General features: G+C 36.7%; 4 protein-coding genes and 1 pseudogene across 7 annotated transcripts; 2 read left to right on the top strand and 3 right to left on the bottom strand.

Moving 5' to 3' along the window:
* The window catches only part of LOC142639599 (L10-interacting MYB domain-containing protein-like), a 9,030-nt pseudogene extending 3,407 nt beyond the window's left edge, over nucleotides 1–5,623 (bottom strand).
* Nucleotides 5,624–21,352: 15,729 nt separating this feature from the next.
* Nucleotides 21,353–21,835, top strand: LOC142639598 (uncharacterized). The gene has a single exon (XM_075813755.1). The coding sequence runs from the start codon at nucleotides 21,353–21,355 to the stop codon at nucleotides 21,833–21,835; it is 483 nt and encodes a 160-aa protein (XP_075669870.1).
* Nucleotides 21,836–22,967: 1,132 nt separating this feature from the next.
* On the top strand, nucleotides 22,968–26,233 carry LOC142638910 (uncharacterized). Of its 4 annotated transcripts, none has more exons than XM_075812986.1 (4): nucleotides 22,968–23,143; nucleotides 25,012–25,081; nucleotides 25,606–25,687; nucleotides 25,838–26,233. In XM_075812986.1, the coding sequence occupies exons 3-4, from the start codon at nucleotides 25,612–25,614 to the stop codon at nucleotides 25,939–25,941; spliced, it is 180 nt and encodes a 59-aa protein (XP_075669101.1). In that variant the 5' UTR covers nucleotides 22,968–23,143; nucleotides 25,012–25,081; nucleotides 25,606–25,611; the 3' UTR covers nucleotides 25,942–26,233. The 4 variants fall into 4 exon arrangements, with proteins under 4 accessions (XP_075669101.1, XP_075669102.1, XP_075669103.1 ...); XM_075812987.1 differs by lacking the exon at nucleotides 25,012–25,081 and adding an exon at nucleotides 24,700–24,742; XM_075812988.1 differs by lacking the exon at nucleotides 25,012–25,081 and having other exon boundaries at nucleotides 25,610–25,687.
* A 3,114-nt stretch (nucleotides 26,234–29,347) lies between these two features.
* Nucleotides 29,348–32,936, bottom strand: LOC142639597 (uncharacterized). Its single transcript, XM_075813754.1, has 6 exons — nucleotides 32,598–32,936; nucleotides 31,381–31,815; nucleotides 30,746–31,336; nucleotides 30,130–30,262; nucleotides 29,817–29,940; nucleotides 29,348–29,732 (listed from the first exon to the last, which is right to left on the bottom strand). The coding sequence occupies exons 1-6, from the start codon at nucleotides 32,934–32,936 to the stop codon at nucleotides 29,348–29,350; spliced, it is 2,007 nt and encodes a 668-aa protein (XP_075669869.1).
* A 945-nt stretch (nucleotides 32,937–33,881) lies between these two features.
* On the bottom strand, nucleotides 33,882–47,032 carry LOC142640919 (MLO-like protein 11). Its single transcript, XM_075815239.1, has 15 exons — nucleotides 46,456–47,032; nucleotides 45,282–45,339; nucleotides 44,959–45,194; nucleotides 44,678–44,794; nucleotides 43,278–43,338; nucleotides 40,295–40,389; nucleotides 39,884–39,958; nucleotides 38,748–38,833; nucleotides 38,002–38,051; nucleotides 37,664–37,704; nucleotides 36,827–36,988; nucleotides 36,669–36,704; nucleotides 36,314–36,381; nucleotides 36,169–36,229; nucleotides 33,882–34,623 (listed from the first exon to the last, which is right to left on the bottom strand). The coding sequence occupies exons 1-15, from the start codon at nucleotides 46,579–46,581 to the stop codon at nucleotides 34,234–34,236; spliced, it is 1,662 nt and encodes a 553-aa protein (XP_075671354.1). The 5' UTR covers nucleotides 46,582–47,032; the 3' UTR covers nucleotides 33,882–34,233.
* Nucleotides 47,033–72,089: the final 25,057 nt, after the last annotated feature.

Raw genomic sequence — 72,089 nt, 5'->3', positions numbered from 1 at the left:
AATATAACTATTTTAGAGATGGGTAATGGAGAATTTTTACCTGAAAATCGTGATGCAGACCAACGACGGCAATCGGAGAGAGCAACTGAGCAATAACAAAGAAGAAATCAGTGAATATCTAAAATTGATGAGGAGAGAACCAAGATTAATGAGATATGAGAATGTTTACCTGGAAATCGTGATGCAGACGCAGAACAACGACAGCAATCGGAGAGAGTAACTGAGCAATAACAGAGAAGAAATAAGTGAGCAACTGAGCAATTGAGCCTATCCCTTCTCCATATATATATATGGAGAAGGGGTAGGCTGGAATTTCGGTAAAAAATTCTTGAACCGCGCAAAACAATTAGCGGCAACCCAATCGTCCCAACTGCGCGATGCTGAAAAAGCAGTAGAAAATTTCGTTTTCGGAATCGCGAAAATCTGCGGAATTGAAAACGCAATCCCGCAGATATCACCTAGCCAAACTCAATCCCTGAATCACGATTTGCGAAACTGACGTTCTGTGCAATGTAAACGCCTAAACAAACGGGCCCTAAATCACATAAATCTCATACTATGCATCTCATGGACTATATGATAATGTCCAAATATTCATGTTACCATTATTTTAGACAATAATAAAACAACTTTATTAATCACAATATTAATGTCATACATAACATCATACAATAGGATTTAAAGACACTAATCCTAACATAATACATGTCCGTATACTTATCGTACCAAACTCGTAGTGTATTTTACTAACTATGAATAGGCTAGTATTTCTTGTTGTTTTTGATAATTTTTGTAAAACTGCATCATATAATGTACTAGTTGTGAGCAACCACAAGTCTTGTAGCTCAAGTGGCACATCTTAACATTTTTACTTGTTTTAAAAAAATGGATTAAGCCCTTTTATTGCTATAGTTTTCCTTTTACTCTACCCCTAACTAACTCTAAAAAATAGAAAAAACTCAAAAGATAATGAACAAAGTTTGACTGCAAATATGTTTAAAATAATAATTTCCAACTCATCTAGTGGCCGTTTATAAGATTATCTAGATTTATTTTCTTTTTTTTGGAAAAGATATTTGTGTGTAATATTTAAACAAGTCACATGACTTGTTGAAAAACTAATATGACTAAAACTATATATGGGTAAATTACAAAGTTGGTCCCTTTTAATTGTGTCAATTTGGTCTCTAACCTTTCAGTGTTGTGTCAATTTAGTATCTGCTGTTATCTTTTGGATGGAAATTATTGTCGTGGCAAATGACCCAAATAATTTTTTTTTTTTCCACATCAACCAATACCTGTACCACCACATTAGTTTTTTTATTATAAAAAACCCAAATTAAATCTAGAACATGAATTTTTATAAAATCCAAAAGCCCTAATAACTCATCTCCGTCTCTTCTTCGTTCTTCCTCCCTCTCATTAGTCACCACCCAAAAAGTATGATTATATGATTGTTGGCATGGTTGGAAGACGTAAAAGGATTTATGTAGCCAATCTCAATTCGTCAGGATTAAGGCTTAGTTTCCAAAGAGTTGGATTTGAAAATGATACGCTAACATATGCCAGGGCGGGGAAAGTAGAGTTGTTTTATGAAATTTTTTTCTCCTTGAATGCAAATAGTGTATTTTTTGAATGTATTGTATAAATGAACCACTCCAAGATATAGTGTATCTTACTTGATTTATTTTTGGGGGCTATCATAAGAGCACCCACATTCATTTTCTTTGTTAATGATGCGAAACTTTTTCCTGAGATTTACTGGTGCTATATAGAGAAGCAACTATGTACAGGTGCAGGGTTTGTTGGTACTCTAATTCATCTTCTTTGCGGCAGTAGACGAAAAATGGAAGAAGATAAATGACAGTAGCAATCTGAGATAGAGACAGGGGCGGAGCCAGAGGGGTCGAGAGGGGACACTTGCCCCTCCTGGCCCCACCCAAAAAAACTGTTAATATTTACTTAACTTGCCTAAATGCATTTGAGGTAAACAAACAAAACTATTAGAGCACTACCATCAGGTGTGCTAAATGCCAAATATTTGACATTTGGCACACTAAACACCAAAAACAAAGTATCATGAGGTGTGTTAAATATGTCAAAATTTTGAGACATGTTACAGTACTGTCTCAAATATGAGACAGTACGGACAAATATGCTAAAAATTTATATTGTTATTTTATTTGCTTTTTCTCTCTCCTCGTCATAGATCTCTCTCTCCGTCTTCTTTCTCATCTCTACCTTCTCTATTTGTCTTCCACAGCATGCCAATCACCAAAGGCCACCATTCGACGCCGTCGATCTCACCAAAGCCACCACTCAACGCCGCCGATATTTGTCTTCTCTCAGGTTTTTTTTTTTTTTTTTTTTTTTTTTCCTTTTTTCTTTTTTCCGTTCACTTTGTTTGGCTATGGTTTGATGGGTGGGTTGGGCAATGGGGGGTTCAAATGGGCAGATCGGTGGTGGGTGGGTTCAGATCACCGTCCACCACGCAGCACCGTTCACCACGCACTCTCAAATCGCTTGGGTTCTTTTTTTTTTTTTTGTGGATGTGGGTTGAGTTTCATGGGTTGTGGGTTATGGCAATGGGTGGGCTGATTTTCATGGGTTGTGATGGGCTGATGTTGGTGGATTATGGCGGTGGGTGTGGGCTAATTTTGGTGGTTTGGTTGATTTTGGATTTTAGCTATGGTGGTCGGTGGTAGTGAGTTTGTTGGTTGATTTTGGGTTTTGGTTATGGTTGTCAGCGGTGGTAGATTGTGGTGGTTGTAGGGATGGGCTACTATGGGCAGTGGTGGTGGTGTGCTATGGGCAGTGGTGGTGGTGAGCTGTGTAGTATATATTGGCGTACTTAGTTTTTTTTTTTAATGATATTTTAATGTGATGTATATATTATTTTAATATATGAGATTAAAAAATAGAACATGTGATAAATGATATGTTGTAAAATGATAATGGCATTTGGCATAGCATACCTGATGGTAATGCTCTTACAAATGAAAAGTTATAAAACCGTAAACAATACAACTAGCTACTTGCATGAGATGATTGGGAGGTTAGCCCACTTTTGCCATCCTAAAATATAAGCCCATTCTATATTAACATAACCCAATTCTATTATTAAAAAATAAAAAATAAACAAACAAACAAACATATTCTATTATTAAAAAAAAAAACAAACAAACAAACATATGCCTTGATGCGTGTCTAACTTATAACCTCATATTGTTTGATTTTTCTACTCTCTTTCTTTAGTAACTTTTTTAAATGCATTTCTTGTATTGCAGTACAAATAAATGATTAATAAATAGGATGGTTTTTCAAAAATAAGTTTGCATGTTAAGCTAAAATAAATAGACCTATAACATATAGCTTTACAAAAATAATAGAAATTTACCTAAGTTGAACTTTATGTCTATTTAACAACTAAAAATCTTTCAATTCCTAAGTATAGTTATAACTTTTTTTTATAATTAAAATTTTAAAAGGATTATTCATGTAAATAAATTCCTAAATAGATATGTGTAATATAATGAATATGTTATTTTATTGGGAATTTTCTTGCATTTAAATACGGCTTAGCTTACACATGAATGAATTGTTATTTTGCAAATTGATCTCAAATACTAAATGTGTATGTTCGCTTGCACATGTATAAATGTTCTTGTCAAATGTAATTTCTTCCCTCCCTTACGTTAGATCCTGGCTCCGCCACTGGATAGAGATGAGTGGAGACTAACAAGAAAGAGAGGGAGAAGAGACGGAGATAAATCAGGGATTTTTGGAATTTAGGGAAATAATTCAAAATTTCAGATCTAATTTGGTTTTTTTTTTAACTGACGTGGCAATACAAGTGTCGTTTTCAAAAAATAAATTTTTATTTGTGTCATTTGCTAATCCAAAAGATAATGGTAGAGACTAAATTGATACAACACTAAAAATTTAGAGACCAAATTGACACAATTGAAAGGTTAAGGACTAAGTGTAAATTATAGGGACCAACTTTGTAATTAACCCAACTATATATTGATAGTCCCACATGTTAAAGTAAGATAACTCTAAACATCTTTAAATCCCAACTTTTTCCAACAATAAGAAAAAGAAAAAGGAGAAAAACACTTTCCCTCTATAAGTTTGGGATAGTTCACAATTCCCCCCCCCCCCCCCCTTTTCCCTACAAAAAAAAAAAAAAACCTTTAAAACCAAGCAATCTATATTTTGGAAATGAATGAGCAAATAGTTAAATACCCTACTCCGTTACTTTCTCCATTATACATAGTTATAAAATATTATTTTGTGCAAAGTATAAAATACACCAAAATAAATACAGTACAAAAAATACCCCATAACCAAATTTGAGTAAATTAAACACAGTGAACACAACAAAGACATTAAACTCAGGGTAAACACAATCCAAATGAAACCCCATCTAGAACATCCCTCTCAATCAAACCTCCATGGCTGTAAGAGTGAGAACCCATACGGATGAGTCCAAAGCCACGTCAATACAAATTTCAATCGGATAATGGAAACTATGATTTAAATCTATAAACCTAGATGTTGATTTTGCTCTTGCTATAAATTTAGAAAAATGATATGTCCACAATATTTTCACAACATTTTTACAACAAATCTTAAATGACAGGTTGTTATTGGTTGTTATTGTTGGGGCAAATAAGTAATTTTAGTGTTAGGTTCAAATTTGAACCAATAACAACTAACCACCTATGATTTGTTGTAAAAATGTTGTAGACGTAACATCTCTCATAAATTTAAATTGGCTAACAAGTTTTGTTGTTGTGGCACCATCTTTGGATCCTCTAATTTTTGGTTGCAAGACTCTCCTGGACTAAGAGTAGATCATCGATCCACATTGAATTTTCCGAGATGCTAATGGAGTTGTAGACCGAAGAGGGGTAGAGATCGAGCAAGGAAGCATAATAGAAGAATATAATCATCGTCAATTTTTGTTTCATATATAAATATGTATGAGACGTTTTTCGAATAAGTACTTACAAGAAGTGCCATACGAACCAATTTGCCTTTGACTTAATGCTCCCAAGCGTAGGATTGTCCCAAAATAATATCTTGATGAGTCCAAGGTTAATGATGCCAAAAATTGTCAATATGCTACACGATCCTTGCGCGCTGTTAGGCAAGACCTACACAACAAAGAAGAAGAAGAAGACCTTATAGAGAGTACTGGTGTGGTACCGGACAAATACCCTCTAAATGTTAAGTTAAATAACTTTCACAACTCTAGATTGCCAGAGCTGGGGTAAATTATGCATACCTTGATTTCTGAGGGTTTTGGGTTTTTATAATTGTGTAGAATCGACTTTTGTTTCATGGCGAGGAAGATGTTTCCTTGTAGGAAAGATCCTCGTTAATACACGTATTTTATGGGATCTTTCCATATAGAGACTTGGTTGACTATGGCTAATTGTGGAGTATAAGACATTTCCATTTGAAGTTCCTTGAGAATCAATTAAACCATGTGAATGCCACTTGGCTTTGCCACCGTCCACTTTGTATCCGTCTGCTTTCCCGTTCGTCTGCCATCGAGAGTCCGTCCACCTTCAACACGTTTTGTCATGTTGCTTCCTTCCCTTTGATCATCCATTACCTAGTACTGTCGCTCACGGCAGGTTATGTAAAACGAGACCGTCTACTTTAATTTTATCCTTTTCAAAGGTCAAATCTACAGGAAAAAGAATTGATTAGTAAACCACAAGAGAATAATAATAATAATAATAATAATAATAATAAAAGCTATAAAATTTAATTAAAGAGAAACTTCAATGCTTTGATAAAGAAAATGTAAATTAAGGGAACAACAACAATATATTAAGGCGCCAAGATTTAAAGACATATGCAACACATCTATTGATAGTCTTAATAATTTATTTTTATAACTCGAATAAAATTCATACAAATGATGATCTTAGTTGAATGATTTAGCAATAAGAACTCAAAAATTAATTTTCTAATTTGCTCAAAGTCTACATTAAATCACACAATTATACAAAAATAAACATTTTTCTAGATAAGTAAATAAATAAAAAACACAAGAACACAAGCATTAAAACTGTAAAATTATTGTTAAAAACATAACAATAAATGGTTGAGTTTCACCCCTTACCTTAACAAGGCTTCTAGCAAGCTATTACACCAAATAAAACTCTAAAAAATGTAAATAAACTTTAAGAAAACATATATAATTTTCATTTTATGACAGCTAGCCTTTGAATTTTTCCCTAAAGAGCCTTTAAATAGGCCAAGAAATTAGGGGTGGCAAAATTTGACACGACCCGCGAACCCGACACGACACGACACGAAATTAGCAGGTTATGGGTTGAGGCTTAACGGGTTTGTGTCATATTCGGGTTGACACGACTAACCCGTTTAATAAATGGGTTGGGTTAGGGTTGAACACATAGAACCTGTTTGACCCGTCTGACCCGTTTAATTAAATGATATTTTACCAATATACCCTTCAAACTCTAGGTATATAAACTTATTAGTTGTTGTGATTTATTTTCTTTGACATATTGTGATTGATTATTTGTGATATTGGGATATGCTTTAACTTTGAATGATTATTTGTGATGCAGTTACTCGTTAGTTCTAAATTTTATATTAAAAATATTTATTTGTTTGTTTTTTCATTAATTTTTATTTTTCATTTTGATAAAATCTGATAAACAGGTCGACACGACTGACCCGTTTAATAAATGGGTCGTGTTAGGGTTGAGAAATCTTGACCTGTTTAATAAACAGGTCGGGTTAGTGTTGACCTATGTAGTCGAATACTCATGACTTGACACGACACGAACCCGACACGCGAACACGAATTGCCACCCCTACAAGAAATCATATTACAAGTTGGCTTCCTATTTGGAGAAAATCCTAAATTTTTAAGCTTCATTTAATTGATGTTTTTGGCCTATTTAAAGTAAGAATTCGGAGTTCTAATGAACTTAAAAATTGTATCTGTTTAAGATAGTTTTCCAGTCCAACTTAAATCATCGCAATTGGATATTTGAGCTGAAAGTTATGTTCAAAATACTAAATGTGCGTTGGCTAGAATCCTGATCTGAATCATACTTGGTTTGGGTGCAAATTTCCTTCGATTCATTTTCTCCAATTAGACTCAAATTTAATTGGGTTGATCTTCTTTAACCTCATTATGACAATTGTAAAAATAAAGTCCATTAACTTATTCTTTGCACAAATCGCTTACACCTTTTCTACTAAATTTAATTCTATTCTTCTACAAAAGCAATATTCATGCATTAAAATTCATTTAAGCACAAAATTAATTATTCAATATTATTCCAAAACCAACTATAAAATCCATAAATTAACACAAATATAAATATGATAATGCTTTCTATAATGATATAAGTTGCAAAATTAAACTACTATCACACTCTCCAACCAGCTTATTGCTTGTCCCTAGCAAATTAAGTGACTCGAAACAAAGACACAAACAACAAAATTTTATTACGTTAGTAGAAATAATTAATCAAATGTCAATACACTAACAACTACCAAATATATTCCACATACTATCAATACCATTTGTGTGAATAGTTTAGCCAACACAGATACATCCTCAATCTTAAGATAAAATATGGCTTGAATTTCTATCTAAAGCTATGTTTCAACTTAAATCTCACCAGTGTTAACATTCAACAAACTAAAAATGGTATAATACTCTAAAACATGTGTGAGTGGAATTTGTAAAATAAAGACAAATATCTCATCACATATAAGTAAGATGAATAAAAATGAAGCAAAATACAGAACATGTATAGTCTCATGAAGGATGTCAAATACTTAGAATATGTTAGGGTTTATGCCCTAAAATCCAATTCATTGGCATGTCATAAATAGTTAAATTGTTTAATTATATGAGACTATCTATAAATGAACTAATGAGACATTGTCTTAGTCCATGAGATGCATAATATGTGATTTATGTGAAAAGTCATAGAAGATGTAAATCACAAGTTCTTTGTAAACTCAGAATTTTAGTTCGTAGTTGGTGATAAAATTGGTCGTTTCATCTGTGAAGACTATAACATATCAACTAAGATGTTTTGTCTTGATCATAGAAGTGGAGACTTCTAGTTGATATGTTTTAAGAGTTGTGGGTTCCAGTTAGCTCAATTGGTAAAGTCTCTGATGGTTGTATAAGAGATCTGGGGTTCAATCCCCGCCTACACCAAAAAATGATTAGTGTCGTGGTCTGATGATAAAGAGTTATCATCAGGAGCGGACGCCATATGTTGAAACTTTCTATAAAAAAAAAGTTTTAAGAGTTAAAGCATGTTGAACTAGACTGCTGTGAGATTTATTATTCTCCTAACGGCTGTCAAATGAATAATAAATCTCACGAATTCTATTTACATCAACTCTAAATCTTGAGAGAATAATGGACCTGATCATGAGGTATAGATTGCTTTGATATATCAGAAGTGAGATCTATAAGTCACGATCAAAACCTCAGTATGTTAGGTAGTCGCATTTAGTGTTGATGGAACATATATTCTACAGATGAAATTCATAATCTCTTAACAGAGATATAAAATATTCCCTTGAGATAAGTTTAATGGGTTTGGTTATTCAAAGTATTAGGCCCAACCACTTTAGTAAGGAGTTATTAAAGTATATATTTATGAAATTAGATTTTATAAATATATGATGATTAACATAAAAGGATTAAATCAGGTGGCAGTCTATATTCATAATTTTGTATTACTACGAATATTTTAATGAAGGGATTGTATGTATAATAAAGTCTTGGGATATAATTTATTAATAAGACCTAGAGTGCAATTATATTCATATAGTGGTATTAAATATAATTAATGGTAACTTTGGACTTGTCAAGAGTTGACAGAAAAGCCCAAGGCCCATTGGAGCTAGAGTCTTATTTGTTCCCTTTTGGTCCCACTCCAAGCCACATACTAGAGCCCAATTGGAATAACCTAAAAGGTTAGCCCAATTAGATAATCAGTTATATATAAGGAGAGAAACATACAGAATTTCATGAGACTTTTCATAAGGGTCTTTCATTAAGATCATACAAGGAATGAAATAGTTAGTATGTAAGTATTGGACACTCTCTAATTCTCTCTTGAACAAACACATATAACTTATTGAGAGACCACACTTCTTGGGCATTAAGTGGAACTGGAGTGAAGATTAAGAGTGTTCTCAAGTACTTCTAATCTTTTGTTTTGAATTTCACCGCACCAAGGTACGTTTCTTGTTCTTAAATTTTGAAACTTACATAGCACATGTTATCAATTGCGAATGAAGTAAATCCGTTAATTTTCTGCTGTGTATGTTTTATATGCGAAACAAACATGTTTTTTTCCAACAGAATATTACATCACACACATTGATTAGTCATGTCAATATCCAAACCATACCTTCCTTTAGATCAAATAGGACTTTTATTTGGACATAATTTAGGGTAAAGAGGAGAAATTAAGAACAAAGAGTATATGTAAACATGAAAAGTGTTTCCAAGAATAATCTGAGAAACAACTTCTTTAGAGCATATAACATTTGATTTCATCTTCTCAATTTTCTTGAATATAACACTTTCACTTTTTTCCCTCTCTTTCTTTTAAAACTAGCATGTAATTCCATGCAAAAGCATGGATGTAATTAAAATTAAATAAAATTTATTATTATTATAATATAAATAATTAGTCAAATATAAATTATTATTTAAAAAAGAACATATAACACATGCATTCATGCATACGTATAGATACATTTAAAATTAAACATAATTTTTATCATAAATATAGATAATTAGTCAAATTATTTTTTAAAAGTAAATATAATTAGTCACATATTAAAATTCTTACCTATATTTAATACTACTTGTGATTTTTTTTCCTAATTTTTAATAAGATAGAATGTGTGATGATTTTTGTTTTATTTATTTTTTGAGAAAAATGTGGTGATTTTTATTGAGTATATGTAATTATTATTATTTTTTAATTTTATAGTTCATTAATATTAGATTCTTAGTATTTTGCATCATTAATTCACTTGACACAAAGATTAAAAAACTTAAGTAAATACATGATGCATGCTTAAGTGAATAATTATGGTGCAGTCCCCACATAAATTTAGACACATGCAAAATTGGATTATAGTTTCAAATTCTAATTCAAATTTCTCTAAATTATATATATATATATATATATATATATATATATATACACGTAGATGAGTTATAAATTTGATTTTTTATTAGTTTTATGATTATGTTTTTTATGGTTTATTATATTGGACTTCTCGTTTCCTACATTAAATTAACTAATTTGGCACAAAAATTTAAAAATTTAAATTAGATGAGACATGTGGCGCAAAATTAAACTCTAATTGAAATTCAATTTTTACACTAAATTAACTCACTTGGCACGAAATTCTAAAATTTAGATTAGATGAGACACGTAGTGCAAAATTAGATTCTAATTGAATTTTAATTTGAAATTTAATTGGATTTTCTCTCTCCTTTACCTATTATTATTATATATAAATTTCATCAATAAATTCATTCTCTATTTATTCCTCTTTCACATTATCATTTTTTTAGCATATATTTCCCTTTTTTGATTCTGTCTTCTTTTTTTTTTTGCTCGAGTCCTCAATTTATTCCAACTATTTCACCAAAAATCTACCGCGATAACACAATTAGATTGCATTCATTATTAGAAACTTGAGAAAGGATTCACGAAAGAATGGATAAAATATAGAGTCAAATGAGTTACTACTTACTAGCAATAATATACCAAGAAATAGAACAAGAAAAAAAACAAAGGTTCAAAATAAACAATGATGACCTAAAATATATCTTAAAGATTGTGATAGTTCTTCAAAATCCATGACTTTAACATATTCAAGTGTGACATATAAATGATATAATTGATGAATTCTTACCATTCTACCAAATCAAAAAATAATGAGACTAAATAACAACAAAATAATGCTTTCAGATGAAAGATGAGATCAAAAGGAAATAAGGCAAAAAAAAAAAAAAAAAACCATTATTCAATCACAATATAACACTAACTACTATCTCATGATTTTTTGACATAAATCTAATTCCTACCAGTCTCCTTTGTTCCTCATTCCTCTAGGAAGCCTAAATTAATAATTAAACTCCAAAGTCCAAACCCAGATTTAAATTGGTGGAGGCGTGATGTCATTATGGCAAGCTTTCACAGGGAGGATGCTGAGGCCATTTGCAAAATTCCACAAAGCCGTAGGACTGTGTCTGACTTTGTTGTACGGATTAATAAGAATGAGATGTACTCAGTTAGATCTGGGTACCATGTGGCAAGGAAGATACTGAGAGAAGAGAATTGGTTTGAAAGCTCTAGAGGTCCAGTTGGCCAGCTGGTATGGAGAAATCTCTGGAAAATAGTACCTGATGATGCCGAAAATATCACCAGTGAGTTGCAAGCGCTCCTCGAACGAAAGCAATATCTGCAAAAAGAAAGCAAAGGACCTAAAAGAGAGCACCGGTGTGGTGTCGGCCAAATACCCTCCGAAGGTCAAGTTAGAATCTCCTTCCTTTAACCCTAGAGTGCCAGAGTTAAGAATATTATGCGTACCTTCATACCTAGGGTTTCTGGGGTATTTATATTGAGTAGAATTACCTTTCTTTTAGGATACAACTTCCTTCTCAAGTTCCTTTCCATATAGGGGTCTTCCCAAACGTGCGTCGCAAGAAGTCCAAATATACACGTTTGCGTGGGGATAAAGCAAAAGCTTATCTGAAATATATCAAACGACGTGCCACGTGGCATCCATAATTAATTTATACAAGACGGACATTCAGCAACACCCAACCGTCATAGCTGGGTTACTCATGGTGTCGATCCGTCCTCACCGTCTCCATCCACTTACTATTTTTATCCCCTTCAGTTGCCCCCTTCAGTCCTTGGATCCGTCCTTATAATCTGACGGATCCATGGAATGACTAAAAGCAATGTATTAAATGGGGACGGCCTTGGCATACCATGACGGATGACACGTGGCCCGTACTTCTGACGAAGAGCACGTGGCCCTCGTGGATTGGATATTTCCCCAAAACGAGGCGTCGCTTCGTATTCCGTGCCCTCTGTTCTATAAAAAGCCAGATTTTTCTCTCCTCATTTCATCTTCATATCAAAAAACTTGTGAGCAGAGCACAACCGTCACAACTATCGTGCCTTCCTGCCATCTCAACAGATCCGTCCGTCGTTCTTCGTCAGAAACCGTCTCAATCCGGTATGTATTACAAACCTTTCTCCGTCTTTCTTTGAATTTCATTGTTTTAAGTATATGCACTTTCTTTAGAACCGTCGGTATCTTAGGTTATACCGTCATAAATGTAGGTAATGTCTAGTGCGTCAAGTAACCAGTCGTTTGCCCGCGAGGGGGCGGGCTACGATGAAAAGTTTCCGTCGTGTCCAAGAGATCCCGACACTTCAAGTGAAGAGAGGAATTCGTCAAGTACCTCTTCTTCCCTTGACGGTGGTATAGAGACGAGAGAGTTCGCAGTCGTCCCGCAGTAGTTTGGACGGCGTTGATCCCCCGTCCCGGTCAATAATTGGCCCAGATGGCCTTAGGGAATTCGTCATGCTGCCTCTCTGGACGGTAAATGATTTTAGGTCGTCCATGACTGAATCCCAACTCAACTTACTTAGGACCAAGTATCAAATACCGGATAACATCCGTCTGCGTCTTCCCAAAAAATCAGAGAAATGCTACTACAAGGGAGTAGACGGTGTTGGGATCTACGAGCAAGCTTTAAAGGCGGGGCTCAGATTTCCATTAAGTTCTCTTCACCGTCGACTTCTTCAATACCTTGGTCTGTCCATCACCCAAATCTCCCCCAATGCCTGGAGAGTGTTCATTGGGGTTGAGGTTTTATACGGGGCAATGTCTGACGGTTCCAGAAGGTTGACGGTGGAAGAATTTTTCCATTGTTACCGTCCGACAGAGATTGTTAAGTCCAAGGGGATGTATAGCTTCGCAGCTAGAAGTCCTTTATTGAGGCTCGTCAATGACACTCCAGACTCGAACGTAGATCGGAAGAGCCGTTACTTCTTTTTAGAAGGGGACGAATGGATGTGTCATCCAGGAGATGTAACTAATATGCCCGTCGACACAACATGGGGCATAATGCCTCCGTCGGGTATGTGTATCCCTTTTGCTTCCGTCCAGTCTTTTTTATTTTCATTTTTTTCTTTTAGGCTTAACCGTCCTTTATTGCAGCGCGGGACCGTCCACAGGTTGACTTGGAGCAGTGGAGTTTTCTGGAGAAAATCTTCAACAAAACAAAACTGCAAGAGAGGACTTGGGCTCAACTCGTCACACTCGATACGCTTCACTGGTATTATGACGGACCAGAACCTTCATCCGCTGCCCGTCAATACGATAACAGAATTCGAAAACGTAAGTTCATCAAAATTATACCCGTCTGTAATTCTTCTCGTTTTACTTTTTTATCTTCTCTCTCATCCGTCTTTGATTTACAGAGATGGACGCCGCCAGGAGGAAAGCATTCATTAAACAACAGGCGGCGAAGAAAAAGCAAGAGGGAGGTCAAACAAAGGGGACGGTCCCACCTGTACCGTCAAAACGGATTCAAGTTGAAAAAACGGACCGTCCTCCCAAGAAGCAAAAGACCTCCACCGAGCCCGTCGTGGCTTTAAAGGCAGAGAAGACGGGCGTCAAGCATGGAAAAGGCAAAGGCTTGATGAAAGGCCCAGCAACCTCCGAGGAGAAACCACCCGTTCTCTTCCGGGAGGATTCAAGCTATGCCCTTGAGAAGATGTCGTCTATGCTGACAGCTGACGACTATGCAGACCTCGGCAACCATTCAACGGAAGCTATGGGTGAGACGGGTCTTTTCACCCTTGCACAGGTAATTTTGAATCCGTCTAATATTGTTACTAAGTTCCTTCACATCCGTCATAACGTTGTATTTTGCTTCCAGGCCATGGTGATGATGAAAGGGCTCCATGGCCGTTGTCTCAATCATGAGACATCCATGGACCGTCTGAGAAAGAAAAGCCAGACGATGGAGGATGAGCTGCACGAGTTGAAGACCTACAAGATCAACATGGACAGAAAGCTCAAATATTCGGAGCAGGTCAGAGAGGAGGTGGAAAAAGAGAACGGGCATCTTCGTGAGATATTGAAGGACAAGGAGAAGCAGCTGACGGAGACAACATCCAAGCTTCACAACGCAAAAGAGATAGCCGTTCTAGAATATCGGGATTCTGAACTCCTTCTGACGGAGCTAGGGAGCTCCTTTGCTGACGGGTTCGATGACGCCATCCGTCAGGTGAAGTCATCGTACCCTGATCTGGACGTATCCCATATATCTATTGATGCTCAAGGGCAAACGCTTGCACAATCCGTCCGTTCGGAAAGTACAGAAGAAGTGTTTGCCGTCACTTCTCCAGCCGACGAAGGCGAAGTTCCACCTCCCAGCCAGCCAAATGACGGTCCAATGGTCGAGAACTCTCCTCCTAAGAATGAATAGGACACTTGCTTTTTTGTAAATATTTTTACCGTTGTAAGAGAACTTTATTTAATCCGTCATTTGTAATTTAAACTTTGATTTGTCGAATCTTTTATTGCATGTTGCTTGCTCATTATCCGTCGTACTTTCAGTTAACCCGTCCACTTGATGAATGGCCTTTCAAATGTGTTTTTGCTAACCGTTTATTTTGTGAACGAGATTTCTTTTACTCTTTGGGTGATCCGTCCACTTTGTGGACGTGTAGGTTTCTCACCCTGTGGGTGATCCGTCCTCTTTGTGGACTTTAGGTTTTTCACCCTTTGGGTGATCCGTCCACTTTGTGGACTCGTAAGTTTCTCACCCTTTGGGTGATCCGTCCACTTTGTGGACTTGTAAGTTTCTCACCCTGTGGGTGATCCGTCCACTCCGTGGACTTGTAGGTTTCTCACCCTGTGGGTGATCCGTCCACTTTGTGGACTTTAGGTTTTTCACCCTGTGGGTGATCCGTCCACTTTGTGGACTTGTAGATTTCTCACCCTTTGGGTGTTCCGTCCACTTTGTGGACTTGTAGATTTTCACCCTTTTGGTGATCCGTCCACTTTGTGGACTTGTAGATTTCTCACCCTGTGGGTGATCCGTCCACTTTGTGGACTTTAGGTTTTTCACCCTGTGGGTGATCCGTCCACTTTGTGGACTTGTAGATTTCTCACCCTGTGGGTGATCCGTCCACTTTGTGGACTTTAGGTTTTTCACCCTGTGGGTGATCCGTCCACTTTGTGGACTTGTAGATTTTATTGTAGACTTTCATCAGCATGTATAAAAAATTCCTCTCATAAGTTTCAATAAACCAAATTGTTCATGAAAAAGAAAAACTCAGCTCTAAGAAGTAAAAAGCCATAACATTTAAACTGAAAAGTAAGGCAGTAGGTATTGTGACTGCTGCACTATTGGTAGTACTTCTTCAGGTGCTCCGTGTTCCAGGGGTGGCCTAACTTCTTTCCGTCTAATGTCTCCAAGTAGTACGTTCCTTTCCTGCGCCATGAGATGATTCGGTACGGACCTTCCCAGTTGGGACCCAGCTTTCCCAGGGATGCATCTTTCGTAGCGCCAAGCACTTTACGCAACACTAGATCTCCAACTTTGAAGTCCCGGTGCCGAACCTTAGAGTTGTAATGTTTTGCCATCATGTCCTGGTACCGCGCCAGTCTTTCGGCCGCTGTTGCCCTAATTTCATCAACAAGGTCAAGCTCTAGACGTAATGCTTCAGAATTCTTACTCTCGTCATAACTTTCCACGCGGTAGCTCGTCAATCCCACTTCTACTGGTATGAGGGCTTCCGCACCAAACGCCAATCGAAACGGTGTCTCTCCCGTTGGCGTCCTTGCCGTTGTTCTGTACGCCCATAGGACACTTGGTAGTTCGTCCGGCCATATGCCCTTTGCCCCCTCGAGCCGGGTCTTGATGATTTTTAACAAGGACCGGTTCGTGACTTCAACTTGTCCGTTGGCCTGTGGATGAGCGGGCGACGAGTAGTGATTCTTGATTCCCAGCTGAGAACAAAAATCTCGGAACGCATCGTTGTCGAATTGCTTCCCGTTGTCTGACACGAGCACTCTCGGGATCCCATATCGGCAAACAATATTTCTCCATACAAAGCTGCGAATATTTTTCTCCGTGATAGTAGCAAGAGCTTCTGCTTCCACCCACTTGGTGAAGTAGTCGATACCAACCACCAAGAACTTCAGTTGTCTTGCCGCTATTGGAAATGGACCCATGATGTCTAACCCCCATTGTGCGAATGGCCATGGGGCCGTCATGGGTGTGAGTTCCTCCGTTGGCTGCCTGATAAGGTTGCCGAATTGTTGACACTTATCGCAGGCTCTTACGTACATATGGGCATCCTTCGCATTGTCGGCCGCAATACCCCGCCCGAGTAGTTTGTGTACCGCAGATCTTGATCCCGAGTGGTTTCCACGCATCCCTTCATGAACTTCCCTCATTACGTAGTCTGCTTCGTCATGGCCCAGGCATCTTAGATAAGGTCGGGAGAATCCTCTTTTGTAGAGGATGCCTTTGATCAGTATGAATCGGGCAGCCCTAACCTTCAATTTCCTAGCTTCTTCCTTCCCGTTCGGAAGCTTGCCGTCCTTGAGGTACGCCACGATTGGAACCGTCCAACCCTCTCCAAAGTGGTTAATTCCCGCACTCGAACATTATCTAGTAACGATGAATATTGGACGAAGGACAATACCTGCTCTGGGACGACCATAGGTTCGGCCGAAGCAGCCTTTGCGAGTCGATCCGCTTCTTGATTCTCTTCTCTCGGTATCTGAGTTATCGTGAATTGGAGGGCACTCGTTCGACCCTTCACTTCTTCGAGGTACCTTCTCATTCGTTCATTCCTACAATCATAACTCCCATCAACTTGGCTAGCTACGATTTGGGAATCGGAGTAGACCATTGCCTTCCTGGCCCCAGCTGCTATCGCGAGCTCCAATCCCGCTACCAGGGCCTCATACTCCGCTTCATTATTCGTAGCAGGGAATTCCAGACGGATCATAGATTCAATTTTATCTCCTTCCGGGGTATGGAGTACAACTCCGATTCCTCCCGCATGCTTATTGGAGGATCCGTCTATGTGAATTCTCCATGTAGGCGTCTCTTCGCCCCCGCTCCTCATGTGTAGTGAATTCCGCAATGAAGTCTCGCCAATATTTGTCCTTTCACGCTGTTCGTGGCTGGTATTGGATATCGTACTCGCTTAGCTCGATAGCCCACAAAGCCATTCGTCCGGCGGTTTCAGATTGTGCATTGCTCTCCGCAATGGCTGATCCGTCGGGATTGTTATTGTGTGTGCTTGAAAATACGGCTTCGGTTTTCGAGCTGCGGTTACAAGTGCGAAGGCGAGTTTCTCTATCCGTGGGTACCTCTCCTCGGCGCCTCGCAGCCCGGCTCACAAAGTACACGGGCTTGGACCTTCCCTTCCTCTCTAATGAGAGCCGCACTTACCGCCGCCGATGAGACAAGAAGATACGAATAATTCCTCCCCCGGCGTAGACGGGCTAAGTAATGGCGGGGCAGACAGATATGCCTTCAACTCTTCAAATGCCCTTTGGCAGTCGTCCGTCCACTAAAAAGATTTCCTTAGCGTTCTAAAGAAAGGGAGACACTTGTCTGTTGCTCTTGATACGAATCTATTTAAGGCTGCTATCTTTCCCGTCAGGCTTTGCACTTCCTTCACCGTCCTTGGAGGGGATAGATCCATAATTGCTTTCACTTTTTCGGGGTTGACCTCAATGCCCCGCTGGGACACCATGAACCCTAAGAACTTTCCAGCAGTTACTCCGAATGCGCATTTGCTTGGGTTCAGCTTCATTTTGTACGTTCGAAGAGTGTCAAAAGTCTCCTGGAGGTCCCTTAGATGATCCGACGCTTTTACGCTTTTTACCAACATGTCATCTACGTAGACTTGGACGTTCCGGCCAATCTGGTGCTCGAACATCTTGTTCATTAATCGTTGGTATGTGGCTCCTGCATTCTTGAGCCCGAATGGCATTACCTTGTAGCAAAAAAGCCCTTGACTCGTCACGAATGATGTCTTCTCTTGATCTGTCTTCTCCAACTTAATCTGGTTGTACCCCGAGAAGGCGTCCATGAAGCTCAACAACTCATGTTTTGCGGTTGAGTCGACTAAAGCGTCAATCCGTGGGAGCGGGTAACTGTCTTTAGGGCATGCTTTGTTCAGATCCGTGAAGTCAACGCACATTCTCCACTTCCCATTTGACTTTTTGACCATTACCACATTCGCCAGCCAGTCTGGGTAGTACACTTCTCGTATGAAGTCCGCTTCTCGTAGCTTCTGCACTTCCTCTGCTGCGGCCCGATCCCGCTCAGGAGCAAACACGCGTTTCTTTTGTCGGACTGGGGGGAAGGAAGGTGATACATTCAATTTATGAACTATGACGGCTGGATCTATTCCCGGCATGTCGTCATGGCTCCATGCGAACACATCTTAGTTTTCTTTAAGGAACATTAGAAGCGCATGTCGAATCAGTTGGTCGACCGAGGTCCCTATCCTGGTGGTTCGATCAGGCCTTGAATCATCTAGTTGGACTTCTTCCAATGTCTCCACGGGTTCTGCCATTATTCTCTGTTCTTCGATGCTCATTGTCTGTACATGGTCATCCATCTCCATCATGGCCACATAGCATTCCCTTGCAGTTACTTGATTTCCGCGTAGTTCTCCAACCCCATGTTCAGTGGGAAACTTGATCATCAGATGGTAGGTTGAAGTGATGGCTTTCCATGCGTTGAGTGTAGGTCGTCCGAGTATGGCGTTGTATGCTGAGGAACAATCAACCACTAGAAAGGAGATATTTTTAGTTATCTGTTGTGGGTAGTCTCCTACCGTCACCGCCAGCGTGACGGATCCTAAAGGATGGACCCGGGTTCCCCCAAAGCCAACGAGGGGCGCGGACGCCGGGATCAAGCGCTCCTTTGCAATCCCCATTTGCTGGAACGCCGGATAGTAAAGGATATCTGCTGAGCTCCCGTTGTCTACTAGAACTCGGTGGACGTTGAAGTCTCCTACCTGTATACTGACCACAAGTGCGTCGTCATGGGGGTGGTGAAGACGCCGGGCCTCGTCTTCAAAAAACTCGATACTGGAGTCGTTCCGCCGTATTCTTTCTAATGAAGGTCCCGTCGACTGGACACTTTGCACCGTCCGTAAATAAGTCTTTCTGGCCTTCTTGGACGATCCTACTGAAGCGTTGCCCCCCATTATCATCCGTATGTCTGCCACCGGTGGTCTGGGACGCTCGTTTTCCCGTCTAGGGTTCTGTTCCTGGGGCTGATCAGCTCTTTCCTTCCTCACGAACCTTTGCAACCTTCCCTGCCTTATAAGGGCTTCGATCTGTTGTTTCAAGTCATAACAGTCCGTCGTATCATGGCCGTGGTCACGGTGAAAGCGGCAATATCTATCTCTTGGCCTTTTGTTCGGATCTCCCTTTAACTTACCCGGGAATGTCAAGCTTCCTTCATCTTTGATTTGCATAAGCACTTGGTCAATTGGGGCTATGAGGGGGGTGAAACTTGTAAACCTCCCTGAAGGTGGTTTGGGTCTCCGGTCTTCTCGTCGATCTCTGGTTCTAGCCGCTTTTCGTCCGTTATCTGGTTTCATATCTTCCTCTCTCTCCCTTTTCTTTGGTTTATAGTCGTCTCGGCCGCATGGCATCCTCCGCATTCATATACTTCGTCGCCCGTAATAGACATCGGACATAGTCTTTGGGTCATTCTTACATAGGGAAAATAAGAACTTACCCTCTTGTAACCCGTTTGTGAATGCCGCCACAAGTGTCTTGTCGTCGGCCTCGTCTATCGAGAGGGATTCCTTATTGAAGCGGGCTATATAAGACCTCAATGTCTCACCTTCTCGTTGTTTAATTCCCGCATGCATGCAATAGACCTCTTGTGTCGATGACTTCCAATGAAGTGTGACACAAACTGCGCTCCTAATTCCTTAAAAGTGCCGATGGAATTAGGCGTCAACTTGCCGTACCAATCCCTCGCAGCCCTTTCAAAGTGGTGAGGAAAGCTCTGCACATGATTTCGTCCGGTACACCCTGAAGATGCATCAGTGTTCTGAAAGACTCCAGGTGATCCAACGGGTCCTTGGATCCGTCATAATTTTCCACATGGGGCATTTTGATCTTTGAAGGGACGGGGCCTGTATTCACCAACGCCGTGAATGGTGAATCCGTTCTATGGACTAGGTCGTCCGTATTGCCGGATACCCGTCCCTTAAGGGCGTTCATCATGGCATCCATACGTTCCCTCATCTCCTGCATCTCGGTGGCTATGTGAGTCGGCACTGTGTCTAAAGCAAGTGGTGGATTGGTTTCTTGTCGCTCGGGTCTAGTCGGAGCGTTGCCGCCTCGGTGTCTTTCCGCGTTCCTTCCTTCGGGGCTAGCGCCCTCCTGATCTTCCTGTGGTGCACTCTGATTTGCGGTTATTTGCCGCAACTGTTCTTCCAAATCATGATTCTGCTTAGTGAGGCGCTCAACCGCCGCCGCAAGCGTTTGGACCTGCCTTTCCAAAGCGGTGGTACGTGGTTCATCGCCTTGATTGTTGTTCGTCGCCATCGATCGGGTGAGTGCCATGCAACTCTTTGTCTCAGGGATAGAGCGAGGCTAAAAATAATCAGAAGATTTTCTTCCTCTATTTCCCACAGACGGCGCCAACTGATGATGCCGAAAATATCACCAGTGAGTTGCAAGCGCTCCTCGAACGAAAGCAATATCTGCAAAAAGAAAGCAAAGGACCTAAAAGAGAGCACCGGTGTGGTGTCGGCCAAATACCCTCCGAAGGTCAAGTTAGAATCTCCTTCCTTTAACCCTAGAGTGCCAGAGTTAAGAATATTATGCGTACCTTCATACCTAGGGTTTCTGGGGTATTTATATTGAGTAGAATTACCTTTCTTTTAGGATACAACTTCCTTCTCAAGTTCCTTTCCATATAGGGGTCTTCCCAAACGTGCGTCGCAAGAAGTCCAAATATACACGTTTGCGTGGGGATAAAGCAAAAGCTTATCTGAAATATATCAAACGACGTGCCACGTGGCATCCATAATTAATTTATACAAGACGGACATTCAGCAACACCCAACCGTCATAGCTGGGTTACTCATGGTGTCGATCCGTCCTCACTGTCTCCATCCACTTACTATTTTTATCCCCTTCAGTACCTAATAAAATCAAGGTGTTTGGATGGAGAGCATGCCAAGAAATCTTACCAATCCGCATGAATCTTGCTAGAAGAAGAATCATTTTAGACAATGTATGTCAAGGCTGCAAAAGATCTCCAGAATCTGTAGTTCACTCAATTTGGGAATGTTGTGTTGCTCAAGATGTGTGGGCTGGGAGCTTTATTAGTTTGCAGAAGTGCTCTAATGATCAACATTACATTATCCAGTTGTTTGAGGATCTTTTGGAGAGGCTCTCTACAGGTAAGTTTGAATTGTTTCTTGTTCAAGCATGGATTATTTGGAATCAGAGGAACACAGTGGTGCATGGGGGGCAGCTGAAGGACCTGAGGTGGCTGAATAAAAGAGCAATGGATTACTTGGATGAATACAAAAAATCCCAGGACCATCTATCAATCCTAGTCACGGCACCAAGCAGGGATTTTTGGCAACCTCCCCCTCCATCAGTTTATAAACTGAATTTTGATGCTGCCATTTTTTCAAGCCTGAAATGCTGGCTTTGGTGCAATAATTTACAATGAGGGAGGTGAGGTGATGGCGGCAATGTCTATCAAAGGGCCTTATGTTAATAACAGTGAAGAAGTGGAAGCTTTAGCTTGCAGGAAAGCTCTAGAGTTCTCCATTGATGATGGTTTTTCAGAGTTACTCATAGAAGGAGACAACATTAATGTTATGAAGGCAATCTCTTCTTCAACAGCTAATCACTCCTTGCTACGTCATGTGTTTGAGGATGTCCAATGCCTTGTTTGTGGTCTGCGCGGGCGCGGCGCGGCGCGGCGGGGGGGGGGGGGGGGGGGGGAGGAGGGGTATGGTAACACATGTCCTAGCCCAATATGCTACAAATATCATTGATGAAATGTATTGGTTGGAAGATTCACCTCCACCTGTTGTGGATGCCTTGTCTTTGTATTATTTACATATCAATGAATGAATGTTTCGTTTTTTTTTTTTTAAAAACCTCCAAAGTCCAAAACCACCACTAAACTTTGTTCTATGTTCTACTCTCGAAACTTCCTAGATAAATAAAATTTATCTCATATAAATGACCAATTTTCACCTTCAACCAAAAGAAATACCCAATGCAAACCAATCAACATCCATCTTGTTCCTCATTCTCATATCAACACACAGCATCGTGCAATCACCTACAACAAAACAAATACCCAAACACAGCGCAATTTATTTTGATATTTTCATATTTATTTGGGGTATTTAAGACTTTGTACAAAAGAGTATTCATAAAATCTATTTTTTTTATATATATTTGATAAAGAGAATAATGAACAATGGTTTTGAAAATATAGAAGAAAAATTCTTTGGTTTCAAAGATTTTGTGAAGAGTGAACCGTAATTTTTTTTTTCCAAGGATAAAATGTAGTTTGGCAAGCTGTATGTACCAATGTTATTAATTTTGTTCCATTCTAACTAGAATGACCAGAATTTTTCATTTTTATGTGCAATTCAGAACGGTAATGCCACATATTTCACCTCGGATTGTTTCAGGGTGTTTCGATCAATTATGGACAATTTTGGGTGGAATGAGAATTTTGACCGGTACAGTTTTTGTCCTTAAAAAAAAAAAAAAAAAAAAAACTGTCCTATTTATTCACTAATAAAAAGTAAAAACTTCTCCCAGTCTCACACTCTCTTCTATGTAATCAAACCTCCCCACCGTTCTGAAATAGTCAAATAGAGTAATTTTTTTTTTTCTTTGATGAAAAATAGTCACTTCTTAAACCTTGTACACAAAAACCCTGTAAATACCAAAACCCCACTCTCCAAATAGTTTTCGTCTCTCTTCAGCCTACTTCACTATCAGCTTCGTAAAGGTACTCTCTCTCTCTCTCGTGAGTGCTTAATTTCAGAAGAAGTTGTAGTAGGATGATTGAAAATGAATTGGGTATTTCACATTTCTGGGTTTCTTTCACATTTCGCCTGTATTGAAGTTTCTTCTTTAGTTGCATAAATTGGGTGGTTACCTTAGCAAGTATTTACTCATTTCTTGGATTTTATTAGCCTTTTTTGAAATTGGGTTTGGCTTAGTTTCAGTCCCTAAAGAATTTGCTATACAATTTGTGAGATCTCATGCTGTTGGATCTTGAGCATAAGCTATTAAATAACCCCAATTGTTTAACTTTCTTAATTTGTCGAGGAAAAGAGAAACAAACATTGATGAGATTGTTGAGAATGAGAGCATGCTGTTTTTACATTGTTGGAAAAGATAGAAACGATGCTTCTATGCTTTTTATTTTATATTAAATTTTTGGATAAATTTTTTGAAATGAAGCTTATATGCTGAACACTAAGAAAATGTAGGAAAAGAAAAAAATTGAAAAAAAAGAAGAAAATTTTGTAATTTTTAGAATTAATTTAGTTTGCTTTTTATTCCTTGATGGTTGATACATACTGTGTGAGTCTCTGAGTTTATGTCGGACTTTTCTCAAGAGAGTTTGATATGAAATACTGTTTGATATGAAATACTGGTGACATCCAATCAAATTAGAACTATGTAATGTGCTTGGTGGGGAACTAAAGGAAATGTGTAATGTAAAACTTTAAAAAAAATTGTTTTGAATGAGAAAACACAAACCTCCTTTCAAATTTGAGATGAATAATTGCTTAACGTAAACCAGTTCAAGGGAACTTCTCTTTTTTTCTTTTTAAATTATTTTATAACTAAAATTTCAAATTCCTTTTATTTCTGCACTTTTTACTTATTAAAGAAAAGAAAAGAAAAAAAAAATCCCCATTATATTATTTGGCATCAAATTAAGCCTTCTTTTTTTGTTATGACATTTTTTAAGTTGACTTTGCTTTTTAATGTTTAAATATATGTATTGTTTTAGCCCCCTAGGAGTTCATGAATTATGACTTTAGTCATAAACAGAAGAATAGATATTTATGATTTGATTTACTTTAGGAGTAATGCATGCTCCATATGGAGTATTCTTTATTTGGTTTGTGATTTAGAAGGTGTGTATATGGTTCATGAAGACATGATTAGACATAATGTATAAATAATGTATAAATAAACTTTTATATTCTGTTCTCTTTTCCTTTTCATACAGTAGCAAATTCATGGCGTTGAAGTGGGATAAAGTAACAATCTGGTTAAGCATCTGTTAATTCTTGGTTTAATTTTCTGTTATAAGCATTATCTGCTTCCCCTTTATAGGTATTTAGGGTGCAGAACTTGATTGGTTCAATTTTGAAACAGTGTTTGCCATTTAATGATTTGTGCATGTTTTAACTTGTCTATCTCTAGTTTTTGATTTACAAGCTCTCTGATATTTACATACTAGATCTTGAGTGAATTGAAATTCAGTGTTGTATATCAACTTGTTTGTGAAATTTATCTCTGCATACCAAATTTTCATCCTGCCAGGAAGAGAATCTATATTGGAGCTCTTAGCGCCTGTTCTTCCAAGGTCCTATATTTGATTGCACCTTAGGTTCTTAAGCTCAGCTAGAGTTTTGCTTGTACACGTCTCCTTATTTTTCAGGATTTGAACTGGACTGTTGAATGCTGTGGATCCTTAGTGATATATTTGTATAGCTTAAGTAGATTATGTGAAAGAAATGCATAATTCTCTGAAAATTATTATGTTGCTATTTATCTCCTATTCTATGAGTTTTGGTTAAGTTTTAATACCAGAGGATGGCAAGCTTAGAATGATTTATATGCTTTTCTCATCAGACTAGACCGAGATCAGTTGCTGCTATTCTAGCAAATTAGCTTACTCTCCTTCATTGGAGGGGGTATATTGGTATAAATGGACTGAACTGTAATTCTAGGAAAATGATAAGATTGCTTTACTTTTTCTAATCTGTATCATGGTTAACTTTTGAAGCAGCATTATGAAGATTACTGCTCTAAGTCGCTAACTTCTTTTGTATTTAATTAATGGTTTGCATCATGTAACTATCTGTCCACTCTCCCTAGGGCAGTTTTTAATAATATATAAATAAAAAGTAGCTATCTACAACTGTGCTTACTGCCATCTGATGTTGCAGTTCATCAGCACATCATTAATTTTAGTTGATACATTATCCATGTATCTCTGCTTGTTCAGTAACCGCAATTTGAATTTAGGTTGGTTTTTCACTGGGATTGGAACCATTCTGTTGATTAGATAAAGACTTCTGTAAGTCATGTATTTGATAATCAGATTCCATTATAGGTGTTTGATCTTAAAAGCTTCTGGATAACTTTTAATACCCTGTAAGACTAGCAATTATGTTTAGTATTTAAAATGCTCCTATGCTTAAAGCAATGCAATGTGTTTGGCAGCAAGACATGGGAAGCAGGGGAGCTATACCAGATAAGTGGTCTATGAGGGTTCTATGGTTCTGTGCACTTGGAAGTGCGGTTGGTATGCATCCATAACCCTTTCATAGTTTTATTCCAAATATCTTATTGACCAAATTTATATAAGTTCTGAGTTCTTTGTCATATTGCCTCACAAATATTTTTCACTTTATCTTCCTATTCTCTTTTCTTGGTGGTGATTACTACCCTTTAGGCCTATATATGGTTGCTGTAGATAGACAAACAAAGAACAGGGAACGGATGATGGCTGAAAATATGAAGGCTATGGAAGGCGAAGGAGGTGGTGAGGATGTTTGAATACTGGCATATATAAATGATGAGATGCTTTTAACAAATTTTTGAAGAGCTTCCCCAAGTTTACAAATTGGGCCATCTGTTTATGTTAAATGTTTCTTAAACTTTTTTTTCCCTTTGAAAGTTTCTTAATCCTTTTTCCCCCCTCATATGACATCAATTTTATTGATGACTCAGGGTTTTCTTTCTATTTTACTTTAGAAGGATGATAGTAGTATGTTAGAAGTAATAATGAATACTTGCCACCGAACATTTTAATTTTTTACATGTTTCTCAACCCTTTTTTACACCTTGATGGTTATTGAAGTTTTGGAGGATGGTAATTAAACGATATATATTCTTGGAAATACTAGAAATCCAAACTAGTTATCATCTTGGGCACGTCTAATATTCTCATGCCTTCAAGGCTAATTAGTAAATTCATTTACTAAGGAAAAAAAGGGGAAAAACTATTAGTAAGTTGAAGAATAAAACGGGAAAGGAAAGGTCAACAAGTAGAAATATGAAAGTAGGAGAGTATTTACTTCCAATGTGATATTTAACTTTGGGTCTTTACTGTAATAACAAAATAATGTCAAATCGGTATATGGGTAAGGGCTCTGTAAAGAAGGGGTTTGTCTTACAGAGACAGCACGTATTCCCTACCTCGCCACTCACACAACCCTCATGACTCGAGAGATAACCGTAACAAACCAATGTAATGCTTTTGGTGCTTGCACATGCTTTGCCATCTCACGCAAGCACTCGGTTTGTCTCAACAAAGCCGTGAAAGGGCTCTTAGTATAAAACTATGAATAACCAACATTTAATTTTTTAAAAGCAATGCAAAGCACAGAAGATAATAAAGATGGCCATGCTAAGATTTGCCTTCGTGGGTTTCTTGGTGTTTGTATGCTTAAGCTTCAGCAGCGCCAGGGTGCTCATGGATACCCATGGTGAACAAAAACTCGACGACTCTCTTTTAGGTTGGTCAGCTAGTGGGGTAGGAAGTGGCCTTGGCTTTGGCAGTGGTAGTGGCTTTAGTGGTACCAATAGTGGCTTTGGTGGTCAAGGAGGAGGAGCTGACACTAGCTTTGGTAGTGGTAGCAACCCTAGTAGCCAAGGTGGAGGAACTGGAACTGGCATTGGCTTTGGTAGCGGTGGTAACTTCAATAGTCAAGGGCAAGGATTTGGCATTGGCATTAGCAGTGGTGGTGGCTCCAATGGTCGAGGAGTGGGAACTGGCACTAGTTTTGGCAGCAATGGAGGCTCTAGCAGTCAAGAGCAAGGATCTAGCAATGGTTTTGGTAATGGCGATGGCTCTGGTGGTCAAAGTGTAGGAACTGGCATTGGCTTTGGCAATGGGGGTGGTTCTAATGGTCAAGAGCAAGGATCTACCATTGGTTTTGGTAATGACAGTGGCTTTAGCGGTCAAGGGGTAGGAACTGGCATTGGCTTTGGCAAAGGTGGTGGTTCTAGTGGTCAAGAGCAAGGATCTGGTATTGGCTTTGGTAGTGGCTCTAGTAATCAGGGTGTTAGAAGCAGCATTGGCTCTAGTAGTCAAGGATTAGGAACTGACATTGGCTTTGGCGATGGTGGTGGTTCTAGTGGTCAAGAGCAAGAATCTAATATTGGTTTTAGTGATGACGGTGGCTACAATGCTCAAGGGGTAGGAATTGGCATTGGCTTTGGAAATAGTGGTGATTCTAGTAGTCAAGAGCAAGGATTTGGTATTGGCTTTGGTAGTGGTAGTGGCTTCAATGGTCAAGGAGTGGGAACTGGCACTGGTTTTGGTAGTGGTGGAGGCTCTAGTAGTCAAGAGCAAGGATCTGACATTGGTTTTGGTAATGGTGGAAGTTTTGGTGGTCATGGGATAGGAACTGGCACTGGCTTTGGCAGTGGTGGTAGCTCTAGTGGTCAAGGCTTTGGCAGTGGTAGTGGCTTTGGTGGTCAAGGGGTAGGAATTGGCGTTGACGCTGGTAAAGGTGGTAGTACTAGTGGTCAAGGGGTGGGAATTGGCATTGGTAATGACGGTGACTTTGGTGGTCAGGGAATGGGAACTAGCACTAGCATTAGTAGTGGTGGCAACTTTGGTGATGGTGGTGGATATGGGAGCGGACGTGGTATTGGGTATGCTCCAGGAGGAGGTGTTGGAATTGGATTTGGGCATGGAGGTGGTGGCACATTTGGATCAGGATTTGGTGATGGATCTAGTTATGGCACAAGTGGCGGAATGGGATACGGGTCAGGTTATGGAAGCGGTGGTGGGTTTGGCTCAGGTAGTGGATATGGGGTTGGATTCGGTGGTGTAGGCGCTTATCACCCAAAATATAGTAGCGTCATCCAAGGAGGAGACTAAGGGCTTTCTTAGATGAGCCAACCAATGAAGCCCATCATAATGCAATTGAGATGCTTGATAACTTCAAATAAAAGCTTCTAAGATTGGCTCACTTTCTGATAAGATATATACGTATATTTTTATGATCCAATGATATAGAATTATGAAAGACTCGTCTCTTAAAACCAAAGCTTTGTGAGATCTATACTGACTGCTTTATGCGTACAAGATATGTATACGTATAAAGCAAAATATTCATCACTGAGCGATTAGAGTACATGGCATAACCCTCTCGAGAATTTTAAGCATCAATACATTTCCTCCCCCAACCAACACCCCCCCCCCCCCACCCCACTTCCCCTAATTCTTCTAATTTTAATTTTTAATTTTTGTTTTGAAGTGGCATACTTCCCTTCTAATGCAGTGCGAAAATGGCACATTTGCTACCATTCGTTTCACCCTCTAAGTAGCATTGACAATAATTCAAACCAAGGATGATCTTTGAGGTTTTAATTTTTTGATAAGTAATAAGTTTTATTGATATAAAAAAGGAATACCCTAGTACACAAGGAGTGTACAAGGGGTCAAGAAATCAAATACAAAAATTGCAAGAGTCTAGGAAATCAATAAAAGAAGGGAATGATTGTTTTTGCAAAGCAAACAACCAATCCTGAAAAGTTCTAAAAAAGAATAACTTGAGGTCTGGAATAGATCTTTCAATATCTTCAAAACATCTACTATTTATCTCCCTCCAAAGACACCACATTAAGCAATGTGGAATGATGGACCAAATATAACCATTTCGATGACGACCAAACTGCCTTGCCAAGACCCTAACAGCCCCAAAACAGTGTGCGGCATAACCCAAGTTACTCCAAATAGACCCAAAACCATAGACCATAGATCCATAGCAATAGGACAATGAAGGAATAGATGGTCAACCGATTCACCATTTCTTTTGCACAAGTAGCACCAATCCAAAATCTACACCTTCCTTTTTCGTAAATTATCAATCGTCAAGCATTTCCCTAAGGCAGCAGTCCAAACAAAGAAAGCTACTCTAGAGGGAATCTTCTGCTTCCAAATACTTTTTCAAGGAAAACCATAGATAGTGTTGCCAACTAGAATTCTATAATAATCACTAACCATGAATCCCTTATCTTTGCTAGGTATCCAACACATTTGATCCTCACCAAGCCCCCTTATAGGAGAACCATATATGGTTTCCATGAAGTCTGACATAGTCTCTAGTTCCCGAGCATGCACACCCCTAAAGAATCTCACATCCCAAAAAAGGACAGCATTGGAAGACTTCATCAGCTTAGCCACATTGGCATCTTTAGTCCTGCAAAATCTGAACAAGTCAGGATATCTAACAACAAGAGATGTCTCACCACACCACCGGTCTTGCCAAAACTTCACTCTACACCCATCACCAATATCATACAGAATATGGCGTGAGAAAGGCCATCCTTGACTGATATTTCTCCATAAACCAACACCATAAGGGCCATTCACAGATCTAGTACACCAACCCCCCCCCCCCCACACACACACACACACACATCCATATTTCATCTCTATCACTTGTCTCCAAAGGGCATCTTTCTCAATCCCAAATCTCTGTAGCCACTTCCCAAGTAAAGCTTCATTGAAAAGTCTTATCTTCTTTATCCCTAAACCACCTGAAGAAATAGGAGCACAAACAGTAGCCCATTTAACCAAATGAATTTTTGGTTCATCTCCAAAACTACTCCATAAAAAATTCCGCTGAAGCCTCTCAACTTGGTTAGCCACACTAGCAGGTATATGAAATAAAGATAGAAAATGAGTGGGTAAATTAGATAGGGTGCTTTTGATTAAGGTGACTCTACCTCCCTTGGATAAATATAAGCGTTTCCAACCCGCCAATCTCCTCTCCATTTTCTCCAGAATTGGATTCCATATAGTCTTATCCTTGAATTTAGCACCCAAAGGAAGACCCAGATATTTCATTGGAAGAGAACCCTACTTACATCCAAGAACAACCAACAATAGGTCAATATTATGGACTACCCCGACAAGAACCAATTCTGACTTGCCCAAGTTTATCTTTAGACCCGACATCGCCTCAAACCATATAAGAATCATGCAAAGAATCAAAATCTGTTCTAAATCAGCCTCACAAAAAATTAAAGTGTCATCCGCAAAAAGGAGATGAGACACCGCCAAGGATCTTCCCTCCAAATTACCCACACTAAATCCTGACATGCATCCTTTATGAACTGCTTTATCCAACATTCTTCCAAGAGCTTCCATCACCAAAACAAACAATAATGGAGACAACAGATCACCTTGTCTCAAACCTCTAGTGCTACCAAAAACACCACAAGGAGAGCCATTAATCAAGATGGAGAAACAAATTGTAGAAAGACAAAAGAAGATTTATTGTCTCCATTTGGCAGAGAACCCACTTCTTTCTAACATTTGCAGAAGAAAACTCTAGTTTACATGGTCAAAAGCCTTCTCAACATCCAGCTTACAAATCAACCCCAGCACCCCAGACTTCAATCTATTGTCAAGACATTCATTAGCAATAAGAACAGAGTCAAGAATCTGTCTGTCCTTCACAAAAGCATTCTGAGATGTTGAGATTATATCCCCCATCACTGTGCAGAGCCGATTAGCCAAGACTTTAGCAATAATTTTATAAACACCCCCAACCAGACTAATGGGCTGAAAATCCCTTATCTCACTTGTTGCATGTTTTTTAAGAATGAGAGTAATAAAAGTTGCGTTTAAACTTTTCTCCAACTGACCACTAGCAAAAAAATGATGAAATACGGCCATAATATCAGGTTTAACAATCCCCCAGCAAGCTTGGAAAAAAGCCATAGGGAAGCCATCTGGTCCAGGAGATTTATCACCATGAAAACTCTGAACGACATTAAAAATTTCCGCCTCTTTAAAAGGTCTCTCTAACCAATCCGCATTATCCCCAGATATCATTGGAAAAACCAACGAATCCGAAAATGGTTGATCAACCTGCTGCTTAGAGTACAAGTTCATGAAGAAATGAGTAATGCAGTCTGCAATTGTTCCCTGATCCGAAGACAAGGTACCATTAACCATTAGGCTTTCAATACCATTATTTTCTTGTTAGAATTAGCCATTCTATAAAAGAATCTGGTATTGGCGTCCCCTTCCTTCAAGTGCAACACCCTAGACTTTTGTCTCCAACTAATCTCTTCCATAAGAGTTAACTTTTCAATATCTGTATGAAGATTAGTTTGTTCTAACTTCTCCTCTGCTGTTAAGCTATGTGTCTCCCCTTTAGCATCCAAAACATTCAGCTTGCTCCAAAGGTCCTGTTTCTTATATGTGACATTGCCAAATTCAGTCTCATTCCACTTTTTTAAATCCAACTTCAAGGCAGCCAACTTCTTAGCTAGAATAAAACTTGAGGTTCCTTGGAACAAATAGGATGCCCACCACTTCTTCACTTTCTCGACAAAATTATCCACCCTCAACCACATATTTTCAAAACGAAAAGGAATTCTACCTCTTCGTTGACTCCCACCCTCCAACAAAATAGGAAAATGGTCAGAAAGTACTCTAGACATCCTTTTTTGGGTGAACTGTGTGAAGTGATCTACCAAAAGTGGGGAGAAAAGGAACCGATCTAGACGAGAAGCTGAGGATGTAATGGACTAGGTGTAAAGGCCCCCTTCCATAAGTATATCCATCAACCCATGCAAAGAAACAAAGTCAGAAAATCCACACATAGCCCGAGAGTAGGTAGCAGCCCCCAAACGCTCTAATGGGAAACGGATTATATTAAAGTCACCTCTGAGCTGGGAAGCACAGGTGCTGCGTTTGGGCCGCCGCACCCGCGTCCGACGCGGCCCGATGCGGGGACGCGCAGGCGACGCCGCTGCCTGCGCGTCCGTGCTGCGTCAGGTATTAAAAAAAATACTTTTTTCGGCGCGATTCGCGCCGATACGACGCTGATTCTGGCCGACGCGCGCGAAATCGGGCCGATTCGCGCCGATTCGGCCCGAATCGGTACGTATCGGGCGCAAATCAGTACCGGCGAAATAGGCCGATACCGACCGAAATTCAAAAAAAAAAAGTATTTCTCTTCAGCTAGGCTCTCTCCCATTCTCTATATTCTAGTTATTATTTACTATTACTCTTAAATTTGGTATATATTTATATAATGTGAAAAAAGTATGTTTAGCAATATATTAAAAATATAAATAAAAATATTTTTAATAATTTTTTAATCGTCGCACCCTGCCGCACCCGCACCCTACTTTTTCAAAAATTGCCGAGTCCCGCACCCGCACTCGAATCTCGAAACCCCTGTAGCTTCACACCGAGGCAAAGAGATCTGAAACGGAACCGCAACCCTCCTTCCATCACGTAATTCCAGTACCCACTGCTCCGAATTCCCCAATTTCTTGACTATATTGCCGGAATGCTCCTGGAGAATCAGTCGAAGGTCATGCTCTAAGATCTCGTCGCTATCTATGGTACATACCGACCCAAACCTGGCCTCCTTGGCCTCGTCAGAGCCGAGAAGCTTAGGCTCGACTACATTGGAGACTTGATTCGAATCAATCAGCGCTGAGAACTCATACCTGGCTTTATCGATCTTATCGGAGTTGAGAAGCTGAGCAGAGGCGACATCGAAGACCATCGACGACATCAGCGGCCTTATCGGCTCAACCATTACATCGGTGCTCAAGTATCTAAAGCTAAGCACACTGAGACCGATGGACACAACAAAGACTTCCTTGGAGGTTGGGTCTCTCGCATCGGGAAAGACCTGGTGGTCACTTCTTTTCTTTTGGGCCGCCAGACCAGAGTGGGCTTAGGCTTAAATTTGTGGACATGAGGTGGGTTAATTGGAATAGCTTCAGCAAGTGCATTGGGCCTAAAGACAGCTTGCGTGGCCCCAACACCAAAAGGACTTACACAGCCCACTTCCTTAATGTTGGAGCACTTAATTTCCCACTTACCATTCAGCCCACGCTCCAAACTTAGAGATACTTCTAGCGACAAAGGAGATTTAGCGCCATTAAGAGCATCGTCCTTAATTTCAAGCATGATTTCAACCCCAGGTACCGCTCTTTCCTTCCCAACAACCCTATCGCACGAATCATGATTCTGATTGCTCAAGCTTGATTTGTTTGAATTTTGAATAATGGGCATTAATTGCTTTTCTTTTCCGCTTCCACCATCGTTTTTCCAATCACTGTCCACCGCTGCCGACAAATAGGATTTTTGTTGTCTGAACTTTTGCACTGTTAGGTTCAAGACAGATTGAGATGGCGGTTTGACGACAAGTGTGTCAGGAGCAATAGCCTTACGTAGATGAAATCCAAATCCTCTCCACCCACTCAAATAGAATACCGGCCCTGCTAATGGTTTGTAATGGAAAGAATACATTACAAACCACTCAAATCTCATGATTAGTCACTAATGATCAAGAGATAAGAGGGAGATACTAACGAATATTGTTCAGATGGCTCGGGGAGAAATACCATTTGGTTGGTTTGGATTAAAATGAATAATTTGCTACAAATCTAAACATTTTTAGGCTGCAAAAGTCTCTCATTCCTTGCATGTTTGTGTATACTTATTTTTATTTTACTCCACTGAAAAAGGGGATGATGTTTAATGATAAAAGCTTAGAAACTATAACCTCATATCATCGCTTATATCTGCGAGTATACATTTTGGAAGTTTCTTGTATATGTTACATCAAAAGCTTGTACATTGGTATCTACTTAATAATGTCACAACTAGTATCCTGTAACTATTCTGTGAGCTTTTAAGCCTTTGATTGGATCTCAAAAAGAACCTAGGGAGGATAATTATAAAAGAGGAAGCATCTATCAAGCACATCTCTTTCTTTCGGAAATCCAAGTAAAGCCTAATTTTATCAAATGTGGTATATGTCTACTGTTTTCATCATCATTGTCTTAATTGATTCACTCTCTTCTGGTTGGCAAAGAAAAAGATCTTGGAATACCATATGACTCAAATGTCATTGTGACTGGTGAAGAAACTGTAGCACAGGGTCGAAGAAGTGGTGTACCGGCCCTGCTTGAGGTTTCATTAGCAACTGGGGAAGGGCTGGTTGTAATATTAGCAGATGGCTGTAACTCAATTTCGGTGCATGCACCATTGGCAGTTCCAGAGGCATCAAGCAACTCATGATCATCTTCCTCAATTGACATTACTGTGCTTGTGTCTGTGTGTATAGTGGAATCATCAGCGAAATTACCAAACCTCCTCCTCCTCCTAGCTGCCTTCCCCCATCCATGGATAGTCTCCCTTATTCTCTGAGGAATTAAGGCTGCCTTATAGTTTGTTCCCATCTGGAAATGAAAAATAAAAATTAACTCCTTGCTTTTAGGATATGTAGTAGATAAAAATATGATGGCACAAAACATCTGCTGCTATTAATGAGAACTATTATTAAATGCTTCACTTGATGCATTTGTATTAAGTAAAATACTACACCACCACACACCCTTGGTGCAATTGTCACTTCACAAGTATAAGTGCTTGTGGGGTGTGGGGGGGCAAGGGTCGGGGTTCAAATTTCCAAGAAGAAGCTTCACACACATATACACTTAAATTATGTTAGAATAGAAATTCTATCTTGTATATAAATAAATAAAAAGTAAAATACTACAATCTTGTGATACATAGCTTATTTTAAACAACAATAGACATCAGAATGAGGCAATCCACTATCCTAACACTAACATTGTGTTAGTCATTGACTGCTACATAATAACATGGAAGGGCAAGAGTATATTTAGTAGTAATGTCAGGCTAAATTTTAATAGAAGAATATCAAGAATTAACAAAACTAGAAAAATGATAACAGAGGCTGAACATGTCATGTTATTTACAGGCATTCAGAAATTATCTGGCTAGCAATATAACTAGCAAACATTAATTACACACTCAAATTTGCGCACTTAATTAAAATGTTCTGTATATGTCCTTCCTCCATAGAGGAAGATAACTGAGTATGGCTAATCGCGGGGCGGGGGGGGGGGGGGGGGGGGAGGATATTTATCTGGGTGTGTATTGTATTTTCCTCTAAAAAAGTTAATTTTAAAATGCATTGACCATAAGCATGTTCTCAAAGATAACAGTTCCCACCAAGTATTTTATTTTATTTTTTGATAAGTAAGATGTATATTCAAGAAGCTACTTTATGCATGAAAAGCATAAAGCAAACCAAAAATACAGAGAAAAGAAAACAAAACAGAAAATTAATTACAAGTGAGGAGAGGTTAGGAAAAATGGGAGAGAACCACTAGAAGTGAGTCCCTAAGCCTGAGAAGTCAAACAAAGATCCACTAAAAGAACAAAGCAGCTGATCTCCAGAACTATCTAAGTCCTCAAAGGTCCGCTGATTACGCTCCCTCCAAATACACCACAGTAGGCACAATGGTACAAAGTTCCAAATTTTTGAGGAATGCTTCCCCAACCATAGAGCAAATCTGAAACCGTACTAGGTAAGACCCACAAAATCCCAAAAGATTTGAAAACAAAATTCCACAATCGACGAGCTATTTCACAATGAAGCAATAAGTGATCTACAGTCTCCCCACAACAACGGCAGATAATATACCAGTCAACAAAATCAAAGCCCCTAAGTCTCTAATTTTCACCAGTAAGAATCCTATGCCAAGCTACAGTCCAAACAAAAAAGGAAACATGCAAGCCTTGACTTTCCAAATAACTTTCCAAGTATTATGGAGTGATTACTTTGCTTTTGTTGTAAAAGTAATCAAAGTTCCTTAGTTAATCACATTAGCAATCAAATTTGTCTCAGGAGATACAAATAAATACATGCTTTCATGCATACGCTAAAATCCAACCGACCATTTAGACAATAATACCTGAGTAACCAATGCATATAGTGGCAAGGTGCTGTAGCTGCACAGGAACTGTCCAGCAAACCTACAGGTAAATGACAGTAAAAAAGGGCCCATTGATAAAAAATTCTAAACAAGATCATCACAACTGGTTCAAAAGGATGCCTACCCCAAAATCAGCCTTAAGTACACAAGCGTATGATTCCATATAAAGCAAGAATTATATCCAAACTGCCACTGTAGTCACGAAAATAAAGATAATTTAATTTTAATGCACAGATACTACATCCTTGCATATTAAGTAAACCAGGAAAAAAAACTTTTTTTTTTTATAATGATTTTGTAACCACTAAATGCTTTGTAAATATTTTATACAGCTTTGTCAAAATCACATCATTTTCTCCACTAATCTATGTAAGAGGAAATAGATTTCCAAGTCAATATAACATTGTTCAATATTGTGCAGAGGAAGTCTTCTCCAGCACTACAAATGAATACCAATCTAGTTAAGGAAGAGGAAGTACCCAGAACCAAAAGAACGAAGCCAATTCAAATGCGTTCTGCAAAGAGTTAAGAAAAAGAAAGAAACAAGCATATCAATTTTCCTATTCAGTATTAAACCAGTAGAGAACAGATCATTAGAGACAAAGAAAAAGGGAACTGTAGATGCCTTTTTACCAACCTGGAACAGAATAAAATGGATCAAGGACAACAATAGTTCTGGCCTCTTAAACCAGAAAAGATCATCTCGAGGCCTCAGCTTTGTTCCTGAGAAGGATCCAGTATTCTCTATTGCCAAGGTTGCAATTACGTGCTGCAACTTGGTGCCCACCAGAAGAACAAGCTGCACATGAACATGTAGAACAAATTTAAGACAGATGAAGGTTTAACTTAGAAATTTTGCTCCTATTGTAGATCCTCCTACAGGATATTTACACTATTTTGGGAATTTGTAAAAGAATGGAATGGATAGATTATAAGTAAATGGAACAGAATATGTTGTATTTTTTATAATGTATTTGGGAGCTCATAGAAGAGATGAAAATGAATATATATATATTTACTAACATACCCATCACTTTTTATTTTTCATTTTAAAAAATAGGGATAAAAATTATCTTTCACCTCCATTTCATTAAAGGAATGTTTCTTCCATTTTGAGAAGAATGCTTAGGGAGGAATGGAATGGAATGATCATTCCCTTATAACTATTTCATTCCTTCCAACTAAACTCCCAAATAAGTGAATAGATGGAATATCCCTTTAAGATCCTTTTTATTCCATTAATTTCCCTCCTTCTGAACGAATTGTTAGTTTTAAGGTGAAATATGTTGATCGTTGATTTTTTTTTTGAAAGGGAAATCTTTTGATTTTTTATTGAACTGTCAGTTTGTCAATGCACATCTATGCTACCACCTTGGAATGTACAAAGTATTGAATCGGCATAACTGTTAAACCTACAAATGAAAAAAAAAAAAAAAAAAAAAAAAGAAGAAGAAGAAAGAAAAAGAGGACTTACTGAAATAGGAATGATTGCTATCCAAAAATAGAGATTAGACCCTGTATTGGGCACCGGAAAAAAAAAATGTTGCATGTTTAGAGAATTCGCAATGCCTAGCGATCAGATCAAACAACAATCTACAAATGAGATATACAACTATATAAGGCTATAAGCTATATTGATCACAGTGACTGGAGCATTCCTACAGAAACAGTCACTGTGATCAATAAGTGTGTATATATATATATATAGAAGGACTAGAAGTATAATTATTTGACCACAGTTTAAAATTTCCTGTATTAAACCAAAGCGAGCATAAAACAACTATTTATGGCCCCATTTTGCAGTTGCAATACCTTTTACATTAAACAGCATGAAAGCAACAACGAATCCCCACAGTGGGCCACTGCAAGAGTTTACACAAACAAGCACATTAGATGTAAATTTCTCAAAGGATTTTAACAATGCAAAACAATACTACTATCCAGGAAAAAAAAGAAAAAAAAGAAAAAGAAAAACATCCCCTAGGTTCTCTATAGGCAAGTACACTCCAGTGGCCCCCAAATCCTGCTTGTCCTAGACTAAACAGTAAAATTCCTGATGCATATATAAGAAGAGAGCCGAAGAAAAAGTTGGGAGTATTCCAAAGGAAATCCTGTATCCTCATCTGGTTGCATTGTTACATATCCTAGAGACATCCTTTCATTTAAGCCCTTGACATGGACCTTCAACTCAGCTTTAGTAGGAGTTCTGTGACATTTCTTTACGCCATTTCACCTTAAAATGATTTTATTCGAGGAATTTCTAACCAGTGTAAGCTTTTAAGATTATTAATAACATAGAATAGTATGATTAAGAGATGAACACATAAGGTAAATCAAACTAATAGAAGCCTATTTGCAAAAAATTTCCTGGAAGTATATAACCAATAAAATGTCATGAAGATTGCAATTTGATCTCAGTAGCAGAAGCAAATTCAAAGTGATGCTTAAAATTCAATAAACAGAAGATAAGAGGTCACCATGTATGAGCAGAAACTAACAATAATAGTTTGAACATAATGTGGCAATAAAAAAATAGTTAACTGTAAAATACAAGTTACCTCACACCAACTATCATTTGGAATTCATCTTCCATGGAGCGGACCATATAGCTATGAAAATCATATTTTAGTTGGAGGTTGTGATTCTGCCATGAATAAGGAAATAAAGTAAATATTCATATAGCAGTAGGGATAAGATTACTTCTAACATAGCAGCAGGAAATTAACTTTTACAATGTAAAATGCCTCACCAAATTAAATATCAAAAGTGGAGACATGAAAAGGAAACAGATCTCACAATGTTGTAAATATAACTGATATGAATGCAAGAGAATAATCACTATCGAAAAATGCATAATAGAGTTCCACAGTGGAAATCAGGACAAGTTCAAAATGGTCAGGGCTTATCAATCTAATAAAGCATAATATATTGGATTTTGTTAATGAATGCCCTAAGGGAAGTAGATAAGATGCATTTAATGCTTTATTCTATAATGTTTTTATACATTTTTTTAAGATATAAAGTCAAACTGTACACATCCAAAAAAGCACACACAACCACAATGACTTTGTGCTTGTAAGCCAATGAATCATTAACATGTGTATTTTATTTTTTGAGAAGTGGCATTACAACTCATAATTGAACATTTATTAGTCTTTAACTTGTGCCCTTAGGGCACTTGTTAACAGGACCCTATTATATTTTAAAGATACATACAACCTGAAATAGAATAAAATAGTTGCCAAAACAATTCAAAAATATTATGTACAGTTTCCTATGTATATTATGAGAAGAAATGTTATTTTATGAGATTAATTGTTATTTTAAGAGTTTTACATCATAAGATTGTCTACCAAAACTATACCACAAGTCCATAAACAGATACCATCTTCCTCTTTATTACCAGATGAGTCTTAAAATATCAGTTCTTCCAGCAAAATATTGGAAAGTTGCATAAGTTTGTGTTTTGAATGATTTATATGCTTCTTTGTTTGATTTTTTTCCCCAGCATGGCAGACATGCAAACCTAGTTAACAATATTAAGATTGACTCAAATTTTTGGATGTAATATAAACAGGGGTAACCTGTTGTAAGACAAGGTTTATATAGTAGATTTTAGAAAAGTATTTCTGAAATTAATATCTTAGGATGCCAGGCTAAAATTATCTCTTAAACGTGTGAGAACATTGCATACCACGATGAAGCCCTTACGGAGTGCAAGGTAGTCAGCACGAACCACTGAACGCCCAAATTGCCGGAAGAAACATGTCTGCAAGTTAGCAAAACTATAAACCTTAATATAAACATTATAACAACTCAACAACTTTAGATGAGGATAAATTGATCCTCTTTCAAAGAGAAATATCAAAGAAACAACACTCTTGACGTTAAAAAAATAATTTAAAGAAGCACACATGCATGGACATCACCAAAAAGCCATTTAGGTGTGTGTGCATAGAATTTCTCCCCTAGAGTTTAATGATATGTTCTTTATGCTGTTTTATTAATTAAATATTAGTAGTTATTAAAATATTTTTTCTTATTTCTTTTTTAATAAGTACCGCTAAAGAATAAAGTACAAGAAAAATAAAAGTAGTGAACCTACCACCCAGATAAGGAAACTATTCTTGGACAAAGAATTTGATGCGTGAAATTTGACAAATGTTGATTGCCTTCGCAATATCTGCTCTCTTGTGATTTCTATAACCAAAAAAAAGGTATCATTGAAAAAAAAAAGAAGAAGAGACAATCTACAATAGCAACACTATACCACATCAACTAAACTATAAAACTCTATTGATCATAAGCATCGCATAAGATCATAACTGATCACTCCAAAACCAGCAAGTACTTTGATACTTTAAATACAGTGCCTGCAAATTAAGAATGGTTCCTGGGAAGTCATTAAGATTGGCACGATACATCAATTCTCATCTGATCTCTTTTCTTCTTATTCTTCTTCTTTTCTTTTCTTTTTTTTTTCAATAATGCAAGTACTCTGTTATTTTATAGAAAATGCTAGTATTTCTTTTCTTGCATCAAGATCATAAAAATGAATAAAACAATGCAGGTGAAGTACTCTGTTAGTTAAATTTTATGCTAAAAAAAATGTAAGGGTAAATACAGTTCAGAGTCAAACTTGACCTTGTAGGAGACACTACATTATATAAAAGACATGAAACAATAGTATTAAGAATATAAATTTGATTTCATGAATCATGATTAGAAAATCAATTATTGGAACTCCTTTCATACTCAGGCAATTGATGGAGAAGTGTCTTACAGGTGTTCACTGACTCCAAATGTGGATATGAAGGAATGATCTGGTGGTTCTTGAAAATAAGGGAATTTTATCTTGACAGGCCTATGCATCTAAGGACATGTGAGATAGAGCAAGAACTAGCTTCATATTGTTTGGGGGGAATGTCAAGTGACTTTCTGATCACAATAACATTTTCAGTCAAAATCAAACCTTCATATTCTTGCACTTATTAAACTTACTGAACATATACTAAAAGATATGCCATGGTGCATGTTATCTGCTTATTATGATATGCTAATGAAATTGAAGTATGCTGGATATCAAGTCAGAGAAATAAAGATAGAGACGCTTCAAAATATAGAGTTTAGGATAAACAGAACCAAGATAATAAAAGAAAAGCACTTCTCACTGAACCAGGCATTAAATTAAGGTTGCAGAGTAGATTGATTACCATGATACATCCAAAGTAGAAAAAAATGCCCTGAAGTGTCAATAAGAATGAAGTGGAGCCAGTAATTGGAGCAGTATGTGATTGCTTCCAAATGTTTAAATTTTGGACTGCTATGTGATCAGCAATATATGAAATCAAAATGGGAAACACGATATCCATCATGCCAACCCATGTTTTTATGACACCCAATACTGGATAGTTACAAATCAATTCCTTCAAAGGAAATAATCAAGGCTTGCCTACAACTCTTTTAGTTTTAACTGATCTTAGGTAAAATCATCCTAGGAATGGGAGACAATAAATTCGCTGGTCTGAACAAAACAATATACCTTGCCAATGAGCTTTAGCTCAAATGATACCTCATCTTTTAAGACCAAGGCAGAGGGTGAGGTTGTGGGTTGAAGACCCACTACATGTTTCTGTAACTTACCAATAATTAAAAAACAATAGACCTAAAAGATGGAAAAAGGAGGATACTAACACTATATTATTTTGGTGTCTCTCATTGAGCTATAATGTTCTATAATTTTGGTAGCTTTAGGAGCCAAAGGGCCTCACTCACCAGAGGTTCTTGAAAGGAAAAAACTTACACCATGCATGTTGGCAGTGCTGTATGCTGTGTGTTAGAGGAAGGAGCAAAGCTATTTAAAGAAAGCACATGGATGCACCCATACTCATGAGTCACAACCAAGATATTTGGATTGGTGGGAAGGAGCAGTTAATATAATAAAGAAATCCTTATACCTAAAAACTGCTATTATTACTTGATGGTTGGATGATGATGTTGAGTAAATCTTTGACTACATGAGAAAGCCTCTCCTTCGGTGACAAAAACATAAATATCCACTTTTTATTTATGGCTGGGAACCAGTGTGGCCGATACCGTACCGGTACCGGCCGTACCGGCCGGTACATACCGTACCGGCCAGTGCACCGGTACCGGTACACTTTTATATTGTACCGGAAAAAATACCGGCCGTACCGGCCAATTTCGGGCAATACCGGCCGGTACAGAAAAAAGCTTTTTTTTTTTTTTTAGTTTTGTAATTTTTGAATTTTTGTAAAGGTATAATGGTAACTTATTTACATTAACTTCTTAGTATTATTTGTTTTCTTAGTATGCAATGAACAACTAAGCTTTCTATTTTTTATATTGTGTTTTTTTTTTCTTTTATTTGATACTAAAGTCTAAAATTATGAATAATTTGTTCTGAATTGAGGTAATGTTTTATAATAAACTTTAATATTTACTATAATATAAGTGAAATATTATATGTTTATAAACATGATTCTAGATATTTTGGTGTGTGTGTGTGTGTGTATAAAATAGCGGTAAACCCGAAACGGTACACCGGTATTGACCGGTATCCGAAATATATCGTACCGGTGACCAAACCGGTACAGCCTCCAGTACGGTATTGACTTCCTTGCTGGGAACTATTCCCTACTAAATTACTATAAGCTAAACCATCTCTCATTCTCTTGCTCTTAAAACCCTTACCTATTGATCTCTATTTATTTCTAGACGATGATAGTTCTTGTAGTCCTGAATCTATTAGATCTTACCAACATTGCTCATAAAATTATAGCACACATATTTTTCTTTCAAAAGGAAGAAACTCTAAACAATGTAGGATCCTAGACAGTCAAAAAGATTCCTAATGCATTAGTTATCTAATAATAGATCATACCAACATTGCCCATAAAATTATTGCACACATATTTTTCTTTCAAAAGAAAGAAACTCTAAAGAATGTAGGATCCTTGACAGTCCAAAAGATTCCTAATGCATTGATTATCAAATAAAATAATTGCGTGAAAGGAAGTATCAAAGATGACTGTTAGTTGGTTATACCCACCACCACTTCAGCTTACCAGTTAAATCATCATGCCGGTCTATGTGAGCCTCATCCTCCCATAGCCTCCAGCTGTGAATCTGGTGAAATTTATACAATTTAAACTTCATTACAATACAACAAAGGCACTTGCATTCTATTTTCATTGATTCCAGTTAAGTTACCCAGTATATCAAAAATATCAGTACACAGTACACTTTCAGAGAAAGGATCAATGTATATAACTTGATTATGTACCATTTCCTTTAAGAGCAATTTGACAGAAACTAAATTAAGCTCAACAAAAAATTCATTAAGCTGCACATCATACACTCTAACTTCACATATGTACAGCAACATATTAAGCCCTGAGAAGCTGAAGTAGTACCAAGAGATGCTTCTTGCTTAGAAACCAAAAAGGCATGCTGTAACATGAACATACCAAATAGGACCAATAAAGTGCTTGGACTCCTTTTTTCAGAAATTTGTTTGTATTTTGCTTCAGGTTTAGTAGGTTGTTTTTTCAGGGGATTAGGTCTACTCAATTCTTATTGGGTATCCTGAACCTAAATAAGCTGTGGGGTGTTCTCTCCAAATGTCTTTATGCTGGTTTAATATTTTATACCCCCAACCCCCCAAAAAAAGTCAAAAAGGAAATTAATAGGATATGAATTAAAACATTTATCCTGAAATAATATAAGGATGCATATTTTGAGCCAAAGATGAAACAGTGTTAAGAATTTTAAACACACACACATATATATATAGACACACGTATAAATGCTTTCATGGTTGTATAACTTTCCATTTTCTTTCAGTGTTCTTGTGGGTGTAAGGGTGTTCACAGTCCCTTAATCACAAAAATTGGTACTCTACCACATTCCATATCTTCTAAATAACATCTCCTGGATACAAAAGGGCATGCAACCTCTACTTCAGCTGATGGCTCCTTAGTAAGGCCATGGCAGCCCCCATGGGCAAGCAGCCAAGGCCAAGGCAGCCCCCCATGGGCACGTTACCAAGGCCAAGGCAGCCCCCTTGGGCACGCTGCCAAGGCCATTGCATGCCCGCATGGCAGCCCCCATGGGCATGCAGCCAAGGCCAAGGCAGCCCCCATGGGCAAGCAACCAAGACAGCGTTTAGTGGGCACGTTGCCTCGGGTTTAACCTCCGAACAGAACGGGGCAAAGAGTACCTTGCCCATGTTGGCAGGTCTGGACCAATAGCTTACATACTGTTGGTGTATCAAAGTTAACATGGTCCATACTATTTGTAGCTTGCAATTGAGAACATTAGAACAAGAAGATTTGACATTGCAATTTGATATGAAATCACACCAAAATAAGACATCAATATTTCTCTGAGACTTTGTAGACAACTATAGACCAAATGAACATGGAACTTCTCAGTTAGGTTTAGTGTACACTTCAGAATGTCTAACCTTCACAATTGCAAGCAACATTGTTAAGCAGCTGTAAGATATATGCGTTATTGCCATGACAAAGATGAAACGGTGCAACTGCTCAAGACCTTGATATGAAACAAATGGCTCACGATCCTGTGGAACAGAAGAAATTCTATATTATCCAAAGATTATTCTGAAATTTACATATATTACACATAAGACGCACATATCTTCACAGACACGCGTGCATGTGTGGCGTGTATTATGCATGTATTTATAGAGATTTTTGGTTTATTTCTTATAGATAAGTGATGTACCTTTGGACAGGTATTTTGATTCAAGTTATTCAACACCCTCCTAAACAAGTGAGGTAGCAAAGAAACCATCAAGAGTTTACGGTCCTCAGATGACTTGTTTTCAGTTTCTTTCTCAATCTCTGATCTGGAGCATGGAGCAAAAGTGCTGTCATAAAACCTTGATGGGATGCAAATATTTGCTATCATGCTTGAGGTAGCCGTTAAAAGAAGAGAAATAAATCCAAGCAGCATCAACTCTGATGAGAGAAGCACATAATGAAAGTTTATAACTGAGTGTCAATAAGAGCCTCTTATCACCAAAACGTAAGACTAATGCTAAATACCTTCTTTCATTTTCTCCACAGCTGCAAGCAAGGGCTTTCGGTTAGTTTTCCGTAGCCACTGAAACAGAAAAACCAAAACCTCAGATGGAATACATACATAGGTTGTACAGTTCATATTGTTAAAAGTATTGCAAAAGGGTGCATCAAAAGTTTTTGGGGTAAGGAGAAATGATTAAGAGTCAAATATCTTGTAGTAGTTGTTAGTCTAAAAAAATTAACACTTTAATATTTCAAATCACTGTACAATGATTCACTGGTTTGAAACTTCAAACCTAAATCAGAGTGTCTTATGTAACTCAGGAAAAGATGTGGCACATCATGTGTGTTTTGAAGCCCACTACTAGATACCCATACAATAGTTGATAAGATATATACAGATTAACATGAACATCATAATGGAAGTCCCAACTCAATAAAGCTTCATCCTCAGCAATTGAAATGCCCAAACTGGTGTCAAATGGACACTTCAGTCAAACTGGAAGCTTCTTACAAGAGTTTCCAAGGCTGTACAAAAGATCATGTTGATATAGCTGTGCTCAAGTCTCAGCACCAAAAATAAATTCAAATGACAGCGTGGAGCATTGAAAGGTTGTGTAATCAGGGTATCCACCTAAATAAAGTATAAACAGACCAACTTATCTTCTAAATTCTATGCGGAAGTTTGCAGAAAACCATCCACCGTAAGAAACTAAGATGGTGGGGTGCAATGCTATTTGCCAACCCAGACTTTCTGTCTTTCTCTGTGGATGAATCTCAGGCATGGGTTTTTTTTTTTTTTTTTTTATAGTCAAAACATATTATTACCAAAGTGCCTCAAGGTGATTGAGCATGTAGATAATCACCAAAGTGCCTTAACAAGCCTAGGGATAGCTCCACTTGATGGGAGAAGTAAATGGTAATATTGCATTGTATAAATTCTATCATATATACACGAGTCACATAACATACATACAAAAGCAACAAACTTTACATCAAGTCATCAACTAAATAAAGTTGTCTCAATATCAAATACAAAGTTTTAGTGAAGTTAAATGCGACCTCAACGAAGCTGATCCTAAGCAAGAATAACCCAGATTGCAGTCAATAGATAAAAGCAGTAGTATAAACATTGCAAAACTTAATTAGACTGACATGTTTGATTCAACAAGCAAAGAGAATACGGAAAACTACTTACATGGCTCAATCGGTGGATGGATCGTTCCACAAGCAAAGAAACAGCCACAAAGATTGTCAACACGGTAGCAACAGACCACGTTGGGGTCAAGGCCAAAGATCGCATTTCTTGCGTATTTTCAGCCATTCTGAATAATCTTACTCACAGACCTCAAACCTTACCCCAAATACAACCCCCAAAAATTCCTACACTACACTACAATCTCAGCAGAATTTCCTCAAATGTACAACTTACAATCCAAAATCCTCGTCCTTGATAATAAAACAGTATCCACATAGACAATCAGAATCATAATGATTCCTTGATTGTCCAAAAACGTATCGATATTACATAACATGAAATCAGAGCAAGTCCTAAAATGTGATCCCTTCAAGAATGACACACAGAGCTACTCAACCAAAATAGAAATACATACTCAGCAAAAGCCAATAAAAAAAAAAGGGTACTCCTCAAATCTTAATTCCAAGCTCAAACAAACCCACAAAATGACAAATGCAAAAAAGGTATCTAAAAGAACCTGGAATCCTTGGAATCTTCGCTCCCAGAATCAGATGCAACTTCAACAACCTTTCTAACCAGAAAGTATCACTGCCACTGTCTCAAATACTAAATCTTTCTAGCCCCTTACACTGGAAACTTGTGAACTTGCAAAATCAAAACCCCAAAAGAACTTCAGCTTTCTCGGTGAACCAGTTGAGCCCTGTAATTACTAATTAGTAATAATTTCCCAACCACTACTTCTTCTTTTTCTACACACACACTCTCTCTCTCTGGAGAGTTCCTTTCTTTCTTTCCAAAAAGCTCTCTCAGAGTCCGTGACTGTCTCTCTCTATAGCTTTCTCTCTTTCCTAAAATGTGTAACTTTTTTGTGGTCCCGCAAAGCCTTGGAGATTCTCAGTTATAGAGCACCCGCATTCAGCTCTCGGATCTACTTTTCCACTTGTTCATCATATGCACAAAAACAGATTCAGAAACTGGACACCCAGCTGGAACCATTTGCCAACTCCAAGAAAAAAGTCATTTTTTTTGCATGAACTTGTTCTTCTTTCTCTTCTTGGCCTTGTAGAACCGCCGTATGTTACACTGTGACACACTAGTATTAGTACTAAAACTAGTCAAACAAATACATATATAAATTTAGGACCATTATCGATAGGACAAGGTTTCTCTCAATAATATGGGAGTATGGGACAGGTTTGAGGTTTCGTGTGAACTGTCTAGCCTAGGTAAGCAACTCAACTAACCAAATGCATGTGCCTTCACCAGGAGAGAAGAGATCTTAAATCTCTTTTTTCACCTTTTTTTTTTATAGTAATGAAGAGGGTTGGAAAATTTTAAATCAGCACAGACACAGAATTTACGTCGTTCGGATTGTATTGCTGATTGTTCATTTGTTTGTGCACAGTAGCTTTTCACTTTTTCTTTCTCTTCCCCCGCTAATCACGGAGAGTTAGACCCGGAAGAACCTGGAAGATTCACTGTTTCAGTATAAATTAGTACTAAAAACCAAAACAAAATGTTTTTTCAGTTTTAATCATAGCGTTACAGATTTGTTTTTCTGGCCTAAAAATCTGTCTTTCTTTTCGAAAAAAAGAAAAAGAGAAAATGATTAGACATACATGCTATTCATTCTTTTTAGAATATCGCTAGTATTACCAACTATTTTATAAAAAAATTATTATCATTAAATAAAAAATAATATTAATGATAAACTTAAATAAAAATTAATAAAAAATTTGTCATATTAACATTTTATAAAAATATTATAAAATAATTTATGATTATAGCATCACCTTTCTTTTTATATTAACAATAGATTCTACTAAAGTACCTTTTTTGTCATAATTTTTCTCACAACTAAGAATTGTGAAAAAAATTGTGAGCATATTTATAAGTGAGTCAACACATGAGAGTTACAAGAAAAATTGTGGCACAAAAGTTTCTAGAAGAACCAAAATTGGAATAAGGGTCAAATATAAAATTGTTTCAATTTTTATTTTTCTCATGCTCAGTTGAAAAAAAGGTATCCAAGTTTTGTTTTAATGTACAACCGGATGTTTGGAAATGGTTATGAATTGATGTACATTTTTAAGCACATGCACATGTACATGCATGTGAATTTGCATAAACAAATCATTTTAGCCTTTATCCGAGGAATTATTTAATGACTTAAATCATTTTTATCTTTTAACACATGTACAGTACAGAAAACGAATCACTCATCCTTTATATTTATTTTTACGGGTAACTTTACAATATGGAGGTCTAGAAATCTTGATAATTTATCTTGAATTAAACCCCCCCCCCCCCCCCCCTCTTTTTTTTTTTTTTTTTGTGGAGAAGATTTAGATCTTACCATATTGGTGATAACCTATAAATTTGTATAGTTACAAGTTTTTTTTTTTTTTTTGAAGGGAGTATAGTTACAAGTTCATTTGTGTTTTTTAAAGAGAGAAAGGTATATAGTTCAAATTCTAGAGAAGATAGGATACAATTTTGATGAAATGGTCGATTCTATTGCATATATTTAAATTTTCATTTCAATTGCAATGACTTTTTCCAGCCTTTTAAAGCCGTATGAGGTATGAATACAATTTTTTTTCTCGTTCCAAAACATAAAATTAGGCCCAAAAACAAAGACTCCATAAGAAAAGAATGTACGGTTGTCCATTGAATGTAAAACCTTCTCTCTCTCTCTTTGGTTTTTTTTTTTTTTAAAGAGTTTTAACTTATGATGTCTGTTCTTGATGAGCGCTCTTTGTCATCAGACCAAGACACCAATCCGTTTTTGGTGTAGATGTGAATTAAACCCTAAATTTCTAATTTAACCATCAAAGACTTTACCAGTTGAGTTAACTGGAATCCACTTTTTTTTTTTGGATTTTTCCTTAAGTCATTACATACCTTTAAGTTATATAACAAGATGAAAAAAGCCTTTAATGTATTGAAAAAGATGATAAAATCTAAACCATTTATTTAAAACTAATGGTTCAAATTTAGAAAGTCTACGATAAAGTTATCATATGAAATATCAAGGATCCTGTTCTTAAAAAAGCATGAAGAGAATATATCAAAGAATTTTAAGCAAGCTAAATCTTAAAAAAAAAAAAATATATATATATATATATATATAAAGAGAAAATATTGATAGAATCTTAAGCAATCTATTACAGTCTTCTTTTTTTGTACATTAAAGGCTTTTTTTATAAAAATGTAAAAATCAATGATATAATCCTTCTTTTTAGAGAAAAATCCTCACCTCTTTTTTATCGGAGAGATGAAATACTCCTATATAGATCCCAATCTTGTTTGCCAATAGATTCAGCAACGCCTTTTTGCCATGTCAAAGTTTTAAAGAATTATAAAAATTTACACTGTCTACAAATTTGAAGGGAGGGAAGAGTCGGAGGGAACCAGAGGAAGGAGAAGAGTTAGGAGTAGAGGGGAGGGGAATGATATCCCTTCCCCTGTATTAAATTATGAGAATTTTTTTTTATTTTTTATTTTATAAATATGTTAGCTTGTTTTGGAAACAGAGGAATTTGAGAAACTGAAATAGAAAGAATAATAATTTTTAACTGATATTCTTTGCATCATTATTTGGTAGTTTTTTTCAAGCTAAAATTTGTTTTAGTGATTTTTTATTAAAATCTCCATAATACCCTTATTTTATTTAATGGCACAATAACGCCATAAAAATGATGCTTTTCATTCCATTTCATTTCTTTAAAACTTTTTTAAAAAGTGAGAAAAATAATTTATTTTTCATTTTTATGGGAATTATTTTCCGTTTCTTTCCATTCTATATATTCAATTTTAGTTAACAATTTTTTAAACTTCCAAACATAAAGCAAGAAATTAAATTAGAATAAGAGAAAATAATAATGGTTAGGGATGAGGATCCAAGAATACAAATAAAGTGATTAAGGACAGCATCGAGGAAACGAACCTCGGGAAACATTAGTAGAATGTCCTTGGAACAATGCTAGTGACCTTGTGAAAAGGCAGAAAGACTACAGTGGACAAGGACTTCGAGGACACCAACTTACTCTCGGCAAGCTAAGAACCAAAGCTAAAGGAAATTGGGTGTAAGCTGAGGGTGAAAAGAGTTATGTAGTATTGAATAAAGAAGAAAGGAAAGAGGAGGGACAAAGCAACCATCCCCTTTGTATTAAATGCATTATAATCACTTAGCTGACCGTATTAATGATGAAATGACTTATAAACAGTATCTATACATCTCATACTCCAGTGTAAAAACCTTTTGGTATGGACCTAATGGGACAAGTATTAGAGAAATCTGATCCTAACCTTCCAAATGTAGGGTTCAGATACATCTTGATTGATTATATAAAGCCAAAAAGCCCCCACATTGAAGGATGGATTTTCTCTGGACTTAGAAATAACTTGTAACCCCTATCTCGAACTAAACCCGAGGACATCAATATTACCATTTCAAGATTGTTCTAGATTAAATATAATTTGTCCTTGTTTGGAATTAACTCTGCTAAAGTTATTTCTATTGTTAAAGGTATTTAAGGTTGATTGAACATCCCACTTCTTAAAAACTAATTGTGTGAGCAAAAGTAGCAAAATAAAATCTGTCAACGTCCCTATTTACTTTTTGCCCGCCACAATAATATATCATATAAATTGATAATTATACCAATTTTTTTGTTCTTTTAAAAAAATATATATATATATATATATATAAATTGATATTATAAGAGCAAAATGATGATTTAAATTTTCTTAATATAAGTGAACCCTTCTCTAAATTCTCCCAATTTGAGAAATCATAAATGAAGAATTTGGAGAGGTATTTTAACCCTCCAAATCTCTTCAAACCATTTCCCTCTCATTTTTTTGTTAATTAAAGAACATCCAAATAACGGGAATTAAACCAATCTCCTTCTTTTTTCTCTACTCCCCTTTTATTTCCTTCCATCCAAATACACTGTTAGTTTATTATACCAAATTTAGTATCACTCATTTTAATCTTTGTGAAAATAAGAAGAAAAAAAGGACTATTTTTCCTCTATAAAACATATATGACAAAGTCTTCACACAAAAAGAAAAAGAAAAAAAAGAAAACAAAAAAGGAGGTGTTAACTTTTACTTTTAGCCCTTCCCCTTTGACAAAATCTAGTGAAAGTGAGCTATTTGTTGTATCTGTACACTGTTTTTTAACGCCTCCCATCGTGGCGGAATTGGCTTCCACAGCCGGATCAATTAGAGACCAAAAAAAAAAAAGAAAAAAGGAAAAAAAGAAAAAAGAAAAAGAAAAAGAAAAAGAAAACTTAAATATGACTTTTGATAAAGCAAATTGGGTTCCACCTCTCACGCATTCTTTTGGCTTGAACCCACATGTCACCTTCAAACATCTTTATTATATATATTAGATACAGTCAATACTTGGTTTTATGTCATGACCCTTATAAGAAAGACAATGTGAAAAATAAAAATTATCTTTTTTTTTTTTATCTTTTATTACTTTTAATATAAAATTTGGCTACAACTCTCACTTAAAAGGTTAATATAATTATAAATTTTGAAAATTTATTTATTGAATTATATAATCTTTATTTTTTTAAAACAAGTGTAAAATTTTATGTGAATCGAATTTTATTTACTACTAAATCTATAATGTTTCTTATTATTATGTCCATATTCAATCATAATTCACAAGTATCTTACTTGAGCAAAAAATATATTCACAATTCAACTAATTATAATCCATTATCACTTTTTTTTCCTATTAAAGGAATAGTCAACCCCTACAACTAGATTGGGCATTGGGGCTTTATCTTCGGGCATTGATTGAAAGTCTAAAATGGCTCATCAATCATCATTATATATATATTATTTACTGTAATACTCAATGTCCCTTTTTTAAACTTTGATTGAAAAAAATGTTCCTTTGTAAACCGATGGATCACATTATCATACGATGCACAAATTGGATATTGTCCCCTAAATGAGTTTGAAACATATATAGATGGATTCCTTGTTTGGCCTTGCCACATATAAAATATAAGAATGCCCAATTGTCCTTTGTTACATGAGTAGGTGTAGATTTTAAACATTGTCCCCTAAATGAGAAAGCTAGGAAAACGATTGCATTTCACTGTATGTTTCTCACTAATATGATATTGTTAGATTGCATGATTGACTAATTAGATATTGGTAGATAGCATGATTGACAAATTAGATATTGTTTTAATTTAATTGTTAGTTAGAGAGAGTAAAAGAGGGAACCAGCAATGCAAAATGCTTAATTAACACAGTCCATTCATTGAAATGGCAATTAAGGCTAGCTGTTTAAATTTTGGCCCTATTCGTAATTTCGTATGCATGCAGTTTTTGAAGTTGTGAGGAGCCCTTTTTTTTAATATATATTTAATCAACATTAATTCAACGCCTACGGAGCTAGCGAAGCCATTAATTAATTGCTACTGGCCTTGCAACCTAAACGTACCAAACTCGAAGCCTTTGGACCAGAACGCGTATTGACTCGATGCCAACTGCTAAGTTAGCACTAAAAAGTAAAAACTTGTCACAAATTTGTTAGCCATCCAATGCCATAATGGAAAATCGGCTTCTAGTTACTGCACCGGTCATGGATTTTGTAATCGTAGCTATTCTTTTGAAAGACAAGGTCTTCTTCTTGAAAAACCCAAAAAGAAGAAGAAGAAGAAAGACATTGTATTCCAAAACTTTGGAATCTGTTGAGGATGGAAAAAATCTAGAACCATGCCATCTTGCTCCACAACTTTGATGCGACAAATTATAAATATAAAAGAAAAAAATAGTGGATTTATATGAAAATGATAGACAAATAGTTATAATTCACCAATAATGGCAGCTCTTAAAAGTCTAGTGGACCTAAACATATTGTTTGTCATTATTATGGTACCTTCAGTCATCTAAAACCTCATTGCTCTAAGTTTTAAGCTCTTAAAAGAATTAAAAAAAAAAAAAAAAACTTGAGCTTTTTGGAAGTTGTGCTATAAAAGCAAAACCGAATTTGGGAGAAAATGGTAAGTTGTTGAAGAAAGTTTTTGATGTTATTGCCTCATTGTCTACGTGCATCTCCGGTTCTTATTCTTTCGACCCTCATGAAACACTCATTCCAAACAATCATTTTATTTGGATGAGACATGGTTCCTATGGTTGAGCTTATGCTCTTTTGGTTCTTATTCTAATTCTTTCTATCTTTGTAGGACCCTTCATGCATTAGATTCTTCATTGTCGTGCATTTGTGCATCATGCATCTCTTTATATGTATTATTTTTGTTATTTTTGCATTAGATTTTACTTTTATGCTTTTGTTTTTGTGTGTGTAAAAATCCAAAAACACAAAAAGTGAAAAATTCAAAAAGTTTGATCTTACTTGTTTGAGCACATTTCACATGTGAGTTTGGTCTAATATTTTCGTACTAATGGTGTAGTGCATTTACGAGCTTAGCTTGTTTTGTATTCATATCTATCTTTGTGGGAAAAATCTTGAAATCTATGTGTGATTGTTGTAAATCGATCTTCAAGCTTGTCATGAATGATTAGTCAATAGTCTTGTTGATTTTGATACATGCATAGACTTGTGCCTATATATCTTCCCACGTTTTTATATTTTTGCTCTATAGCTCAACAAATGTCAAATCTTGAAAAGAGATAATGAGCTGCAAAAGGCGTTGCACATACTAGTATTTGACTAGAAAAAAGTGAAAGCGACTTGTATTGAAATGTAAGGTGCCTCAAAAAGCCAAAGGCTTACTCACAAAATTGAAACATAAAAAATTTCAGGCATCGATCTCAAAATGAGATGTAATGTTTTTATATGATCAAAAGTTATAAGTTGTAAAAAGCTAAAAAGAAAAGCTTTAAAGTTTTGTGATCATTATCTTGTGGGAGGTCATATATGTTCATTTCTATAATTGAGATAGACCACTTGACTTAGTATTAGTTGTGTATGACTTAATTGAATTGATCATTGAAGCTTCACTCTAGACTAAACATTATTCCACATTTGATACACACACACAACACACAAGTCTATTGTTCAATGAATGCTTATTTCATTTGTGTGATTGTATATGCTCAAATGTGATGTGTGTGTGCTTAACCATATGTGGATCAAACCAAAAAGATTTTTGTTTACTTTTGGAAGTGATTTGTATCACCCATGTATTTTTATACTTTTCCAAGTTGTTTTTGTGTGAAAAACATGTTTTCTAGGTGTTTTTGTGACTTATTTCATGTGTAAGCTCAGTCACGAGTTAAATGGTCAAATTCTCAAGTTTTTCAACTTTGGACAAAGAGTTTCGTGACTGTTTTGCGAGTAAGGCTTACCAGCAAAATTTTCGCGGGAAGATTACTAGCGAGTTAACTACGAAAATCTCCAGATTAGCTTTTTAGAAGGCATTTTATGAGACATTTGTTTTAAACGTCTCCCATCTTCTCCCAAGCCCCTATTGTCGTGATTCTACATCAAAACCCAACTAAATTCAAGTGTTTTTCATTCCATTAACATCTTTAAAGTAATCTTTAACTCTTTTCATTTTGATCATTAGATTATGTTTTTGGGGTTTTATGTTCATAGTTGGAATTTTCTCAAATGGGAGTTAGAAAACTTAATTGTTTTCAATTTTTTTGATTGGGTTTTGTTTTAACTGTTGATTTGCTTTGGATGTTGGCCCCTTGTGGCAAAAATAACATGTATTTAGGCAAGATTTTCATATGTTCATGCCTTGTTTAGCATACATGTGTAGTGTGTACACTCTAAGTGTTTGATAAAATGTCCAAATGACATTTTCTCGTTGTTTTGGACTCCGAGGAGTACCAATTGTTGGGGATTACCATGATTATGCATGTTTATCATGTTTTGATCAATGGTTGCGTGTTTTACACACTTTGCCTCGTGAGTGCCTTGCTCTTGCATTGGTCATGCATCTCACATGTACAATAGATGCACCTTGCTGCACTTGCTGCACACACTCTAACACTTGACATGTTTTGCATTCACTCATGCTAGTTAAGTCTTTTTAGACTTTTTAGCACATATAACATGTTCTTGTATCTATGTTATGTCTTGGTCTATACCTTGTTCCATCATCCTTAGCATGTCATCTTTTACCCTTGTTCATAACTTCTTTTCTTTCCCTCCTTCCTCTTGATTCTTTTGTTTATTCGTGACAAAAATGGAGAGAGTATACTAGAGAGTATACCGGAGTGTATCGTTATTTCTATATGACGTATGTGCACATTCTTAGGGGGAGAAATTCTACCTCGTGCACATTCGTAGGGGGGAGAAAGCCATAGGGGAGATACATATACCAAGGGGGAGAAGACAACTTTTATGAGAAAACCTTGCTTTTGTTTGTTTTACTTTAGGCTTAAGTGCATTTTTGGTCCCTACATTTTAAGGTCATTTCTATTTTGGTCCTTACATTTCTATTTTACCACCTTTAGTCCATAACATAAAAATCGCGTTCCATTTTGGTCTTTACCATCACTTAACAGAAATATCCTATGTGGCAAATGGAATACATTGTTAGCACAGTAAATGCTAACGTGTCCATTAAAATAATATTAAAAAAATCCCACATCGAAATCCATGTCAACCTCTAACTTTAAAAAACAAATTATCAATTTTAAAAATTATAAAATTATATAAAAAAAACATAATTAAAAACAAAAAAATAGTGGAATTTAGATTTGTGTGTGATTTTGTTGTACTTGTTTTTTTTCTTCTTTCTTTTTCTTTTTCTTCCCCAGTTCTCTCTCTCAATTTCTTCGTCTCCATTCTTTCCTTTTCTTCTTTCTTTTTTCTTCTTTTTCTTCTTTCTCCCCCTATCTTGGTGCTTAGCCTTCTTGAACTCTCTTTATCTCTTTTTGCTCAAACCCAAACCCATATGCCTCAAGCTCCTCTCTCAAATCAATGGGTCTCTCTCTTTGGCTCAATGCGGTGCTTTTCTCTCTCTCTAGCTCAAATCGACGCTCCCTCGGTGGGTTCGATCTAGCTTAACAAAATTCAAATAAGTGGTTCTGCCTTGGTCTGTTGCGTCCGATCGGTGGTTGTGAAGTAGTGGTCTGTTGGGTTCGGTGGTGGGTTGAAGGGTGGGTTTGTTTTGGTGTTCTTGTTGGTATGGTTGAAGCAATGTTCTTGTTTGGTTGTGGGTTTGTGATCTTGTGTTAATATTTAAATTTAAGTTTATGTTTTTTGTGTTTGGTTCTGGGTTTATACTTTATGTTCTTGTTGTTTGTTTAGGCTGTGCTTGTTGTACTGTTGTTACTGGATTTGTAGCGAAATTTTGGGAATATTTTGTTGAGATTTTGGGTTTGACTTTTTGGTTATTTGATGAGTTTACAGAGATATTTTTAGAGATTTGCCTAGGATTTTTTTTTTCAATGGGTTTTTTTTGTATGGATTTTCTATAGATTTTTCATGACTATTTGGTTGAGAATTTAAGTGCTTTTCTATGGAGAGGTAGAGACGTGAGAGGGGAAATCTTAAGGACCGAGAGTTTTTTCTTTTCTTTTTTCAGTGGAGTTATTAATGATGTTTTTGCTAGTTCTGGTGGTGCTTGGTTGGATGTTTTTGCTAGTAATTTGTGTTTGGTTTTAAGTATAAGAAAATGCAAGAAAATTTTATGTTAGTATCATGTTCTTATTGGTAATTTTTTTTTTGGGTTTGTGTTATTGTGATCGAATTTTTTGGGTTTGTGTTATTTCTTGTTAATGTTTAATATGAAACTAGATCTGAATTCATGTGTATTTTAGGTTCTAATTTTGTTTTTTTTTTCATTTTTTATTTTGTTAAAATAGATAAATTAATTTTCAAAAATCAAAGGTTGATGTGGATGCTTATGTGTTTTTTTAATCAATAATTTATTCTGACGTGACATTTTTAAATATTATTTTACTAGCCATATCAGCATTTAATATGCCAACAGTGGACTCCAATTGCCACATCAGCAATTTCTGTTAAGTGAGTAACGGTAAGGACCAAAATGGAACGCGTTAATTAATTTAGGGACTAAAAGTGGTGAAATAAAAATGTAGGGACTAAAATGGAAAATATGCAAAATGTAGGGACTAAAAGTGCATTTACGCCTTTACTTTATGCTTGTGTTCGTTGCTTTATAGTACTTTTAGTTAATGTTTTTGCATTTTTCTTTAGTACTCTTGTGTCATTGTTGGATCTTGTATCTTTGATGTAATCTAAACCAAATGTTTCTTGCTTTAGTGTTATTGTATCGGTTGTGTGTTGGACATGCATACATCCTTATGCCATTTTGCTCTATTTGGTTGCATATTCGAATGATCATTTACTTTGATATATGATCATTGTAGTCATTTTCATATGACTGTTTTGGTGTATGATCAAGTTGCTCACATGTTTCATATCATGTTTACTTGATCACAATTTACTTGTTACATTATACTTGTCCTTTTATTACTTGTTTTACCTTGAGGTTCTAATGTGTGTTTATGCAAGTGTTTCAGGTTATAGGTATATATGTTCCAAGTTCATCACAGTTTCTAGATTTAGGTGTGAGTGAGTTTTGCTATTGTTCCCAAACTCATGTTTAAGTCTAACGTCTGTCATAGGGTATTTTGTCATGGAATAGCCAAAGGGAGAGATTGTAAAATTGTGATTTACAATTATGTTTTATATTGGCTTTATTCCATGACAAAAAGTATTGTATTTTCTTTAATTTGTTCATTGTATTTTGTGAGATTTTATTGTATTGAGTTTAGTATTAAGTTGGTGAAGAATCGAGCATGAATTGAAGAACAAGTGGATTTTGCGAGAAACTCGCAAGAAGCTAACCCGCGAAAGAGTCACATGAGAAGCACATACTAGAAGCTGAAGAGTCATGCTAGCCTGGAGGATTTCGCGAGTGTCTTGTGGGTAAGGCCTTCCCACGAGATACCCGTGAAACTCTCTGCCTGAAGGATTTTTAAGTGTGACTTTGTTACCCTTCACCCATACTATATATACCCTCATTACCTACAAAAGTAAAAGAGTCCATTTAGAGAGAAAAACCCTAGATAGGTTTTCTACAACACACACACACCCATCTTTTAGAGAGAGAGAGCTACTCATCCTTAGTGAGAAATCATTCTAGCCTCTTCTCATTCCCTCTCCCATTGTCATACATTGAGAGGAGATTTGTACCCAAACACAACCACGCCTTTTCAAAGTGTAGAGAATGTTTTGGAGCTTGAGAAGTTTTGGGGATTTGCCAAAAGAAGCCGGTGAGGCTTGGCGGATGTAATCGGGCGTATTGCAAGATTTGGAAAGCTAAACAAAACACGGTTTCGAGAAGTCTTGTTGGAGTAGGAGCTTGGATGGCTTAGGTGCATTGGGTAAATTAGGCTTAGAGGGTCTCTTGCTATTTGTGTATCCCAACTTATTGTCTAGTGGATCAATTTACTGCTTAGAGGGCGGCAAAAAGGTTTTTCGATGAGTTTTTCGGTTTTTTCTTCGATAACACGTCTCGGTGTTATCTTGTGGTTGCATTTCTCTTCCCTTACTCTTGTACTTTACTTTTATTGTTTGTTTTTCATGTTTATGCACTAGAGTAGTTATCGGTTTATTGCGCTTCATTTACCCTTATTCTACACTTAGATAAGTAGAGTAAAAGCAATCTAACCGTAACTTTTAATTGGGGGTTTAAACAAGCTTTTGTGTTTTTAACACAAATCCGAGCTTTCATTTAGAAATTTTGATCATTTATCTTGAATTAAACCACTTTTTATTTTCTTGGAGAAGATTTAGATCTTACCATATTGGTGATAACCAATGAATTTGTATAGTTACAAGTTCATTTGTGTTTTTTAAAGAGAGAAAGGTATATAGTTCAAATTCTAGAGAAGATAGGATAAAATTCTGAAGAAATGGTCTATTCTATTGCATATATTTAAAATTTCATTTCAATTGCAATGACTTTTTTCCAGCCTTTTAAAGTCGTATGAGGTATGAATACAATTTTTTCTTGTTCCAAAACATAAAATTAGGTCCAAAAACAAAAACTCCATAAGAAAAGAATGTACCTTTGTCCGTTGAACGTAAAACCTTCTCTCTCTCTCTCTCTTTGGGTTTTTCCTTAATTCATTACATATCTTTAAGTTATATACCAAGATGAAAAAAGCCTTTAATGTATTGAAAAAGATGATAAAATCTAGACTATTTATTTAAAACTAATGGTTCAAATTTAGGAAGTCTACGATAAGTTATCATTTGAAATATCAAGGATCCTGTAATTAAAAAAGCATGAAGAGAATAAATCAAAGAATTTTAAGCAAGCTAAATCTTAAATAAATAAATATACACACACATATATATGTATATTTATATAAAAATAAAAAAATCCATGATATAATCCTTCTTTTTCGAGAAAAATTCTCACCTCTTTTTTATCAGAGAGATGAAATACTCCTATCCAAACTCCAATCTTGTTTGCCAATAGATTCAACGCCTTTTTGCCATGTCAAAGTTCTAAAGAATTATACAAATTTACAATGTGTCTGCAAATTTGAAGGAAGAGAAGAGTAGAAGTTACACACTCTCTTAAGCAATGTAGGACAATTACCATGACTTTTGAGTGGAGTTATAGTGTGCCTTTGTGTTAGGAGTTAGAACCCATTTCCCTCTCCCTTGTGTGTGTGTGGGGGGGTTTATTTCTCAAAAAAAAAAAGAAAAAAAGAAAAGGTAATTGTCTCACATTGCTTAAGAGAGTGTATTGTGTGTAGTATAACTTGTCTCACCATCCCTTAAAGTTATCATGACTTTTAAGTGAAGTTGTGGTGTGTCTTTGTGTTAGAACCCATTTTCCTCTTCCTTGTGTGTGTGTGTTTGTTTCTCAAAAAAAAAAAAATATATATATATATAATTATATATATTTTAATGCTCAATGTCCCTTATTTAAATTTTGATTGAAAAAAAAAGTTCCTTTGTAAACTGATGGATTACATTATCATATGATGCACAAATTGAACATTGTCCTCTAAATGAGTTTGAAACATATGTAGATGGATTCGTTGTTTGGCCTTGCTACATATAAAAATAAAATATAAGAATGCACAATTGTCCTTTGTTACATGTAGGTGTAGATTTTAAACATTGTCCCCTAAATGAGTTTGAAACATAGATAGATTCATTATTTGAAAGAAAAATGCTTTTGTTATAAGAAGGCCAGTATTACTAAAATTTTCAAATAAAACAATGTGAAAGCCTTTTATTTTATCAAAACAGATGTAAATTTTATTCCAGAATGTATTTAATGTGCAAAATGCACCATCACATTATTATATAATAAATTTTTGTAAAATTTTTCTGTGCATGTATAGTAGCACCTCATTAAAAAATGTCCTTTACTATACGTCTGGTTTAGAGCTTGAGAAAGCTAGGAAAATGATTACATTTCAGTGTATGTTTGTCACTAATATGGTATAGTTAGATAGCATGATTGACTAATTAGATATTGTTATAATTTAATTGTTAGTTAGAGAGAGTAAAAGAGGGAACCAGCAATGCAAAATGCTTAATTAACCGTCCATTCATTGAAATGGCAATTAAGGATAGCTGTTTAAATTTTGGCCCTATTCGTATGCATGCGGTTTTTGAAGTTGTGAGTAGCCCTTTTTATTTATTTATTATATATAATCAACACTAATTCAATGTCTACGGAGATAGTGAAGCCATTAATTAATTGCTACCTGCCTTGCAACCTAAACGTACTAAACTCGAAGCATTTGGACCAGAACGCATTGACTCGGTGCCAACTACTAAAAAGTAATAACTTGTCCAAATTTATTAGCCATCCAATGCTATAATGGAAAATCGGCTTTTAGTTACTGCAACGTCATGGATTTTGTAGTCGTAGGCTCGTAGCTATGCTTTTGAAAGACAAGGTTTTCTTCCTGGAGGGGAAAAAAAAAAAGAAAAAAAGAAGAAGAAGAAAAAAGAAAGAAAAAGAAAAAGAAGAAAGACATTTTATTCTAAAACTTTGGAATCTGCCGAGGATGCAAAAAATCTAGAATTATACCATAATGCTCCACAAATTTGATGTGACAAGTTATGGATACAGAAGAAAAAATGGTGGGTTTATATGATAACGAAAGACAAACAGTTATAATCTATCTCATAGTGGCGGCTCTACTTGTAAGTGAGGCTGGCCACCAAGACTTGCCAAAAAACAAAACAAATAATTTATATAAATAATTATTTTTAATTTATCTATTTTGTTTACCCTACAAAAAGTTATTAACCACCTTGACATAAGAATCTCAAGAATTTAGGTTCAACAAAAACAAAGTAATGCTACATTTATAATATTTTTATAACAATTTTGAAAAAAAAAGGAAAGAAATTCTAGGTAGCAAGTTGTTACCAGTTTTAAACTAGATTGATCATTGCATAATTTTTGTTCATCAATAACAACTTGTTATCTATAATTTTTTGTAAAAATGTTGTGGCTATTTCATTTCTCACAAAAATAATTTTGGCCTCGAAACATAATCCTTAATCCTTAAAATAAAAAGAATAAAATAATAATAATAATAATAATTTGTCTAAATAACAGCAAAAATAGCCCAAAGAGCAACAAGATTAGGTCAAATAACAAAAAATGAACAAGATATTCAAAAAAAAAAAACTTACTAAAAAAACTTTTAATAAATATTAATATATAACTTGTTCAACTCATTTCATAAAAATAATCTTTAATTTCATTTAAAAAAATAATATCATCATTTCCAACTCTTTCTCACTTTAATACTCTCACCTTAGCATTCTCTGTTCTCACTTTATCTCTCATATATCCCTTCTTTCTTTCTTTTTCATTTTAATGGAAGGAAATTATGAAACTTCATATATTCATGATTTTTTTTTTTTTTTTGTAATTATAAATATTCAAGTACTCCTCTTTTTATTAGATTTTGTATAATGTAAGTTTCTATTGATTACCTTAACAAAAAAATTTTAGGCCACCACTATCTACCCACATAAGATAGTTGTGAAAAATAGTGTAGTAAAGATTGTGACTCTAGAATTACTCGATATTATGGCCCAAGCAATTGCAGGGCCTAGGCTCGACTCTAAGAGGGACATAATTTATTCACGTACATTTCGTATATATGTATGAGTGAAGTCTCATATTAAATAATAATGAGAAAAGTGAATGATTAATATAATTTATTGTTTGAGTTCAAATTCATAAACTTAAACTTTTGGGATAAGTGATGTTCTCTATTTTATATTAACCCATTCATGTGTATACTAATTGATATTTTAATATAAGAAAACAACAAAATATAGCATATTCATTATATTCCCGTTTTCTTCCACTTATGAATTAAATGATTTTTAATTAATATTTACATAGATACCAATTATAACTTAAATTTATGTTATTATATAATTATCCCAAATTTAAAAGAAGGAAAATGTTTTACTAATATTGTCGAAATTATTTGCATTGGGCTTGAATTTAGGGGGGTGGGTAGTCATCTGTGGTCCACCAACTTTATATTTCTCCCATCACCCACCTTCCAGACCTTAGCTTCTCTAATCAATTCCCTAGCTTCTAGCAAACTACGCCATACAAATGATGGGTTGGAGCCCAAACTAGCTTCCATAAAAGGGCAAGTAGGGAAGTAGCGAGCCTTGTACACTCTAAAAAATAATGATTGTCCTCTTGGATCAACCACCATGCTTGTTTGGCTAGCGTAGCAATGTTGAAGGCATGAATATCTTTAAACCCCATGCCACCTCTATCTTTCGGTGTACACAATGTATCCCATTTGATCCAATGAACTTTTTTCTCATCTCGGGTTTGGCCCCACCAATATTTTGCTAATACCGAGTTAATGTCTTCACAAATCCTTTTTGGGATTTTGAACATGCTCATGGAGTAAGTTGGGATAACTTGTGCCACGGTCTTGATTAGGACCTCCGTTCCAGCTTTGGAGATATGTTTTTCTTTCCAACCCTCGCTCTTGCACCTCCTTGAAAGTGTTCACCTTAGACTTCCCTCCCACCATAGGTAAGCCAAGATACCTCTCACAACTTGTCATGCTTTGGGCACCAAGCATGTTTTGAATGGCTATCTTTACCGGTTGCTTTGTGTTCGGGCTGAAGAGAAGTGTTGTTTTTTGTCTATTGATAGCTTGGCCCGATGCTCTCTTATACATAGTTAGTATATTCATCAGATTTTGGCATTCTTCAGTTGTTGCCTCACAAAATAGTAAGCTGTCATCGGGAAACAGTAAGTGTAAATTGTTTATTCTAAAACTATGAAGAGTTTTAACCCATGCCACTTGAATAGCTAAGAGATGTTGATTTTCCCATGAATTTTTTAGACTTCCTCTTGGACTTCTTGTTGCTAGAAGTTTTTATCGGCACTACTAATGCTCCTGCATAAGGCTACCTGAGTTTGAAAAGAATTAGTTGGACTAACCTTGCTTCAATCTCCTTCAATGTCAGCATAGCTTTAGCAACCCAAATCCTTTTTAACCAACAATGTATATAGTTTCTTGTACATGGATGAAATGGAGGATTAATGAATTGTTGGCAGGAATTCCAATGGGCATGAAGATTAGAGCACTAGGATTCATTGATTAATAGTCTACAAAACAAGAATGAGTAATGCTACATTCACAATAATTTCATAACAAATATTAGATGGAAACTTGTTATTTGTTCTAATCTGAACCCACCACTAATATCACTTTTTTACCTACTATAACAGCTTGCTACATATGATTTGTTGTGAAAATATAATGGATGTAACATTTTTCAAACAAGAATGAGCCTATTTATTACAAAGACTAACTAGTGTGGTTGGTTGAAGACACTCTAAAAGTTAAATTAATGAAGAGAATTATAAAACAAGCTTAGTAAAATCACAGAGTGCGAAAAAAGTGGAACATCTACCTTTCTCTTAGGTTCTCTAAAAACCCAAAGTTAAATGAATAAGCACCTAATCATGGTTGAATGCTCTGTAGCTAACTCTCTGACCACATTAATGTGAAGGTGATACCTGAACAGCAACATTCAACCTTACAGCTACCCACAAAGATTTCAAGAAGGTGCTGATGGGATAAGTGTCAAAACCAGCAACCTGATCTACATGTGGAGGGCTGAGATGGAGTGGGGAAGAGGGATATAAAGAAGAAAGATCCCATTACAAGGGGATCATCAGATAATCTATAAAACAGGAACTGTACACTAAAGAACTGTAATTGTGTTTAATTCTAAAAGAAATATATAAGAACTACCATCCTCGAACTTTGCCGAGGAGGATTTTCTTTACATTAAACTGTTTATTCATGCTTTCAAACATCATTTGGCTTACTATGATTACTGACCAGTACTTTAGAGTTCAGTTTCTAGCCCACTCTCTACAAATTCATTGTTTTAGGCTCTTTGGGCCTTAGTCCTTTTCACTTTTGGGCTTTCCAAGCTTAAAATGCCCTTACCATTGGCGCTGTCTACGGGAAATTGAACATTCTTGAGTTTGTCACGTAACCATGGAGGGTTTAGGGCCAAACCGTGAAGAGTTTATGGGGTCTCAATGTTAAGATCATTTCCTTAATCTTGAGCGGAGGAGAGATCGTGAAGTTAGTGTACACACCACTCATACAAGTAGGAGTCATTCTAGAAGTGGGAGTCATGTGTCCCAAGGAGAAAGCACCAGGAATATGCAGTTGAAGATTAACCACTTACAGAGAAAACTATGCCATAAGCAACAAAGAGGGACTCCTTTGAGCTCAGAACCTTCCTTTGATGATGATAATGATGCTAGCTATAGGCCTAGATCAAGGACTTCCCCTTGTGAGTCTTTCTTGTGTGATGAGGAGCGTCATTATAGGTAGGAGAGCTGAAGTCCATCTCACGGAGGCCTGGGTAATGATGCTATGAGTCGTGCCTTGCGCTAGATTTCTAAATCACCATTTACATGAAGGATTGAGGGAGGAAAGCTCCCTCAACGGTTTACTCAGCCAACATTTACCATGTATAATATTAGAACGGACCCTGTGGAGCATGTTAGCCATTTTAATCAAAGAATGGCTGTTCATTCGAAGAATGAAGCCTTGATGTGTAAGGTGTTCCCATCCAGTCTAGGGTTGGTGGCGATGAGATGGTTTGAAGGAATGCTCCATCAACTCTTTTCAAGAGCTTAGTAGAGCTTTTGGAGCTCGTTTTGTTACTTGCAGTAAGGTTCCTCATCCTTTGAACTCCCTTCTTTCTATAACCATGCGAGAGGGTGAGACACTGAAGATGTGTTTGGATAGGTATTGGGAGATGTTTAATGAAATAAATGGAAATTTTGATAATGTGACAATAAAGACTTTCAAGGCCAGCCTGCTTGTCGAGCATGATTTAAGGAAGTCTTTGACTAGAAAGCCTGCTAGGAGTGTACGCCAGCTTATGGATCGTATTGATGAGTATAGGTGGGTTGAGGAGGACCAATAGTAAGGAAAGGGTAAAGCCAAGGTAGTTCCCCAAGGTGGCCAAGGGGATTTCAGGTTGCAGAAGTACAATAACAATCAACCGAAGAGGGATTTCACTAGGCATACTAGATCTACTACTGCCTAAGTAGTTAGTACTGTGTTCAGGGAGCCTATGCACCAAATTTTGGAGAAAATAAAGAATGAGTCATACTTCAAATGACCAAATAAGATGGGTGGAGACCCCACGAAGCGCAACCAAAGTCTTCATTGTCAGTACTAATGGAAATATGCATGTGCGCAGCAGAAAAATAACGGATCTACTTCATTCATAAAAGTTAACATGTATTATGTAAGTTTCAGAATTTAAGAACAAGAGAGTGTACCTTGGAGCGGAGAATTTCAAAACTAAGATCAAAATCGCTTGGGAACACTTTCAATCTTCACTCCAATTCCACTAACGCCCAAGATGTGTGATCTCTAAATCAGTTCCAAAGGGAGAAAATGTCAAAGTGTCTAACACTTCCATGCACCATTTCGCAATCATGTTCTTCCCAAATTCTCTACAGAAAATTCTGTGTGTATCTCCCTTTGTGTCTAACCGATTATCTAATTGGGCTGACCTTTTGGGTCTTTCCAATTGGGCTTAAGTGTGTGGCTTGGAGTGGAACCAAAAGGGACCAATAAGACACTAGCTCTAATGGGTCTTGGGCTTTTCTGTTAACTCTTGACAAGTCTAAAATTACCATTAACTATATTTAATACCACTATATAAATATAGTTGCACTCTAGGTTTTATCTATAAATTATATTCCAAGACTTTATTGTATATGCAATCCCTTCATAAAATATTCGTAATAATACAAAGTCATGAAAGAAAACTGTCACTTTGTAGATTACTACATCTTATGCTCTGTTTGTTTCAATAATAATGTTTTCTAGAAAATGAGTCATTTTCTAAAAAACATTTTCTATAAAACTATCTCATTTTCCAATATTTGGTAGCAACTTTAAATAAGTTGAAAAACAACTTCTTAACTTCCCTTATTTAGCTTGCTGTGAGATAGAGTTGTTTTCCAAAAAAATTTAATGGAAAACAATCTCGAAAAATAAGCCATACTTTTTATATTGACCAAAGATAGTTTTCCTTCAACTTATATTTTTTTATGCTACCAAACATTGAAAAATAAGGAAAACTATCTTTACACAAGGTTTTCCATTGAAACAAACGAATCGTTAATTCCTTGAGTACCCGGTTTAATCCTTTAAAGTTATTCATTATATATATATATATATATATAGACACACACACACACACATACATACTTTAGTAACTCCTTACTAAAGTGGTTAGGCCTAACTCTCTGAATAACAATCCCATTAACCTTATCTTAAGAGAATATTTTATATCTCTGTTAAGAGACTATGAATTCCATCTTGAGAATATATGTTCTATCAACACTAAATGTGGTTGCCCAACATACTGAGGTTTTAACCGTTACTCTAGGTCTCACTCCTGATATGTCAAAGCAACCTACACCTCATGATCAAGTCCATTATTCTCTCAGGATTAAGAGTTCATACAAATATAAGTCGTGAGTTTATTATTCATTTGACAGTTGTTGGAAGAATAATAAATCTCACACGGTCCAGTTCAATATGTTTTAACTCTTAAAACATATCAACATACCAACTAGAAATCTCCATTTCCATGGTCAAGACAAATCATCTTAGTTGATATGTTATAGTCTTTGCAGATGAAATGCCCAATTTTCATCACCGACTACAAGCTACATTTTGAGTTTACAAGGAACTTGTGATTTACATCTTCTGTGACTAAATCATATAAAATGCATCTCATGGATTATATGATAATGTCTCAATATTCATGTTATCATTATTTTTAGATAATAATAAAATAATTTTATTAAACACAACAAGTACCATCAAGACCGAGGATACTACAGAAGAATGTAGGACCTTATAGGACCATTTGGAGCAATTGGTTAAAATTGAGAAGTTAAAACAATTCTTGTATCAGCCTGATGGACAGGGGAGCCAAGCAAGGTCAGGATATCAAAGAGATGCTTCTTCAAGATCTCCTTTGAGGATGATTAGTGTTATTCTTGTTGCCCTAGGAAGGATTGTTTCCCATCCATCTAGGGTGATATCTATAGCTTGGCCATTTGTGGAAGACTTGACCCTTGACCCTAAGAGGAGTAGAGTGGAAATCTGACCAGCTTTGAGCTTTTCTAATGAGGATAAGGTGGGAACATTGCATCCATTATATGATGCTTTGGTGGTTACCCTCAAGATTAGAGTGTATAATGTGAAGAGAGTGCTGGTAGATCAAGGCAGTGGGGTAAAGATTATGTACCCTAATTTGTATAAGGGGCTCAAGTTGAAACCTAAAGACGTGGCTTGTTATGATTCTCATTTAGTAGGATTTGATGGGAAAACAGTCATCCTGAAGGGTCAAATTAGATTGCATGTTCAGGAAGGGTTAGAAGTCGTGGAAATGGACTTCATTGTAGTAGATGCATATTCCCCCTATATTGCTATTATGGCAAGACCTTGACTTCATGTCATGGGGGCTGTTTCTTCTACTTTGCATTTGAAGGTGAAGTATCCATCATAAGATCAAGTTGAGAAGTTGATCGGGAGTCAATCTATGGCCAAACAATGTTTAGTGGCCGCAATTAGGCATCGGACTAGTGGTGAGTCCTCGACCCTTGCAGAGAAGAGTTTGTAGCAATTAAAGAAAACAGTGTTGTCCACAGATGTGGTGGCAAAAGGGGCAAAGTGTGAAAAGTTAGAAAAAATTGTTATTGGTGATGACGAGGAGAAGTTTTTTCCAGGTAGGGGTACAATTACCTCCTTGGGAGAAGGAAAAACTGCTTATTTTCCTTAGGGAGAATATTGCTATGTTTGCTTGGAGTGCTTATGAAGCTCCCGGGGTGGATCCAAATTTTATTTGCCATTACTTAAATGTTAATCCATTTGTTACTCCTAAGAGGCAACCACCTTGGTGCTCTTCTAAAGAACATTCTGATGCTGTTAAGGAGGAGGTGAACAAACTTAAGCAGGCAGGGGCAATAAAAGAGGTGTTTTACCTAGAATGGTTGACTAATATAGTGGTAGTAAAGAAGAAGAATAGGAAATGACGGGTATGTGTAGACTTCACCGATTTAAATAAAGCCTGCCCAAAAGACCTATTCCAAATGCCGTGGATAGAATAATTGGTGGATGCAACTGTAGGCCATCCTCAGATGAGCTTTCTGGATGCCTTCCAAGGGTATCATCAAATATCGTTGGCTTTGGATGATCAAGAGAAGGTTGCTTTTGTTATGCCCAGCGGGAACTATCACTACAAAGTGATGCCTTTTGGACTGAAGAATGTATGATCTACTTATCAGAGGATGATGACTAGGATGTTCGAGCCTCAACTTGGTAAAAAAATTGAAGTCTACATAGATGATATGGTGGTGAAGAGCAAGGTAGAGTCCGAGCATGTAAGTGACCTCAAAAATATTTTTGAAGTACTGAGGAAGCATAAACTACCCCTTAATGCTTCTAAGTGTTCTTTTGGTGTTAGTTCGGGAAATTTTTTTGGTTATATAGTCACTCATCAGGGAATTGAAGTCAACTTTGATCAAATTAAGGCAATTAACAATTTGTAGTCTCCCCGGAATCCCAAAGAAGTCTAGAAGTTGACAGGAATGGCTGCTGCCCTGAACCAATTCATCTCTCGGTCAATAGATAGGTGCAAGCCTTTCTTCTAGTTGTTACACAAGTGGAAGGGATTTGAGTGGACCGAAGAGTGTGCCTTGGCCTTTTAGTAGTTGAAGGAATATCTTTCTCGGCCACCCATTATGTTCAGGCTAGAAGAAGAAGAGGTTCTTTTTGCCTATATTGTTGTAGCCCCACTTGCAGCGAGCCTAGTACTGATAAGGGTGAACGATGGAGTAGAACGACCAATCTATTACGTGAGCAAATCATTGCACGAGGCAGAGGTTTGTTATCTGCTACTGGAGAAGGCTATTTTGGTGGTGGTACATGTTATACGGAAACTCCCTCATTACTTCTAAGCTTATACAGCTGTGGTTTTAACCCAACTCTCCCTTCAATCGCTACTTTGGAAAGTTGATTACACATGGAGAATTGCCAAATGGGGAACAATTTTAGGGGCTTTTGACATCAAGTATATGCCTTGGACTTTTATTAAGGGTCAAGTTCTCGCAGATTTGGTGGCTGAGTGGCTGAGTTTACTGAGTCTCCACTAGAAATAAAGGGCGAAAAGCAGAATTTAGGAGGAAAACCAATTGAAACAATCTCCTTACAGGGACCCTTACCTTGGAAATTGTATGTTAATGGTGCAACTAATCAAAGAGGATTTGGAGTGGGACTAGCTGTGGTGTCCCTAGAAAAGATTACTATTGAAAAGTCTTAAGGTTAGGTTTCTTGGCCACAAATAATGAAGTTGAGTATGAAGCTTTATTGGTAGGGATGACTATGGTTCAGAAAATGGGAGGAAAGGTAGTAGATGTATTCTTGGATTCGAGGCTGTGGTGGGCCAAGTAAAGGGAGAATTGGAAGCTAGAGATTTAAGAATGTAAGAGTATTTAAGCCAAGCTAGACACTTGCAATCAAACTTTGAATCTTTCACTTTGCAGTAGATCCTGAGGAGTAGAAATACACATGCTGATTCCCTAGCTACTTTGGCAATCTCGTCTGGACAAATTTTACCCCGAGTTATTCTTGTTGAAGATTTGTGTAAGCCCACCGAGGAGAAGAAAGAGAAGGTCCAGGTTTATTAGATTTGGGTCGGACCTAACTAGATGGATTCTTTAGTTTTTTTTCCTTAAAGAAGGTACTTTGCCTGAAGAGAAGAGAAAGGCAGATAAGGTACGGATGAAAGCTCCTCATTTTTGGTTGTCTGAGGAGTAGAGGTTGTATAAACGTTCTTTTTTTGGACCGTACTTGTTATGTGTCCATCCTGAAGCAGTGGAGTCACTCCTAGAGGAGTTGCATGAGGGAATCTGCGGAAGTCATACAGGGGGCAAGTCATTATCCTATAGGACCATCACTCAGGGTTATTGGTGGCCAAGTATGTAGAAGGAAGTACAAGAGTTTGTGAAGAAATGTGACCAATGCTAGAGATTTGCTCCAAAAATTCATTAACCAAGAGGTGTCCTTAATCCTCTATCTAGTCCTTAGCCATTTGCTCAGTGGGGCTTGAAAATTGTAGGACCATTTCCAAGGGCTGTAGGAAACAGAAGGTGGCTTCCGGTCAGCACTGATTGCTTCATCAAGTGGGCAGAGGCCGAGCCATTAGCCAACATTAGGGACATGAATGCAAAAAAATTTGTGTGAAAAAACATTGTAACTAGGTTTGGGATTCCTCGCACCCTCATCTCAGATAATGGACTTCAGTTTGATAGTAAGACCTTGAGAAGATACTGCTGTGAGTTAGGCATCAAGAATAGATATTCAACTCTAGCTTATTCGCAAGGAAATTGGCAGGTCGAGGTAGTTAACAAGGTTATAGTGAGTGGATTTAAGAAGAGATTGGACAAGGCAAAAGGTAGATGGGTGGAGGAGCTGCCACACGTTCTATGGACATATCAGACTACTCCTCGTCGATCAACATGGGAAACACCATTCTCAATGACTTACGGGACTAAGGCAGTGATCCCTTTGGAAACTGGGTTCCCAACATTAAAGACAAGCATGTTCACCCCTGACAATAATGACAGGTTATTGGAAAAAACCTAGATCTGACTGATGAACGAAGGGAAGCAACCATGGTTCAGCTGGCATATTACCAACAGAAGCTTAAGCTAGGATATGATACGAGGTGAGGGAAAGGCCCTTAACCCCAAGAGACTTGGTATTGAGATAAGTTGTGGGCATTACAAAGAATCCTTCTTGGGGAAAGTTAGGATCCAATTGGGAGGGACCATATCGCATCACCTCAGTTGCTGGTATAGGGGCTTATTTTCTAGAAGATCTAGATAAAAATATTGTGCCACGCCCTTGGAATATAAATAACTTGTGAAGGTATTACTATTAGTGAAAGGCATCTCTGCTGCATTTTTGTTTAAAATATTATGTGCTGTTTTTTCTATTTCTTTAAGTATTAAATAGAATATTGGTCATGCCTGGCTCCTCGGACC

The sequence above is a fragment of the Castanea sativa genome, chromosome 6, assembly GCF_040712315.1.
Source record: "Castanea sativa cultivar Marrone di Chiusa Pesio chromosome 6, ASM4071231v1".
Lineage (NCBI taxonomy): Eukaryota > Viridiplantae > Streptophyta > Magnoliopsida > Fagales > Fagaceae > Castanea > Castanea sativa.
This window is presented reverse-complemented; position numbering and strand designations above follow the sequence as displayed.

Coding starts and splice junctions, on each gene's coding strand:
- LOC142639598 (XM_075813755.1), top strand. CDS start 21,353: ATGAATCTTGCTAGAAGAAGAATCATTTTAGACAATGTATGTCAAGGC.
- LOC142638910 (XM_075812988.1), top strand. CDS start 25,612: ATGGGAAGCAGGGGAGCTATACCAGATAAGTGGTCTATGAGGGTTCTA. Junction 25,688..25,837: donor TGCACTTGGAAGTGCGGTTG/GTATGCATCCAT, acceptor ACTACCCTTTAG/GCCTATATATGGTTGCTGTA.
- LOC142639597 (XM_075813754.1), bottom strand. CDS start 32,936: ATGGTCTTCGATGTCGCCTCTGCTCAGCTTCTCAACTCCGATAAGATC. Junction 29,941..30,129: donor CTTATATTTATCCAAGGGAG/GTAGAGTCACCT, acceptor CTATTTCTTCAG/GTGGTTTAGGGATAAAGAAG. Junction 29,733..29,816: donor GAGATGAAATATGGATGTGT/GTGTGTGTGTGT, acceptor GAGAAATATCAG/TCAAGGATGGCCTTTCTCAC.
- LOC142640919 (XM_075815239.1), bottom strand. CDS start 46,581: ATGGCTGAAAATACGCAAGAAATGCGATCTTTGGCCTTGACCCCAACG. Junction 38,052..38,747: donor CAAATGATAGTTGGTGTGAG/GTAACTTGTATT, acceptor AAACTCTTGCAG/TGGCCCACTGTGGGGATTCG. Junction 36,230..36,313: donor TACTTAAGGCTGATTTTGGG/GTAGGCATCCTT, acceptor ATTTACCTGTAG/GTTTGCTGGACAGTTCCTGT.